This window comes from Nicotiana tabacum, chromosome 11, assembly GCF_000715075.1.
Source record: "Nicotiana tabacum cultivar K326 chromosome 11, ASM71507v2, whole genome shotgun sequence".
Taxonomy (NCBI): domain Eukaryota; kingdom Viridiplantae; phylum Streptophyta; class Magnoliopsida; order Solanales; family Solanaceae; genus Nicotiana; species Nicotiana tabacum.
The window spans coordinates 63,252,647-63,324,735 of NC_134090.1; the positions used below are offsets into that span (position 1 = coordinate 63,252,647).

Sequence of the window (72,089 nt, forward strand, 5' to 3'; positions counted from 1 at the left end):
AGGAGAACTTCTCGATGAAGTTCTTGAGAACGCGAATACGATATTCTTCACATCGTGAAGTTGAAGGTTTTATAGTTTTAATAGAGAAAAATAGAATAAATTGATGCTTGATTATTATAAAAGATAAATCTACATTGAAAAGGCATTTACATTTGAGAAGGCAATTCATATTTATCTTTGTCAGATCCTGTGTACTTTATATTTACATCTTAAATAAGTAGTATACATATATTCACACAACTGGATATTTCACTTTTTAGATGGAAATTTTCTATTAGATAAATATGTTTCCATCTTATCCCAATTTCCTTCCACATTATAGGTGTTATGGTCCTTTCATTTAATTTATGTGTGGAGTATTCTCAATATTTGAGGTTTTACAAGAATTTATTTCTTTGTTTATGCGTTGGGAAAGATCTTTTGTAAGTTCAATAAGGTGATTTATGACTGCGGGAAGTGCTGATAAATTTTCTAGTTTGTTATAAATTGAGACCATTGGAAGTTGTTTGAGAGGAGATACTAGATTTACCCGTTTGAGAAACTTACCGCTTTCGAGGTAAGTGAGACTTTTAAGTTATTGAGTGCTTGTTTTTTATAAAAGCATGATACTTGCATACGCATATTCAAAATGCTTAATATTTTATGGGGAGATCACGTATTAGATATGTAAAGGTGACTGTAATATTTTATACTTTTGAGATTTGAAAGCATAGCCTACGATCACGTATTAGGTCGTGATATCTAATTTGCATTGATAGGAAGCCTAATGAGTAGAAGCTCGTGTATTTGAATGGCAACACTTACTACCTTTTACTGTCTAGTGGGCAAGTAATGTTTTCGATAATTTCTCAACATCAGTATCCTGAAGCAATTTCAAAAACACCAATTTTAAGTTTGCCTGAAGTATTTCTCTACCAATCAAAACTGCTTTTTATTAATATTCACCAAATATTTGAAAAGGCCATCTTCACTCCATCCATTCAACGGACTAGACATGAAACCAAATACCACTTGAGTAAAAACTAAAAAGGCGCAGTGTGTTTGTGTTTGCATGATCACCATATACATTGATTAGTGTCACCCATGTTTCTAATAAGGGATGTCATCGAGCTACAAATTCATTGCCAAAGTGGTCATCAGTGTTTTAAGATTACAATATTGAAAGATTATTTTGATATGTTATATACATTTTTATTTTAAGACTACAAGATTCAAATATCTTCTTTATATTTAAACTGTGTGCTTAATTAAACTAGAACACATAAAATAACTCCAAATCCAAATTTAATCTTGCAATTAAATCAGTTCTTGTTGAAGTTTGGCAAAATGCCAAAGTCCCACATTGGTTGGGAGTTAAGTTTGGAGGGGATTTTTCCCCTATAAAAGAAGGCCTAATGTTTAGGATTGAGATACACCTCTCATTTGCCTTCTCATCTGTTTAAGGCATTTGTATCTTCTCTCTTTAGTATTATTTCACTTGTATTTTTGGAGTGAAATAAAATATTGGTTGTGTCCGAGGAGTAGGCAAAATTAGCTGAACCTCGTAAATTCTGGTGTTCCCTTTATTGTTGCTTTATTGTCTTATTTATTATTTGGTGGCTGTCATAATTTTTGGTATAGTAGTTGTGACTTATTCACACTATATACATTTGGCTTCCGCAACAATTGGTATCAGAGCTAAGGTACTGTCTTAGTATGCTCTGTGGTTGCAGCATAGTCTGATCTTCCACATCAGAAAAGATTTATCTTGGTAACTGAGTCAAGGTTCTGTCTGAGTATGCTCTGTAGTTGCAGCTTAGTCTGATCTTCTACATCAGAAAGGAAATAATCTTGATTTGTGTCGTCAGCTATTAAATAATATTTGTGTCAAATATGGGGGACAATAAACAAGAAGAATCTACATCAAGTGTCAACAATACGCCATCATTGGCATCTTCGCTTATGACAAGAATTGTGTCAAATGCGAAATTTGCGGTCGAAATATTTGACGGATCCGGACATTTTGGGATGTGGCAAGGCGAGGTTCTAGATGTCCTTTTTCAACAAGGGCTAGATCTGGCCATTGAAGAAAAGAAACCAGATGTTATTGGAGAAGAAGATTGGAGAATTATCAACCGTGTTGCTTGCGGTACCATTCGATCCTACCTTGCTAGAGAGCAGAAATATCCATACACAAAGGAAACTTCTGCAAGTAAATTATGGAAAGCACTGGAGGATAAATTTTTGAAGAAAAACAGTCAAAATAAATTGTACATGAAGAAGAGACTGTTTCACTTCACCTATGTTCCTGGTACCACGATGAATGAACATATCACCAGTTTCAATAAGTTGGTCACAGATTTGCAAAATATGGATACAACTTATGATGATGGTGACTTGGCCTTAATGTTGTTGGCGTCACTTCCTGATGAGTACGAGCACCTTGAAACTACTCTACTCCATGGAAATGACGAAATTTCTCTCAGAGAAGTTTGTTCAGCTTTGTACAGCTATGAACAAAGAAAGCGAGAAAAACAGAAGGGCGGAGAAGGAGAAGCACTGTTTGTGAGGGGTCGTCCTCAAAATCAAACGAGGACAAAGAAGGGAAGATCCAAGTCAAGATCCAGACCCAGCAAAGATGAATGTGCCTTTTGTCGAGAAAAAGGGCACTGGAAGAAAGACTGTCCGAAGTTGAAGAATAAGGCCAAACATAACAATGGAAAGGCTATTATGGATTCAAATGTAGCTGATTGTGATGATTCAGACTTCTCATTAGTTATAACAGAGTCATCAACATCATCAGACATATGGTTGATGGACTCGGCTTGTAGCTATCATATGTGTCCCAACAGGGACTGGTTCGTGGAATTTCAAGAAGGAGAATATGGAGTCATCCATACAGCGGATAACAGCCCTCTTACCTCATATGGCATTGGTTCAATACGATTAAGGAACCATGATGGAATGATCAGAACATTGATAGATGTTCGATATGTACCGGATTTGAAGAAGAATCTCATCTCTGTGGGAGCCCTAGAATCAAAAGGGTTCAAAATCATTGCAGAAAATGGAGTGATGAGAGTATGCTCCGGTGCACTAGTGGTAATGAAGGCTAATCGGAAGAATAATAATATGTACCGCTATCGTGGCAGTACAGTTATTGGGACAGCGACAGTAACATCCAGTGACGACAAAGAGGCAGAAGCAACCAAGCTATGGCACATGCGCTTGGGACATGCTGGAGGAAAATCCTTGAAAACTCTATCAGATCAAGGATTGTTAAAAGGAGTAAAGGCTTGCAACTTGGAGTTTTGTGAGCATTGTGTTAAAGGGAAACAGACAAGGGTTAAATTTGGTACAGCGATCCATAATACTAAAGGCATTTTGGATTATGTACACTCTGATGTTTGGGGTCCTTCCAAAACACCTTCATTGGGTGGGAAGCACTATTTTGTAACCTTTGTTGATGATTTTTCCCGAAGAGTATGGGTGTATACAATGAAGAGCAAAAGTGAAGTGTTGGGAATTTTTCTCAAATGGAAGATGATGGTGGAGAATCAGACAGGCAGGAGAATCAAGTGTATTCGCACAGACAATGGAGGTGAATACAAAAATGATCATTTCAATAAGGTCTGTGAAAATGATGGCATCATCCGACACTTCACTGTTAGACATACACCACAACAGAATGGAGTGGCAGAACGTATGAACCGGACCTTGCTGGAGAAGGTACGGTGTATGTTGTCCAATGCTGGCTTGGGCAAAGAATTTTGGGCTGAGGCAATTACATATGCATGCCACCTCATTAATCGTCTACCATCTACTGCTATTGATGGCAAAACACCATTTGAAAAATGGTACGGAAAACCTGCTGTAGATTATAACTCTTTGCACGTGTTTGGCTCAACTACATATTATCATGTGACGGAGTCAAAATTGGATCCAAGGGCAAAGAAGGCTATTTTTATGGGAATTACTTCTGGAGTCAAAGGATATCGCTTATGGTGTCCTATGACAAAGAAAGTAATGTTCAGCAGAGATGTTACCTTTGATGAATTTGCTATGGTAAATAAGGTAACAAAAGATACCAAACAAAATGAAGGTGCTTCTAAGCAGGTGGAGTTTGAGGGAAAATTTATTTTTCCTACACAAGAAGCAGAGGAGGAAACAAATGAAGATTACCCTCTGGAAGGAGAGCCAGTAGAGGAGATTCCAACTCAGGAATCTCAACAATAACTTGAATCAATAGCAACCAGCAGGCCAAAAAGAACAATAACGAAACCTGTTCGTCTCATAGAGACGGTTGCTTGTGCAACCTCAATTGTAGCTGATGATGTTCCTACTACTTACAAAGACGCTGTCCAAAGTTCAGAAGAAGATAAGTGGAGGATTTCCATGAATGATGAAATACAGTCCCTTCATCAGAATCATACATGGAGATTGGCCAATCTCCCGAAGGGAAAGAAAGCAATTGGGTGCAAATGGGTATTTGCAAAGAAAGAAGGATTTCCTAACCAATTAGATGTTCGCTACAAAGCAAGATTGGTGGCCAAAGGATATGCTCAAAAGGAGGGAATTGATTACAATGAAGTGTTTTCTCCAGTTGTAAAACATTCCTCCATTAGAATTATGTTGGCTTTGGTAGCACAATTGGATTTGGAACTAGTTCAAATGGATGTAAAAACTGCGTTTTTACATGGAAACTTGGAGGAGGAAATCTACATGACTCAGCCAGAAGGATTCAAAGTTGCTGGAAAAGAAAATATGGTGTGCAAACTTGAAAAATCGTTGTACGGATTGAAACAATCTTCTAGACAATGGTACAAGCGATTTGACGAGTTTATGTTGCGGCAAGGGTACAAGAGAAGCAAATACGATCATTGTGTGTATTTGCACAAGCTTAAAGATGGTTCCTTTGTATATCTTCTCCTATATGTTGATGATATGTTGATAGCTTCCAAGAATTTGGAAGAAATTGATAAGTTGAAGATTCAACTGAAGAAGGAGTTCGAGATGAAGGATTTGGGTGAGGCAAAGAAAATTCTTGGCATGGAGATAATTAGAGATAGACGTTCAAAGAAACTCTGTTTATCTCAAAAGGAATATTTGAAGAGAGTACTTCAACGTTTTGGCATAGATGACAAGACTAAGCCAGTTAGTACTCCACTTGCTTCCCATTTTAAGCTAAGTACTACTATGTCGCCAATGGATGAAGCTGAACGAGAGTATATGTCAAAGGTACCATACACAAATGTTGTTGGTAGCTTGATGTATGCAATGGTTTGCACAAGGCCTGACATTTCACAAGCTGTTGGAGTTATTAGCAGATATATGCACAATCCAGGGAAGGAGCATTGGCAAGCTGTGAAGTGGATTCTACGGTATATTCATAATACTGTAGATGTCGGGTTAGTTTTTGAGCAGGAAGACAATCAGTCTGTAGTTGGATATTGTGACTCAGATTTTGCGGGTGATATGGACAAACGAAGATCAACTACTGGTTATGTGTTTACTTTTGCAAAGGCACCAGTTAGTTGGAAGTCTACTTTGCAGTCAACAGTTGCTTTGTCTACAACAGAGGCAGAGTATATGGCTATTACAGATGCTGTGAAAGAGGCAATTTGGCTTCAAGGATTGCTAAAGGAGCTTGGTGTTGAACAAAAAGGTATCACAATTTTTTGTGATAGTCAAAGTGCTATTCAATTAGCGAAGAACCAAGTTTATCATGCAAGGACGAAGCACATTGATGTTCGGTATCATTTCGTACGAGAAGTCATAGAAAAAGGTGGAGTCACGGTGAAGAAAATTCATACTACAGAGAATCCTGCTGATATGCTGACAAAGGTGGTGACTGCGGTCAAGTTTCAACATTGTTTGGATTTGATCAACATTGTTGAACACTGAAGATTGAAGATGAAGACACAACCAAAATTTGTTATTGAGAGAGAATTGAAAATGTGGAATTTTGCCAAGGTGGAGATTTGTTGAAGTTTGGCAAAATGCCAAAGTCCCACATTGGTTGGGAGTTAAGTTTGGAGGGGATTTTTCCCCTATAAAAGAAGGCCTAATGTTTAGGATTGAGATACACCTCTCATTTGCCTTCTCATCTGTTTAAGGCATTTGTATCTTCTCTCTTTAGTATTATTTCACTTGTATTTTTGGAGTGAAATAAAATATTGGTTGTGTCCGAGGAGTAGGCAAAATTAGCTGAACCTCGTAAATTCTGGTGTTCCCTTTATTGTTGCTTTATTGTCTTATTTATTATTTGGTGGCTGTCATAATTTTTGGTATAGTAGTTGTGACTTATTCACACTATATACATTTGGCTTCCGCAACAGTTCTTAGTCATTAGGAACAACTACTCTTGAACACTGCTTTATCTAAGACTAAGAGCAAGGGTAATACAAACAAAAAAATGAACATGTTTCGCTCATTACGATTAACGATATACTTCCGTGACCTTTATTTTCAAATTGAAAGCACGACAGCAAGTAGAAAATGCTGCTGGACAGCATCATTAGCTTGAACCACCCCCAGTTGAGTAAAACGGGAAACAGAACCAATGACACTGTTATTCCCATTATTTCAATATTTAATTGGGTTTGAATTTTGAAAAAACATGACTTTCGAAATTTATAGTTTTAAATCTCTTTGTGAGACTACAAAAACATTTCATCAAAGTTAAAATGGGAAGTTTAAGTTAAGATGTTTACAAATTTAGAATAAGGTCATTCCTTTTCAAGTGGATTAAAAAAAATAAGTTCACCAAATTGAAACCGATTAACTGATTATAAATAAATTAAAAAAGGGAAGCTGGAATACGTTAAACTGGACAAATTACTAATATACATAAGTTAAACCGCAACATCTATAGTTATGATTCTTGATATAATGTTGACGGAAATGAGCTCATAGTGGTTTGGCACCTCTCACTGCGAAAAATGCAAAAGCTGCGTACCTAAAAAACCAACTTGGCAACGAAAACAGAAAACCATTTAACAAAGATTATGTACACCAGCACATAGATGTAATTTCATATATTTAAAACTTTCAAGCGAATGTAAAGTGCTAACTCACGGATGAAAGATAAATGCTGAGGAATGAATTCATTTGAGGAAGTCTATCTCCTACCATTCTTGAACGAAAGTCTTATATTTCTTCATACGTGAATAACAAGCAGAAAACAGTATTTTCTGAAAGTGACATCTGCACTGTAATGACATGTCCTCTCCAGAAATTAGAGGTAACAATAAAGTTTATACCAGAATTGAATCTCAATGAAAGGAACCCTGTCCACCTTCCTTAATATACTTCCCCTATTAGTCTTGCTTCTCTAGTCTATAGTCTATACTAGTCATCAAAGTGGATAAATTCGTAGCACAAAAGTTGCGCCACTGAAAGGAAAAATGGATAGCATCTCGGTGGAAATGAAGACGGTGATTTACTATATCTGTAGAAAATTTACAAAATTTATACATGAATGCGAGCTCCCTTCCTTCTTCAAGGGCAATTCAATTTCAATAATACACAACTACAAAAGGTAACAGGAAAAGCAACAATCCACTCGGTGTCAAAATTTGGCAAATATGAAACTCATCCTTATTTGCTTACGCATCTCTATATGTATGTGATGGTTACTGTAAATATCAAATCTCAAGCAAAATTTCCGCTTCTAACTTCTTTGCCTCATTGACCCCTTAAGGTTAAAGTAATTTGAAGGCAAAAAAGTGCTGTACAGTCATAAGCTTGTCAGCCACTTGAGGTGTCATTGTCGCTATCTCCACTGTCATCGCTGCATCAACAGGAAAACAGCCAGAATATCACGAGCCAGTTAATGGCGCAGCTAACCAACTACAAGAAGTAAAATAAATGCCAAAAGGTGCGCACAGAATAAATAAGCTGAGACAAGAACGACAAAATGCCCCCGGGTTTGGTTCTGCGGAAAGAGCCAAAAAAACGTTATGTGTGGGCCTAGTACATCACGAGTTCAAATCTTGTTTTGGACTAAAAGCCTAGTATTTAAGTGGGAAAGGGTACAGGAGCAGGGCATTACCAGCGAGTTTTGAACGATTCGCAGTTGGATGATTTCTTGAATATAAAAAAAAAAAAAAAATTCTCACTCTGGATTAGAAGCAAAGGAAAATCTATAGATTGGTCTGTGAGGGTTGAGATAGGAACCTTATACCGCCCCAAATAGTTAACACTAATTGCAATCCAGAGGAGAGCGGACATCAAATCCAGGAGAGATCCACAGGAAAATACATTATCTTAAACCAAGGAAAGTCTAATCAGTGTCTCTTGTACCACAAGATGCGAGCTATGTCAAATATTATTTCCTTACAGTCCAGGAAACACTAAATGAAACATAAGTAAATAATATACCGATGGAGTGATTGTGAGAGCTTCTGAGAAATCATTTTAGATGTTTAAATGTAACCTAGAAGAACTTGCAAAAACAGGGTATCCTAGAAGCATAAATAAAATTCTAAGAACATTGACAGGCAAGCAATTCTTGCATAGGACTTCAGCAGAAAGATTTTCCAAAATCTAAAACTATACCAAATGCTCTCAGGTTGTCCTGATGAGCTAAAAATCTTTGATAAATTCTTGGCCAAATACATAAGCAGGCACCTAAACTTGGCACCGCTTTTCACTTAGAGTTGGGCTTGTTCCTATTAGACACTTCGAGTATATTCAATATGTGTCTATTGAACACCTAATTGACCATCACATGGAAAAACAAAGTGAGTGTAATCCACTCGCGGATGACATGGCAAATCAATGAATGAAATGAAGACGTGTTATTTTGACCCTAAATCACTATTAAAATTTTGTTTTGAGGAAAAAAATATTTTCACTAAAAATCCCCCTCCCGCCTCCCATCTCCCCCTCGGGGAACAAAACCCAGTTGCATCCCAATTCTTCTTCCTTCACCATTGTTGTCAGACCACCAAAACCCCCATAGAGAATCACCAACACCACCATTATTTCACATACCCACCAGAAACAAAAATCTTCAATCAGTTATAACCTTAGCACTTCCTTCATCTCTCATATTGATTTCAATAGACAAATTTAAAAACCCGCTATAAAACGTTTTTACAACCAGAGAAGAACCATAGCAACAGTGAGCGAGAGCAAAAAAAAAGTCCGACCAACAGCAACCGCCGGAAAACCTCGATCTTAGCTGAAAGTTTATTCTCCGACGATCTTGTACTACAACCTCCGACAATCTCTCTCCTTCCATTCTTATTTCCTCATTTCAGAAACATCTTAAAAATTACACGCTCCTTCAAAAATCAAATCAGATAACCACCGAGTTTGATGGGAAAATCTTGCCGGCGATTCAATTCTGGCAATGACAATGAGAGCTTTGACAGCGCTATGACCAAGAAAATTTGAGAGCAAGCTAAGGAAATTTTCAAAAAGTGATTCTTTGCAATTGTTCCCCTGGATATTCTGTAAAGAATGGAATTGGAGATTTTAAGGAGTGGCCGTGGTGGATTTTTGATGAATTGGAGTTAAAACTAAAATTTTATTTGGCTCTTCACGCGCTCAAGAGAAGTATTGTTCACACAATATGACATGTTAGCTGTATTTGTTAAATAGACACACTTCAAAAGTAATACGAGTGTCTAATAGGAACAGGCCTAACTTTAGGTATCTAAGCGAAAAACGGTGCCAAGTTTAGGTGCCTGCTTATGTATTTCGCCTAAATTATTTAAAGCGTTTTATTTACAGCTTACCATTTTTTCTCTCCTAGACATCATCAGAATAGAAGAAAAAGAGCCCTCACGAGGAGAGGGGATTAAAAGAACAAAAAATCATTCAGCTTCCTCAATGTTTTTATTGTCAGACTAACGAGCTGTTTCAATAACATAAAATGAACAGACTAACTCACCTTTTGCATGCAAATAAAAACATGTTAGTATATGCATTGGAAATTTCTCACAAAAAGAAAAAGGGTTTCAAACTTACTGTTGTTATTTGTTAGTCAAATACGAGCTTGATTTAATCTTTATCATATAAAGATTCTCTAGATTCAATCTTCGAAGATGCAGAATAATATTTAAGAAACATTACTTTAGATGACCAGAGTGACATTCTTGGAGGATTATTTAAACAAATCCTCTTTTCTGAACTGTGGAATTTGAAAAGACAAAGAGAGGCCAGCATAGCACAACACTTTATAAAATGGATAAATAATGGTTAATAGCTGCATTATTGAGATTTATGCAGAATAAATCACAATGAATCTCAATAATACAGAGATGTTGTACTTACAATGGTAAGACATTAAACCATAATGCAACAGAAAAATTCAGAATAGCATATCCAAAGCAACAATCTGCAAACAGTAGGCTACAGATCTGGAGTAATTAAAAACACTTCACCTGTGTTCAGGGAGCTTTGCTATTCGTCTAGCATCCAAGCCTGTCATAAACTTCTGCGCAGCTTGAACATTTTCTGTACCTGCAAACACCAAGAAAGGAATGTTGAGACGCTTACCATGCCAAGCTCCAGAGAACTATCAAATTGAAAAGGATTAGCAAGCACTTGAAGCAGCAGCTTTCTAAGCGTTACAACGAAAATGCCAAACACATATGTAAAAGAATTAAAGTTTTGTACATTGTCAGTGTAAAGATTTTTTACACTATCAAGTCACCCAAAGAATATCTACATACTACAGGTAAGCCTCCTTAAAATATAGGATTTGCTACAACACGTAAAGGTGACCTATTAGCGTAAAAATTTTGTACATTGGCGGTATACATTACTTAAAATCTATGTAAAAAGGATTAGCAAGTACCGAAAGCAGCTTAACAAGCATTCCAGCAAAATATATGACCAAGGACAGGATTGAAGAGAGATTCGTATTAGAATCAGAAAAGGACTACAGTCATCTCAATTAGAGCTGCAACAGAACAGAAAATACAGAGGTAATACCCTTTGCCAACTGAAAGGCATGTAGTGCACATCTCTCTGCAGCGAGCCTCACAGGTGTATTTCCATCCTTCAAGCAGTCAGCCAGAACAGGGCCAAATTTTGAAACATGGATGGCAATGGCATCAGGATTAGCCTGTAAGGCGGAAACCTCAATGTTTACTTCAAAAAAAATAAGGTTGAGCCTATTAAGAATATATGAATGAAGTATGTCAGTTATTTCAGAAGCACGAACTTTCGAAACTGCCTTCAATGCAGATAAAGCCTGTCTTCTGACTTCACTTGAATCATCCTGCATGGCCAACACTATGGATCCCAGAGTTTCCACATGTGCAGTAGAATTTGACGGATCACTCAGGATTTGTTGACGTAGAAGCAATCCTAACGCTCTCGTTGATGTTTCACGAACAGGAAACTAACAAATAAAGAAGCAACCACAAAGAAAACCATCAGATTTCCAAATAAATTAACTTTCGCTCTTTCTGAAAAACTAAACCGACCAAGCTTTTCCAGTTTTATTGCTTTCATCTGCAGTTTACACTAGAATTGCTGGTCAGCTTAGAACTTTACATTTCTATCCTTAGAAATCTTAGCACAGTTGAGAGGGGAGAACTGGGAGATTAGGTGATTAGTTTTTTCTTTTTGTTTCTTGCTGTTATAAGTCGGGGTCCTGTCCAACTTATGGTTTTTCTGTTTTGTCTGTACCTACATTTTCCCCTGGTAAATAAAATTTTAATTACCAAAAGAAAATAAGAACATGAAAATCTGAATCCTCTCGTGGATGTTTTCCGTACAGAAAATGGAAGAGTAGAGAAGTATCTCAATGGGAAAGAGATACTTCAGATGAAAAAATAAAAATAAAAAGACCTCTAAAAGTTTCTGTTGGTGTATAACACTGATTTATTGATTTACTTAATAGAAAAAAGCACAGGTTCATAGATTTCCAGTTCAAACACCGTCCCTTCAGAAAAGGCAATATAAACTATGGAGAAAATGCAATGAAAAGTGGAATTCGTTTTGTTTCCACAATTAGATAAAGAATATATATGAAACAACATTTTTAAGTTTCTACAACAATCAGAATGCAGTTTTGTCCAAAACAAATTACATTATAAAGTGAAATAACTTTTATATCAGACATACCTTTTCATCATTTAAGGTGCTTTTGAGGCAGTTCACAATCAATGTGAATGATGAAGAAGCACAAATTATGTCAGGATTGCGCTTAAGCATTGAACAAATGGTAAGTACTGATCCATGCCTTGAGCACCAGTTAGATGATGAAGCTGATTTTGATAGCTCATCAAGTACTTCAACAACTTGTCCGTCTTCTAGGTACTGTAGAATAATAAAATGCAGGATAAATCACAATAAATCTCACAGTTTTAGGTCCATGAGACTGCCTCAAAATCAATCTAATAAGAAAATCAAGCCTTACATAAAAAAATTTGGTTAATGATTTTCGCAATCAGTTTGTCGTATATAAAGCTGTAAATCCAGATTCTCTTTCAAGAAAGCCATGAAACATTATCATCCACAGTATTGGTGCTTTATGTTTTCCCGCAGCAATCCAGAATCACTTTTTGCCTCATTTGTCATTATTTTGTAATTCTGATAAGAGTAAAATAAATTTTACTCCCGCCATTTCAATTTATGTGACATAGTTTGATTCGGCGCGGAGTTTAAGAGAAAAAGGAAGAGTTTTGAAACTTGTCACCTTAAAAGCTCAAGGATAAAAGCTTTTGTGGAGCCTTCAATTTGGGTGGCAATCTAAGTTGCTCGGACTCGGGTGCGGGTATCCGATACGGGGACGGATCCGAGTATCGGATTCGGCAAAATCTAAATTTAAGATTGGGGGTACGGATGCGGGGATTCAGCTAATAAAAAATAGAGCTATAAAAATATTGTAAATTTTGAGAGATATTCTGTGAAAAACTTACATGAATATTGTAGAATTCAATCTTTCATTCTCCAAGATGGACATTATTCTTTCATTCTCCTAAATCTGTTTTATTTTTTATTTTAAGAAATCAAAATCTCAATTTTTCTCCCAAATTTGTCGATGGACTCCGGTCAGTTGACCGTATCCGGGACGTATCCCGCTCCCGAAGAGTCCACGCAACTTAGGTAGCTATAAAAGCTTCTCATTAAGGGCAAAATGGGTAAGAGGGAAAGTTTAAAGTCAAATTATTTCCAAATATAGAAACGTGTCCATCTTTTTGAATCGGACTAATAAGGAAAATATGTCACATAAAGTGAGAAGGAGGGAGTACTAATAAAAGGTCTGAAAAAAAGAAGACAGACAGATCCACTAAAACTTACCTCAGCTAAGGTGATGTTATGAAAGAAACCCATTGATTCAGATCAAGTCCGATATACAAACACAACTTTATCTGGGGGGAAATCTCTCAATATTTTTTCTCATTTTATCCTCAATTTGAACTACTTGCAATCTTTGCTTGACGTGGTCATTTCTAATCTTGTCCAATCTTGTATAACCAATGAAAAAGAATTCAGAGATAAAGAAAATAATAGACTTGAGAGGATGATGCACCCCAACAAATTAGACAAGAGTTCCTCTACTAAAACATCTGAATTAAAGGGTAGAAAAGCAATAGATTGAGCATTATCCCCTAGAGGAACATAAGAATATGCAAGAGGCCAATTCAAAATGAAGCAGCCTGCTTTGGAGCAAAAAAGGAGGCAATCTGCTATGATATACACCCTGTTTATTCTGAACAAAACCCCACATCAAATAAATCACCAAATAACCTTTACCAGCACCTCGGTGATGATTAAAAACATGCTAAATGCAGGACACAAAATCTTGATATAAAGGAAAAGAAATGTTTCCTGGGTAGAACGACCCTAACCTGCGAAATAATTCCAAATATGCTTGCAGCAGAACTTCTTATCTGATCATCATCGTTGTGTATTAAATCCTTCAGGAGGGTGTACACCCGTGTTCTAGAAGCAATGCTGACACTTCCACCAGCATGCTTAATCACACCTTTCAAAGCAGTCAGAGTAGCCTCACGAATTCCAACATCTGATGTCTGTTGAACCATAACTCAATAGAATAACTCTGCTTCTTAAAAAGAGACGAATTGCGACAATAGAGAAGTAGAATAAAGTACAACTATCACCTGCACACCAGATAACAGATCACCAACTAAAGGATCAACCCTGGTGCTGAGAGCACTAAGCTTCCCAAGCGCAAGAGCTGCACTAGATCGTATTGTCCTATAATAGAACTTGTATAAGTTTAAGGAATAAAGATCACAAAGAACTGAAGTTATCGCTTCAAGAAGCAATAGATGTCATAAAGCAGTCAGAGAAAACAGATCAGAAGGGCATCAGTTTCACAACACATCATTTCCCCTTCTAACAGCCAAAAAGGGTATACCACTATAGAACCAACCTCGTGTTATCCTGTAGACACTTGACAAATGTTGTTTGAAGCTGGGGAAGAAAAGGCTTTAGGGCTATTCCTCCCCTTCGTATTATGATGCTCAGAGTTGATAGAATTGCGCTCTTTACTTGCCAAGGAAATCTGTCACCTATAATACGAATCAAGGGCCTGCAATTGAAAGCATAGTACGACAATTTCAGTATACACTGATTGACTTCAGAGAAAATGAAAATACAAAATCTAGAAAGTAAAAAACATAATCCTCTTGATATCTGCCTATATGAATCTTCTTCATGCTGGTAAAAACGTTGTATTAATATACATGCTACATACCCTGTGATAGGAATCACAAACTCCTTTAGTGTTTTCTCACTTGTCACTTCGATTAACTCCCCAAGACCCAAAGCTGCTTGCTCCCTTAATTCTGCCGATCCACTAATGAGACCCTGCCGGTCAAAAGGAAAATCACACTGGGTAACAGAAAATTCAAGGAGCAGTGCAATAAATAAAATACCACATAGGACTGTTAGGAGGTTAATACAATCTGTAATTACCAGTATTAAGCAATAGAGCAGAATTAAGATGATGCCTCGCATCGATTAAGAAATAAGTTTGGTGCCTAGGCTAAGGTTTTGATGCCTCGGGCCAGTCGGCTAGGATAATTTTACAATTTTACCATTAAGATGAAACGTAGCAATAAAAAACAATGAGGAAAGCTAGGGAGCGTTGTTTTGGTGAAGAAGGAACTAAGAAAAAGAGTATTGAAGGAACAGAAGCTTAGGTTACTCTCCAATTCAGTCTTTCTCTCTGTTTCTTTCTTTGGTATCCTCATGTTAACACCTTTTTACAAATTTCCTTTATTTTCACTATGTACTATTTTCTCTTTCCTAGGATTACAATGGATATTTGTATATCAACTCTGAAATGCAGTTTGATAAATCCCCATGTACCTCCTGCCACAGCATACAAAAAAAAATATAAATGTGTGTTAAACTTGAAGACTGATACTCTGATGTACTCTCAGAAGAATTTTCCTCTAAAAATATACAACACCAGCACCCCAGAAACACCCATCAAAAAGAGAAACGATATCTACCGTGAATTTACAAAGAAATAAGCCAGAGTACCTTTAAAAAAATAATAACAACAACAACAACAACAATAATAATAATAAGCTGGAATACCTGGAGAAAAATAGGAAGCAATGGCTGAAGAGCTTTCGGAAGGCAAAATCCAGGTATAAGAACTGGTCCTCCCTACATGTTCATTAAGAAGAACGTTAAAATCTCAACATAGACTCATGAAACAACAGAAAACATTGTGACACCCATGCTTTTAAAACATAAAATTACAGCTGTCTGAAATAGAAAATGGCAACCTTTTTCTTCCTACGTTCCTTATCTCTTGATGTAGATACAGCATCACGAACCAACTTGATGTATGTTGGAAGAACTTCTTTAGGAACTGAACTCACAACACTAGACAGAGCTTGCCATGCAACCTGTCAATAAGTCGTCAGATAACCCACACGAATTAACATACAAAAGAAATGCAGTGATCCTGACATTACCACCACTGTATCAGAATCCGGATCACTAAGCAAAATTATCAGGGTGGATATCATGTTTGGAGCTTCATCACCAATATATATGTCGCAATTTTTGAACAGATATCCAATAAGATACGCTGAACTTCTTCTAATCGAAGCCTGGAATTACAAGCATACAGTAGCATGAGAGAAAAGAATAGCAATAAACGAGTTTTCAAAATAACAAGAAAACAAAGAAAGATCATGCCTGACTATCCCCAACTCCTTTCAGTAGTTCTGACAACAAAGAGTCCATGCCTTCTTCGTCAATAACTGACACAACAGTTTCTGCTGCCTTCTTCGCTAAATTTTGAACTTCCTGTATTTTATTCCATAGAAAAATTAAAAAATGAATGTGAAAACCACATAAACATATGCACATGTCTGTGAGGAGGCATACCGTGTCAGTATAACCCATTGCATTCAGTAAAGCAGGAAGGATAGTACTAAGGTGGGAATCAAGACCAGGTCCTGCAACTTCCGCTAAAGCTCCCAAAGCATGCGCATTGAAGGCACTGTAGGTGCACGCAGATATTTGGTGAGTACTGCAGAACCACAAGGTACAGAAAAGACATTGGGAGCAGAAAGCATATATACGTACGAAAGTGGAAGATGAACGAGCTTTGGGAGGATGTGTGGCAGCACCGCTGTGGTCCTGACACTGAAATACGTGGCAACAAAATTTAGGACATAAGGATAAGATAATGCATAGAAACATGACTTATCTAGACAAATAATAGACTACCTCAGAATTTGTTTTAAGCCATCCAAAGCAGTATCTGAGGTCTCCTCATCCTCCAGAGCATGAAGAAGTGTTGGAACAATCTCATCGATTGCTTGCATTCCAGCATTCTACGTTACGAACCACCAAGTGCAAGTTTAATGATGAGAAGTTTCTCGATAAACATGAAATTTCTCAAATATTGGCAAGATCTGTAGGATTTACCTTGTAAAGAGTACTAAATGCCAGGCCTGCTGATTCACGAACCTCGAGCATGCTGTTGAATAAGGAACACCAAAGAATTACCTCAGAATGGAAATGCAAAAAACTGTCATTTTCATAGTAATATAAGCAAAAGATATCACACCTATCACAAAGTGCTGTCCGAATTGTGGGGATAAGCTCATCCATAAAACTCAACAATTGACTCCTGCCAGCACTGGCCATTACTTCACTTAGACCAATGCAGACACCCTGAAATAGAAAAAGTATAGAAGATCGAGAAATTATAAGTGGAAACAAACTACATCTTGTTGGTAAATTTTGATTGCAAGTGCGAAGGAAAACCCATGTCAAATGAAGGAAAAAGGATGAGATTCACAGCTTCTGTACGGAAAGTATAAATAAGACTATTATTCATCTTACCAAAGACAGAAGATATACACTCCAGTCACCATGAAGTCACAACTATATTGTGCCACTAAAGAAATAGGGGAATAAGTCAAGCAACATATTTGGGAAAATTAAGAGTCTGAACTGCCTCTTCTGAAAACATGAAGTTTCTTTTTATAGATGAGACACATTTATTTACTTTAGCTCTGCACAATGCCCCCTCACATGCAGGCCAAATTCTTTTTCTTGGGCCAAGCACGTGGAAGTATTCTATGATAAGTGGTGATGACCCTCAAATGCAGGACAATTTCCTATTCTAATACCACCCTGCATTGTGTGAACTGTCTCACTTACATGCTTAAGCTACTCTTTTCAGAAATAGTAAATATGTCTTCGGCAACAACCAATAAAATTGGAATGAGATTATAGCTGCATCACTAAAGAAGGTGCTGAAATATACAAGTGAGCAAAAACCAAAGAAAGAATCCTTTTCCAATCTTGCAGGGATCCTAAGAGGCTAAGTATTGATTTTACTGCATTTAAAAGTTCCTCTTTACAAAAAGAAACAGTGTACAGTTAAACTTTAATCTATTGGATAGAATTAGCTTTGTCTTCCAAACGTTTAGCATTCCTTTCCTTCCACATAGTCCACCAGATGCATGCTGGTAAGGGTGTTCACGGCTTGTTTTGAGTTGGTTTAGCTCTAAAAAGAAACCAAACCAATTAACTCCGTTTTTAAAATATTGGGAACCAAACCAAACAAATTAAGTCGATTATTCATCACTTCGGTTTTTATCGATTTTTAAATGCGACATACACTGACTAGCACATATTCAGCGACTATATTTCAGCATAACACTATTAAACCAATTACTCTTTAAGAAAAAAAGATATTACATATGTAATCAAGTTATATATGTAGCTTCAAATTTGGTTAATGATCAACTATATTGGGTTTTGTGGACTGAAAGGAATGCCGCTGAGCTATGGAGCATGGTTTACTCTATTTTTGGACTTCACTGGGTCATTCCACAAAATGTGAAAGAAGCTTACACTAGTTGGAGTCTACAGAGAGTTGATAAACCATCCAGAAAATTTGGTTAATGATCCCTGCAGCAGGTTTTTGGGTTTCGTGGACTAAAAGGAATCGAAAATGTTTTGATGGTATCTTAACTCCAATCATTCCCTCAAAGCTAGATGTTTGCTTAATCTTTTTAATTGGGCAAGAGTTAGCTCTTGTAATTAGTACTGACCGTTTTTTGGACTTTGTTAGCTCCCTAGTCATAGCTTGATATACTGTTAAGGAGCCAACTGTGTTTTGCTTTCTCTGTACTTTTGTACTATTGCATCTTCTCGATGCTTTCTTTTTTAATGAAACACCTTACTTCATTTTAAAAAGTTACATATGTAGCTTCAGCCAGAAAACCATACGCATTAAAGGGAAGCCCGGTGCACAAAGCATCCCGCATTCGCGCAGGATCTGAGGGTACCCGTAGGGGGTGTAATGCAGTTAGCTTACCCTAATTAGTGGCTGCTTCCAAGGCTCGAACCTATGACCCATAGGTCACACGGGGACAACTTTACCATTGCTCCAAGGCTCCCTTTCAGAAAACCATACGCATTCTCTAAGAATTTAGCCATTTCCAAGAAACCTAAAATAACTGCTTACTGTGAAATTTTTTTTTTTTGCAAAAAATTGAAGTGATGTCATTTACCAAGATATCTTGACGATAATTGAATTTAACAGCTCAAAGACAAGTTATCTTTAAAGTGAAATTTTAAAGATATATATATATATATACAGTGGGTAATGCCAGGCACGGTTAAACAAGTAATGTTCAGCTGGAGTGCTGGACTTTCAGAAGTAGGAGAGGAAGACATAGGGCTTGGGATGTCGCTCCATTTGCACTCGTGTGGACTATTGGAGAGAGAAATAGGGGAGTTTTTGATGGAATAGAGGATTTTGTACATTTGAGGAGTAGCCTTTTTTTCTCTTATTATGTTTCGGTGCACCCATGAGATTCCCTTAAGCATAGATGATTTGGGTGTCTTTCGTAGAGAACCATATTATTTTGTGAGGTTTCTCTATTGTTTTGGTATACTTCTCGTATAGGGGTATTTATGCCCTTTATTAATGAAATCTTATTACCTCATAAAAAATGTAAAGGTAAAGAACTAGATTACTGTAAAGGCAATGAACTAGACTACAAACCAAGAGAGCGAAAAATTAGTACATACGATAAAATTTAAAATATTTATATATGTGCATATATACATAATTTTTAAATAGGCATTTATATAGTCGGTTTCTTTCAATTTTTTCCGGTTATTTATTGTTTAAAACCAAAACCAAATTTTATCGGTTTCTAAAATTAAAAATCAAAACCAAAAAATGTCATTTTTCTGTTTGATCGAATTTTCAGTTTGGTTTGATTTTTCAATTTCCAGTGAACAACACTACATGCTGGTATGGTTTTCCACAAAACTGTAGCACCTTCTACTGTCAGAATATTTTGGAACTAGAGGTGCAAAGGTAGTCTAAGAAGTCTAACCCACACTTATTCTGGCTAGAAGCTGGACAGAATACACCCCGCTGCTGGCGACCACCATTTTGACAATGTTTCCATCTTCACCATAACTCTTTCAGCTTCTTGCCTTGTGAGTACTTTGAATAGGAAATGTAGCCCATTCATTTCAAAGACTCACTCTATTAGGAACTCTCCATTTCTGCTGCAGCCATCTTCGTATCCCTGAGCAATGAGGGATTTCTTGATTGTTGTCTTCAAATCTTCCAAATATGCATGCGTTCAAAAGGTTTTTATGTTTGGGAGGAGACTTCCATTACATAAGATTCTGTTATCTTTCTCTAACACCACTTTTGGGTTGCTATCTATTGGTATCCCTGAGCAATAAAGGATTTCTTGATTGTTCTCTTCAAATCTTCCAATTATGCAGACGTTCAATAGGTCTTTATGTATGGGAGGAGATTTCCATTACATAAGATTTTGTTATCTTTCTCTAACACCACTTTTGGGTTGCTATCTATTGGTTGGCCATCTGCTACTTCTGATTGCTTCTGCGGAAGTGATGGGGTTTCTTGTCTGGTAGTCCTTATTGGGGCTTGTCGAACATATTTTGCGAATAATTGAATTTTGAAGACTTAAGTCTTTCAAGCCAGAGTTGAAGTATGTTTCTGGAGAATGATAACACTTCTCTTTCTTATAAACAAGACTTACAGAACATTTCTCACACAGAAGCACACTCATATTATTTTGTTGTTACTATCCGTATAGTTACACTGGGTTCGTTGTTCTTGATGTTATCCGGATAGTTACAGAAGCTCTCAAAATCATCACTGCCCCAAATACGATTTAGCTATAACTAAGTCGTCTCACTAAGATAAACCCACCTCAATTCGCATTGAAATTGCAACTCCAAAATTGGAGAGATGAATTAAGATCGTCATAAAATACTGCATTTAACATAACTAAAATACTGATAATAAACATATGCAAGATACTTATAAACTGTGTATTTGTTGTTTGATACCAGTAAACTGGTAGGACTCTGACTAGCCCCACCACTGCGGTGCCTTTTATTAAAATAAAAAATAAAAAGAGAAAATCTATTAACCACTCTATGACTGAAAACACTCGGAGAGCTTAAAGAAAACACCTGGAAGCATGTGGAGGATGTAAAGTACTCACTTGTCTTCTACTTGGATTAGGATCTTTTAGACCCTGTGATAATATTGGGATAATCGAAGGAAGGACTCTTTCACCAAGCTTCCTAACAAGCTCACCCAATGCTCGTCCAGAAGCCTGCAAATATTTAGACCACAGAATTCTTATTTCCAGAACAAATGTTTTACATTCTTGTTCACTATAAACAAGAGTACCAGCACACCTGTCTCCTTTCAGAGGATGAAGATGCTAGAGAACTTATCAATGTGCTCATCAGTACAGGCATTATCTCCTTCAATGTTTTCGGGGTATTTGCAACAATGGTCTTCCATACATGCAAAGCAGCCTGAAAAAAGAAAATACAAAGTGGTTAAAGTTCATTAATTACTATAATTAGCATCTCAAAACAAGTCGACCACCATAATTGAAGCATCGTATAGTATATGAAACAAATACTACCTGCCGCACGGTTATGCTGACATCGGTTCGGACCATATACAATGCAGCAAGGACTTCATTGCGCTTTTCCCTTCCAAGTACCTCAATAATAGCCCGTCCTTGAGCCTCAGTACTGGCACCCTCATCATCACTACCGCCCTCAAGATGTGCTTTTCCAGATGTCCCAGCAACCTAGAAGAAAATATAACATTAACAAACCTGCTTCTTATATAATATGATGCTAAAGTGCAATGCTTACCTTGAACAAAAGGTCACCCAGCAACTCTACAGAACTCTGCCTGATACGCCAGTTATCATTGAAAATACCTTCTTCCACAGCAGGAAGAAGCAGAGGCAAAGATCTAAATTTATAGAACAAAGGAAGAGCAGAGAGTAGCAAATAGTCAGCAGATCAATTATCATTCAAACTTTAACTATAACAGCATGATTTTTTCACTTCATCATAGCCTCTTTCATTGTGTATATCCAAATAAATTAATTATATTGTTATGGCAAGGGACCCCAAAGTAAACTCAGGAGACAGCTTAAAACTAGATGTGGAAGATGACAAACGCATACGTGGTTGCGTAATGCTCCACCAGAACATGGCCCGCGCTGAGTGCTGCCTCACGCACAGATTCATTCTCATCGGCCAAACCTATTGTAGAAAGTAATGTTAATTCAAGGAATGTCTCAACGCAAGTAAACATAAAAGACGCCCACTATACTAACACTTCAACTGAATGCTAATTTTTTGTTTATCTCTGTGTGACTGCATGTGTTTGTGTGTATGGAAAAGGGAGGAGAGAGAGAGAGAGAGAGAGAGAGAGAGAGAGAGAGAGAAATTACCATCTAAGATCGCTGGCAGAACTTGCTGCAAATAGTTCTGGAATTGGATGCCTAAAGATCTTGGCAGATACTACAAGCAGCCAAATAATTCATATGAGAAAATTTACAGAAGAAAAAGTTATCTGTCTTTCTAAACACAAACTTCAAAAAAGGCAAGTGCTTACCCTAAAGAGCGCCAAGTGGCCATCACGAACTGATGCCTTTTGATGAGAACAATTTCTTATGATCTCGGGAAGTATATTCTCAAAGTACTCTATTCCTAATGCGGCCAATACCTGGGAAAGAGGAAAAAACACTTTTAGGTTGAATGTGAAAACGAGAACCCTAAGCAGCTCAAAAGCACAGTCTCTCCATTCTGTATTACTGGCTCCGACCCACCCACCTACCACTACCCCCAAAACTCCTTGATGTTGCACCCAAAACGCACAGGCTTTTCCATACTTGTCAATTATTTTTTCTTGGTCCTTGCACTTCACGACAACCAAGTTTGAAAGAGAAAGAAGAGCCAATAAGATAAAGATGCTCAAAAACCATTTCAACTAGTTTATGCAAACAATGTCACTAACTTATTTTAGAGTTAAAACCACCATACTAAACCAAAACAAGAAGACAAGCAAAGTGTGCACACAGCATAAAACCTTAATCTTGCCAACATGGAAGAAGAATTTTTTTTGAAGTCCAAAAAAGATCTATTATAGTTACCTCTTGATCGAAAAGCACAGGTAAGAGACCATGTTAATGCTAACTTAATATTTAAAATCCAAAACTTATTTTAAAGTGAAAAAGCTTAAGATTGGGGGCCCCCACTGACAGCTTCTTCTAGAAATGAAAATCCTCAGCAAAGGGAGGTTTTCAACTCCTTATAACGAGAGAGAGAGAGAGAGAGAGAGAGACCATAACCAAGTAACACCGAATGAGATAACTATACCTCACTTAGTCCTTGTGCAGCCCCAGAACGTGCAACATTGCTTCCATCAGACTTCAACGTATCTAACAACCAAGGCACAAGGTCTGGGAAATTTTCTTCTCCCATCCCCCGTATAAGAGAACCAATGGCTCTTGCAGCAACAGATCGAACTTCAGGAATTGGATCCACAAGTACCTGAAATCACATGAAAAGAATATCGAGTCAACTTTTGGGCTCATCATAACATGTTACTCCAATTATTTCCATAAGTACCTTTTTAACTTCAGGTAGCAGTAGTCCAATGTATGGTATCATGTCCTTAGGTTCTGTCACTAATGAACACATATTTCCAGCAATTTGTGCTGCTTTCTTCTTGGTTTCAGCACTCCTTTCTCGAAGCCCACGGTGTACAATTGGTACTAGCAGAGCGAGAGAAGGAGCATCAATTGAATTCACAAAGGTTGTCTGCAAGAATTGGAATAAGAAATTAGCTTATCAGGAAGTACATGTAAACCAGATTACCTATCAAAAAAAGTACATGGAAACCAGAGTTATCAGAAAACGCATTTACCTGGAGGAGAATATCAAGGGAGTATTTTGTATACTCATTGGGATCTGTAAGACCCATTAGAAGAGTAGGGACAAGTGCAGATATCTCAGGGTTCTTTATAACACTCCCAACCTATATTCAACAAACGACATAGCAAAACAATAAATAGCAAGAAGTAGAACTTAGAAGTAAGAGAAACTTGATCGGGAGATTGTAAAACCTGTTGAAGGGCTGTCTGTCCAGCTGATTGAACCTTGGGATGGGTGTCAGTAAGCACCTGTACAGTATTACCAAAGCAGTATGAAACTGAGACCAGTATGGCCCTGTAGTCAGAGACAGTAAGTACTAAGTTTGCATGCAGAAGAACAAACCTCAGTTAACTTGGGCACAATCTTAGGGAGACATTGTGACAATTGCTGTGGAGCACAGTACGCCATGGCACCAAGAAGTTGTACACTACTCTGCTTGGTTCTCCAAGCTTTATCTTCAAGGCCCTGACACAGAAAAGTAATAGTAAACATAGGTCTCATGTCATGAAGGCTAACTAATAAATGAGTTTTGTGAATCCAAAACACATTGTAGGTTTATCAACAAAGGAACTGAGGATCCAATCTGTCAATTCAGATGAAATATACGGATGCTAAGAGGTAGTACAAACCCACAATATAAGCATTCATGAAATGTTAGACTTGTTCTTCAAAAATCAAAGAGCAAGCATGCATTACAGCTACAGTTTCTCTATTCCTACACAGCTAAACAGTCCTCAACGTTAACCAACGTAGTGCAGTGTGCAACAATTTCTCGTCATCAAAGAGCAGTCTCAAAACCTATAACTTTTCCTATTTCTAAGAGTCTCAATAAACTACAAAAACATGTAGGAATAGATGTACATTGAAAAAGAATTTTGAGCATGTCTTCATAAGAGTGCACTCCAAGTGTGTGCATAAATTACATTCTGCAAGATTACTCCATCATCCAGTTAATCACATCGCTCAACCAATATATTACAGATAGTGTCAGTTGCAGTGAGCCGAGGTAAAGGGGAAAAGTTAAATTAAGAACCTTTAAAAGTGATGGAAGAATTAGTTTCACTCCTTGAGCACTAAGCTGAGACATCATTGCCCGAGCAGCACATTCAGCAGCATCACGCACCGCGACAACTTGATCAGAGAATGAAACCAAGAGGAAAGGTAACATTTGAATTACATACCTGAAGGTAAAACAGGGAGACAAGTGAATCAAAATTGATTATTCCATATCCAAGTTCAAATTACATACGAGGATAAGCATTTCACTTGCATCATGTTACGGAGAAAAGAAATATAAATTGATGGGCATGCAGACATACGGTTCAAACAACTTCCCAAGCTTCTCACAGAAGCATTCAAATGCAAGCAGTGCACCTTCACGACTCTTAGCTGAATTCCTGCAAATAAAAATCGATTCAGATCCTGGAAGGAGAAATTCATATGCAGAGGTGCAGTAACTGAAATTTAATGAAATCAGCAACCTCGTAACAAAGCGATATCGGTGAAACAATGTCAATGTCAACTATTGCTAGCTAAACTGCCAGTCAAGAAATAATCCAAAAATTTCTGTATTATAATAGAAAACAATCAACTACACGTCAATCCGAAATTAGTTGGGATCGTCTGTATGAGTCCTGTTTATCCATTCGTCCAATTCCATTCAATACTAATGTATTATCGGGTAACTGCATGAACAACTCCCAGATCATACAGAAACATATATCTATGGTAAGAACACAGCTAATAGATGTAGACAGTTCATAAAAATGTCCTATAAGTGGCGAGCTCAAAATTTAAACCTAAAACGAAAAGAGGAGGCGAGCTGAAAGATAACAAAGTCACTTTTCCCCTTTTTTTTGGTTGCGGGCAGGTACCGACTTGGAAAATTAATTCACAAATTACGCCAAGGAGACGTTTATCTATTTTAACACACATCCTTGGACCACAAAGACATAATCATTGTTGATACAAAATGGTATATGTCAAGCGATCGTAACCTTGAGATTTCGCATCAACAATGTCTAGCACACAAAGATAAAAGTAATTAGAAGAATTAGTTCTTCTCGCTAATTCCATTATATGATGTCTCATCTGAGTTGTCATTCATGACACTTCATCGCATGCTTGGAAAAGGACAGGAAGTCTCATGAGTTGAAAACCATGATTCAACCTCAGCTTTTAGAGCGATTAAAACATGCCAGAAGACTAACCTGTCAGCAAGACCTTCATGTAAGGCTTTTACAATGCCATATTTCTTCAGGCAAGCTATTCCAAATCCCTTAACCACCCCTGCAAGTCCAAATGCTGCACCCCGGCGTTCTCCGTATTTGTCACTCTTCATTAGCTGATCCAAAAGCCTAGAAACCAGAGATGGTGCATCCTCCTGGTGCAAGAGAAGAGATGGGAAAAAAGAGAGTCCAGTTTCAGCTTGCAAATAAGGTAAAAACTATCAAAAGGTTTTGTTTGGACAGCAGAAAGAAAGAGAGACGACTAAGGAAGTAAGATCACAAACAAAAGATCTGGAAGAAAAACAAGGTCAAAGTTATAGAAACAAAACTAGGGCACAAACTAATAATTCATATTTCCCTGACTTTACGCAGTACAGAACAAGAAGTAGAGAGAATGCTTCCCGAACTAGATTGGAAGAGAAAGAGGGGATCATATACCACTTTCCTCCCCACTATTACTTTTCATCCTTTTAAATAGATGTTAAGGTTGAAAAGAACAAAATCTCTTCCAGGAATTTGAAATTTTGAATTACAAACAAATTTAAAATAAGTGAGACAAGAAGTCCTTCAGAAAATCTCAAGGAACTATCAGGATTGGCATGGTAAATACATGAGAATAGGTCTGTAGTTAACCAAATAAGTCACCAGTTACCACCTCAGAACACTGATAGCCTGAAGGAAAAAGGAACCAAAATTCAAGATAGCTTAATATATTGGATTTTACTCGCCATAAAATTGAAAGGCTTGACTGCAAGATTCATGCAAAGTAGGAAGAAACAGATGGTTCTAAATATTGTCACGATGGTTCTTTTTACTTGCTTTGCTAAAAAGTAAGACCCTTCTAGAGGAGAGATGTAAAGCTAGCACAATTCACAAGAATATATGATATATCATTCCATACAGTAAACCTATTTTATGTGGACTTGAATATGGACATGGACGTGGACGTGGACATGGAATGGGTACAGGCACGTGTCTTCTTCTTTTTTAATTGGTCGGGCACATCTAAATTTTAGCAAGCTGGTGTATTATGTAGGATTTAGACAAAGTAACCAAGCCAAATCATATCCTTTTGACACATGTATGTTATAGAGAGTCTATGTAGCCTGGCAACAAACAAAAGAAACACCTGTTACTGCAATAACAGGAGTTTAATAACTGCAGATTGTTCAAGAATTACATTCTTGAAATGTGGCAATCATTCGAGCTCGTTCCAGTTAAATGGTATACAGAAGCTTTTCTAGAAGATGCTTAACTAACCTGCTTTGCTTGCATAAGTGGAGAAAGGCAGGTAGCGACAGCTCGCTGAACAGCTTCAGAAGGAGTGTTGAGTACATCCAGCAACTTCTCCACAACTGCGTGAACCTTAGGGTCATCCTGTTCCAAAATAGACATGGTATAAGGAACTAGAATCTTAAGACGTCACCATTCTTTACAAAGGACCAAGTTTATAAGAGGGAAGATCAGTTACCTTGGCCAAATGCTTTGCCAAAGCTCCGGTAAATATTACTACACCTTCACGGACCAGATCATATTTCTCCTCATCTGAAGCCTGCCCAATCAACAATCAGTTGGTCATTTTACGATATTTTAACATATGATATATATTAAGAGACTATAACTAGCTTTTAACATCCACAAACGGGCAATAGGAGTCAACACAAAAAACTCAACTACTGATAGTTTATCCCCATCCCAAAGGTATAAAACCTCTAGACAGTAAACTGTAAACCAAATAGATGATGTTGGAAAATAAAATGTCATACCTTTTTGTTCAAGTAGTTTTCGAAAATAGGGAATAGCAGTGAGACATTATCTCTTCCATGTTTGTCAATAATAACTATACCGGCATTTATCATTCTTCCTCTAACATCTGCATTAGGATCCGCCTGCGATTCCAAAGCCACATTAGTCAAACCCAAATGATATAACTTTTTTATGAAATTTCATATCTTTCCAAAAAGTTTATTTCGACGGTTTACAAAACTAAGTGAAGCACGAAATTTCATAAAACAGCAAATTGTGAGTGATCTGTGCTTTAAAGCCTTCAATAAAAGGAGGGAGCTCCTTAAAAGCCAAGAAAAAAATATTTCGGCAAGGATATTTCAATTCTAAGAGAGTTGCCACGTTTAGTATCATGATAGCAAGACAAACTCGTGAAGAACTTCATTGCCAAAATCAGCATGCGCCAAAGTAAATAAAAACTTCCATGCACCTGTTAGTGATATCATCTAGCAATCTTGAGAGAGAGAGAATGAAAAGAAAAAATGCAGATTTTAGGTTTTAACGAAAAGCAAATTTGCAGATCTTAGGTTTTATCATCTAGTATGATATATTAAAACTTAGACATAACTAACAACACCTTTTAGTCAGAAAAAAGAAATTATTACCAGTGCCCTTGAAATTAGGAATGTCATAACAACAGGAAGGTCCTTTGCTCTAAGAACATCTGCCACAGAAAGTAAAGCCAATGCTATTCCTTGTCTGCCTATCCAGCCAAAATCGATGGTGTCTTCACCAGAACCAACATCACGGATGTACAAAGAAAATAAAGTTGAAAGACATTCCTGAAAGCATTGTTTATCATTCCAAAATTGTCAGTGAGAACTTTCAATACATTTCCAGTAAACAGAATATAGAAGCTAAATAAACCTGTATCGTATCTGGACTTTCATCTAAAGCAGCAGCCAAGGCCTCAGCAGCAGCCACTCGCACATTATAATTAACATGGGAAAGAGCTTTGAAGATGCCTGAGTAATCCGTCCCTAAGTCATATCCGTAATGATCCCAGATGTCTTCAGCAGCTTCAGCAACACACTGAATAGAGAACACATAAAGTTCATACTGTCACGATAACATTTTGGACAGAGAATAATAATATTGAATCAGAACAACAATTAGTACCAAAATTTTGAAACGAATGTCTGAATTGCTGCTACATAGACAACCTAACTTAAGATACTCAAACTTATAGTCGATTAACTAATTCAGCAAATATCATAAGACCAGACTGTTCAGATACGAAGTTAATAAGGTCATAAGATTTACCTAAGTTCAAATCATTGCTTTTTGTCACTTTCAACTAACAGGAAGTGCGGGACTGTATAATGTGGGCAGGAAGATATTGTTAGCCAGGTAAATGCTCAATTTCTTCAAAGTGACAGGTAACGGGAGGAACCAAACCATAGGACCAATACCATGAAAAACAGAACCCAATATATTTAGCTCCATGTTGGTTTTGCACTGCAACACAAGTTGGAGAACGTTTCGTAGAGTACTCATATCTCTTCTAATTTCTTTGTTTTACTAGTTTATGTTTTGTAAATTGGACTTTCAAGTCCTTCAATCGGACACTAGAAAGGACAACATATCTGCCACATATTCCCCCAATTAAATGATGCGGGAGCTGTTTAACAATTTGAAAGGTGGACAAGGGATGTTTTATGTCACAAGAATAAATGATAAAGTTAATAATCCGAAACTCACAAGGAGAACCGAAACAGCTTTCCAGGAAAACAGAAGAGAAAGGAAGTAAATCCAGTTGCCTCCTGCCCTTGGCAAGCACATATTGGAGCTCATTAATGATGTGGAATGTTCAGCTAGACTAAAAGTCTAAACTCTTTTCTAACGTGAAATCTTGAATTTTTATTACTACTGATATTTGAAAACATATTGTACTTGATGGCAGTGTTCATTGCTTCCCCTATATATTAGACATTAGTGCAACCATAATAAAAATAGACATAATATATGTGCTGGAACTATACTTGACCAAAGTAAAATGCTTTACGGGTCATTGTGCAGATCTGAACAACATATCTTATTAATATTTAAGGAACTGAAAATCTAGAGTTAGAGCAATTATCACTAGAAAAGAAACTTTTGCAAGAATTTGTAATACCTTTTCAGGATCATGTAAAGCAAGCCAGATGCGGGTGGCAATTTCACTACTTTGAGAGACAGAACGACGAGACACAGCAGGAATGCATTTCACAGCATTTAAGCAAGCCATCCTTACATGGATATCTTTAGCATAAACACCAGATAGAGCCTGCAAAGAGCATGAAACACAAGAGATCATGAGTCTTATGTGGAAACTCACAGAAGAAATCATAACCACACCACATACAGATGCCACTTCAGCTGATCGCAGCCCAAGGCATAACTCATTTAGTGCCGGTCCAATAGATGCTTGATAAGCAGGAACAACACCCAGGACATGGTAAAGAACCTATAAAAACACCAAGATAACACGTGAAAAATAGATACAGGAATGATTATCAAGGTATAAACAACAAGAAGCTATAATGATCTTAACTGAGAGCATTTGAACTCTAGGTAGGGGTAAAATCGGATCCAAATGCAAGAATATTATCTTGAGAACATCATCATGAAGTCTGGTCTTCTTGGGAGATAACAATATTCTCTCCATTATCTAGGCATGCAACAAAAAGGAAAAATTAAAAATATATATATCAGAGAATGTCAATGTCAAGGAAAGAATAACTACCACCAGAAAAGTATAGTTATCGGAGTATGCTATACATGATCAGACCACAAACTTACAGGGAAAACAAAAGTAAACGAATCCACAGGGATAGAACCAGTTTTGCAAGAGACGGATAAGCCATTTGTCACACGCTCAAAGAGACCAGGCCTTTCATTTGATACCTCCTCACCAGCAGAAGGAATTTGACCCCATAAGACATTAACATCCTCTGACATAATTAACCTTAATGCTGTTGCAATTTCAAGAGCCCAGTTACAAAGAGGAGCAGCAGTACACTTTGAAAGCTTCACCAGCGTTCCATACGCCACATCACCAACTATTGGTGACCGTAGTAGAGGATTGGTAAACTTCACCTAAAGATCAGATCAAACAAAAGAGTTAAAGACAGCAACATACAAGGGTATGACTCTCAAAAGTACAACTCCTATACACAAGAAAAGTTACAGACCGGCCCAGATTTCTTTTCTATTGGCATTATAGGCACGTGGAATTATATCATTTTGATAAGACAAAAAAATCCAGAAGATAACTATTAGACATTAGTTAGGGTAAAGTCTCTAACTTAAGTTCACGAAAACACAAAGATACCAGTCTACCAAAAGAGAATCAGGGTAGAACAGGGTCAAATGAGCTGCTCCGATAGTTGAAGTCGGATAAACTCAACAAAGATGAAAGAAATGTTTACTATTCGGCTCAACACCCCATAGCTAAATTAGTGTTCCTACTTTTTCGCTTCCCCTTGTACAACAATCAACATCTATTTTCCAGCTTAACTATATAGATGTTTATCAGGAAAAGTAAAGCTTAATAAGCAGCACCAAGAAAGTGCTCTGCAGCAAAAGATTGCACTGAACTTCCTTATATACTAACCTACATAGTCTACAAGGTTTTGGGCGTGTGGATATTTACATGAGGACAAAAGGAAAACTTCCTAGTCTTTTTTTTTTTGAAAAGGTAACATGTTTGTATTAATATAAAAGGTGGCCTACACTAAACCAGTGTATCCATCCATGATTACAAGAGGGAGTACAGAAGAGATTCTTGTTCTATTCTAGTCTAGTTCTCTGTTAAATCTCATAAAAAGTCTAAAACATCAAAAATACATTCACATTCTTCTAAATACTCCTGTTTACACCAAAAACTTCCTAGTCTTATACAACACAGATGAACTCTATGAGCTTTTCTGTTCTCTATTAGTTCCGTTTTATAAAAATTATGCAGTCAATCATGATTTTACTGATGGGCTGTTGCTCTATTTCGGAAAATCTGACTCCAGTTTCTCTCCTTCCAAATTATCCAGCATATGCATGCAGGGATTTAGTTCCACATCATTCTTTTCTTCGTGGTGGACTGGTGGTAACTTTTGTATTCCATCAAAATTGTAGCTCTTGAGATTATAGCATTGCCCATTTCAAGTTTAGCATATTAATAAGCATATCCCAGAGTTTAGCTCTCACCTTGCACTGCACGAATATGCCGCAGTTACTTCCATCTCTCTTTAGCATGGATAGAACTAACTGGGTTGTAGCCTCTCTTTTGCAAGTTGTCTTGCAAGCATGATTGCTTTATGCAGCTTAACTATGTACAGTTTTGCATATTTTAAATGCAAGAATAATATTTCACTTGTCTAATTGGCCCATATGTTCATTAATATTAAATAAATCAAGCAATATCAGGTAGGTGTTCAACCACCAGCTGGAAATATGACAATTGATGTTTTTATCGAGGGCCATCAAAATCTAACATGTCTGAAGTCTGAACTTCAAAGTATGCCACAATAGGTTAAGAAAGAGTTGGTGCTTTTCTGAGAAAAATCCACCCTCCTTAGAGCTCTGAGAAAATTCAACTTTAGAGACAAACCAAACTTAGCTCTACTTGCACTTGTAGTACAGATTTCCTCAAAGACCCACTTGTGGTCCTCTTTGCTGACCGACCAGCGCAAGCGTTTTCTTCTTTAACTAACCGACAGAAAGTTGCATCAAACTGTTACCATTTAGTAGCAACATTTTTGCACGACATAAAAGGAACAATGAAAAGATACTCTAAGATGCACATTCCTCATTATATGATTTACCATAATAATAATAAGACCAGCAGAAATCATAATCCAAATATTCCCCTCTGGACAGTCACAGACTCATAGTGATCGAACTGGAGAGAATAGTTGAAATTTCCACACCACTGATATTTCTTACATTCTTCCTTAGAAACATAGGCCTTTATCTTATGGATGGGGGTTTGGTTGAGTAGAATATATATTAGATGATACCTTCTTAATGTACAGACGATATTATGTTGGATAGCAGAGAGCATAGAGCACACTAACCAAGGAAGGTAACTGACTGTGAGTGAAAACAGGATTAGCTATGGCCATTTCTCCCAGAGCTTTCAACATTGAAGAAAGATTCTCTTTTACAACCATGACCTTTTCACGTATACATGCTTCCTCCCTTAGCTGCACCTCCCGTGCCTCTTCCTTTGCACTTTTTCCCTTATCTTTATTATCTAAAAGAAATAAAATATCACAATGGAATAGATGATTAACAAAAATATCTACAATTAAAATAAGTTCAACAGAAACAGAAAATATCAAAAAAGGTACCAGCTTTCTTTGATGATTTTCCACCATCTTTTTTCGCCACTCCAGTAACCTCTTTGCTAGAGGGCTCACGCCTTACAGTATGATTAGAATTCATTTGGTCCTGTATGCAAAAGAAATCTCTTCCTTAAGAGAAGTAAATAAAGAAGATATTTAATTCTGGACTTGGGAAAGATAGATTGTATGCTCACAGGGCCATCACTATTATCATAAAGCCTAAAACGGCCTTTTGGTTGTTTTGTGTTCTTAGTTGCAACAGATTCAGCAATGTAAACACCTTGTTCAGTAGAAAGCAACCCTTCGGGAGTTTGAAAAATCTAAATGCAAGAAGCAAAATCAGAAGATTAGTCAGTAAATAGCTATTAAGAAAATAAAAACAACCGGTGAAACAAAGCCAAAATAGGATATAAATCAAATAAACGGCTAATGACTTTAAGCACACTTATTAGGAAGCAAGAAAACAATAGCTCTATACGATATCGGAGAGAATAATGTGTTTCAAAAAATATTTGAAAATTCGGTAACTTACAACCCCTTCCCCTCCTGCTCCACCGAAATACTCAAGATAAATGAAAAAGAAAAAAGATAGAAAAGAGGAGCCATAGAGTTGGGTGATTTGAATCTGAGATATGACCACTGACATTCGGCTGTCAGCACTATAATAATAATAGTTAGCATTAAAACCTCTGCTAGAAAATCTAGCAGGCAAAACATAAGCTTCTTTGATAGGATCTCAGAGGTAAGTTTTCCAAAGGCCAAGAGTTCAGGTCAGTTAGAGGTCATTGCTTCACCAGCATATTTTCATGGGCAGTAATTCCTCAGGCTTTAATCTATAGGGTAAAAGAAATTTTAATGTCTCTTGCACAGGCCTGATTCAAATGATTAGGAACATGGTTTAACAATCGGACTTTACTGTTTCCAAAAGAAATATCCTGAGCCGTTTATGATAAATAATTAGCAAATTTGTTTTCATTAGTATCTATATAAAAGTCTGTGACTTGCAGATAAAAGAGCATCAACAGGCTTATTAGTCCTACAATATCTGATTAATGACAAGATGTTTATTTGCAGCTAATTGAGCTGGTTGGGCAGGATAAGAAGATTAGGCATGTAACAAAGTATAATCAAAGAAAAAAAGTTACAACCTGAAACACAAAATTAACTAAAATATAGCAAATAAGCTACAAGCAAACCCCTTGAGCGGACTAAAAGAGCTTGTCAATCCAGGCTGTGGAAAAGTATCAGCATTAATTTGGGGGGGGGGGGGGGGGGTTTACAAGATCACAAGTTCAGAGGACCCATATAATGTCTCTACCTCTCTCTCTCTCTCGCCAAAGTTCTCATACAATTGACATGTACTAAAACTTGAACATGCTTAAATGCCAGACATAAGATACAAAGATAACATACCTAAATACAGATCAAGTAACTTGCACTAAATTGCACACATACTCATTATACGGTGTATACAAGCATAAGAGTGTTAACTATCAGATACATCACCATGATATGATCCATAAAATTCTAAAGATCATGAGTTGCAATCATCATCGAATCTAGCAACAGGAAAAGTAATGATATTACCTGAATGTCATTTTCAGATAACATATCATGTGTGCTACGGTCTGGAAGATTGTTGAAGTGCTGGCAAGGAGAATTAAAGAATTTATAACCAGATTAAGCAATAACAAGTGACAAACAATAACTTCAACAAAACCATGCAAATAACCTTCTCAAACTCCGTGTAGGTTTCTTTAGGTAACATGGACATCAAAGTTGATAAGGAGTTTATTGCTGCCTCTTGCTCAAAATGATTACCACTCAGCAGACCCGTCGATCCCAACAAACCCTGAAAGTTAAAATTATGGGATAAGTTACTGACCGTATGTCAATGAGGGATGATTCCCAGTTGAAATAACATTCTGTTTGGCTCCAGGAAGGAGAGAGAAATGTGAAAGGGAGTACTCATTTACTTCATTTACGCGACTATTGATGATTTATTTTTAGTTGTTTGATGCATTTGATAGGAAGTAAAAGTGCTTCAACCTTCCCACCCAGTTATGGAAGGATTAAAAAGCTGGCATGGAGGGCTTGGATATTCCTACACTTTAACGTCCTCTCGCTCTCACTTCCTTACCAAGCAAGAGAAGCAGCCCATAGCCTCTACTTTTACTTCCCCTCGTCCAATTCCATTTGAAGTTATTAGGCAATAAAAGAGGGGAGAGAAAGAGGTAAGCATGATTTTGACATGATGCAGGACAATGTGTATAAACAATATTATTTTCCAAAACTTTCCATCTCAGCATTCCTCAATGATATGTAGATCTTTCTAAAGACAGCAATGTTCTTCCACAAAAATAAGGAAAATAACAGCAAAGAAGTTGCAGTTCACCTTGCACAAGCCAACCACATTAGTTGTGACAAGACCAATGACATCAATACCATGTTTTAGCAAACATTTTTGCACCCTCTGACAAAACAAAAACAAAAGAGGTTTAGACAAGTGATTAAGTGAAATATGCCTAAGATAATTGCTCAACTAGAAGGAAAGTTAGAAATTAAAGGATACAAAAGAGGCGGAAAAAGAATAAGTTCATCTAAACAAAACCTGGTAAGGCCAAACACTATGCAAGAAAAACCCCTCATACAATTGTCTGGTAAAATACCTCACTTATTATATTCATAAGAAGTTCCAACTATGTGTGGCAAACAAACATGTGTGGCAACGAGAAAAGCTAAAAGTAAACTTTTAACTATATGTTTCAAAGGACAAGACACTTTCACGTTACCATTCTCGTCAACTTTCCTGATAAGCTGTATTTTAAACAGTTTAGATGATTAGGATAATCTTCATAAACTTCGAAAAGATACAACTGTAGTGGTACATATGGCAAACCTTATATACTTTTCAGCAATATTTAGCTAAAAGCATTAAAACCTCCTAAAGTATGATTATCAAAAGTATTACAGAAACATAGAGTCAAGAGTGTTGTCTGTTGACATTACAACTATTAACTAATTGATTATCAGAGATTCTAGTGGATTTAATCGCCCTACTTGTTATCACTGTTAAGAGCAAAGTGCTAAATTTCTAAACGGTACACACCAAAGTATGTGCTCTCGAATTTGTGCAATTGTTAAGAAAGTTGTGTCATCGTTGGTAAATGAATTAAATCCTATCTATATATTAATATTTTATCCTTTGGGCTCATCCAGCCAGGGTGAGGAAATGTTTGTAGTGATTGAGGATGAGAGAAAGTTAGATCATATAAGTTCATAGAAACAGGGATATGACCAGGTTTTAGATATTGTTTAGTATTTTGTAGATTAATGTTACAGTGAGTACTTTTATGACATTGCTTCTTTTCCCACAGCTACTCTTCCTCCTTGCTTCCCAAACCAGAAAAAAATTACAGAAAAAAAAAGGAAGAATTAAAAGGAAATATTAACTCATTTTAGGATGCATCAGGTAAAGAGCAGCTTAATATTTCTTTTTTTTTTTCTTTTTCTTCTTTGGAGGTGTCAAAGAGAAATCTAATCTAATCAACAGATATTGAGAAGGATCGAGCAAGAGTAGTACATTACCCTCCACACAGAATTTCTTTTAGCTGTGCCAATTAGGCATGGATGATGCGAGCAAAAAACAACTTGCAAACACGCACTTGGTGCAGCAGCCAAAGTAGCAGACGACATTACAATCAAAGCCTTGATCATAACCTCAACAGATGGAACAAATGGAACTTGAGCATCCAATAAATTTTCATTTTCGCTGCAAGCAAACCATTGGTCCGATGTTTTTTGAAACAGAAGAGATCTTTAAGTACATGAACACGAAAAAGTTAGATATATCATTGCTAATTAAAGTATGCTTCAGTTTATGCTAATAATCACATATTAAAGACCCAAAGGATAATTCACGATCAATATTACAACAAGCATACTGAGTAGAGCACAAAAGGTATTTGGACTTTAAGTGCAAAGCTTAATTAAAGCGCACTTGTATGCAGAATAAAGGGAAAAAATATATGCATTGAAAAAAAAAACAAGAAAAGATTACTCATAAACCACAAAAGACAGGTAAGAAATCAAATGAAATATATATTGTAAAACCATTAAAAAAAGAGCAGAGACTAATAGGAGGTGCCGGTGTACTAGTTAAGAGAACGCTATTTTTCCCCAAGGCATTGGCCGAACGGTAAGAATTCAGCTCATGATGTGTGGGTTAGGGCACATCACATTCAAACCTTGCCGTTGACAAAAGCTTGGTATTAAAGTGAAAAAGGTTAGAGAGGAGGGCCCATCATACACCTAGTCTAGAACTGTGTGCAACTAGCTCTCGGAGATTTCTCGGTTATAAAAAATTACCAACTGCATAGACTATCTTAAATTTTATTGCAGTTATTATTTTCTACAAATTCAGATTCAGTGACTAGCTCTTTTTTCCTTGATAGAAGATTTAGAAGCTAGCTTTCTTATAAATTAAAATTTTCATACTCCCTAAAGATTGTTTTAGTTTGACGTGGCACAAACTTTAATAAGAAGGGAAGACTTTTGAGATATGTGATCTTAAATAAGCCATAGCATTTGTGTGGCTGTAAAACTTTTGAAACTTGTGGTCTGAAACCTGCCATAGCATTTGTGTGGCTATAAATGATTCTTATTAAGGAAATATTGAAAGGTGTCAATCTTTTTGAAACAGACTAATAAGGAAATAATGTCAATCTTTTTGAAATAGAGGAAATAATTTATTATCCCTACGCTAGATATTTTAATCCATCCATAGTGTTTTATTTACACTAATATTTTATTTTGTTGGCTATATGTATTGGTTACTGCTGCCTTTTTTCAAGTCAGAGGCTGTGAGCATCATAAAGTAACCTAAAATTTTGCAAAGAAGTTATTGGTTGGGTAGTTTTGCGGATGTGCACAGCTTAGCGCTTTGGCATCTTCACTGAAGCACATTAAAAGTGACACATTGCACCTGTACTTTGCTTCAAGCCGCATTTGACACTACCCGCAATAGGTCTAAATCATTCTCTTTTGTGTATAAAGATTTTTTATTCCTTATTGCAACACATTTGAACTCTCTTATTAACATACGATTGATATTTCTCTCCTTCCACAAGACCCACATGGGTGCTAATGGTGCAGCATCTGATGCTCTCTGACTTCACCTCCTTCTGAAAGTCCAACTAGATGAATGCTTCCTTTAATGTGCCCAGCATTGTCACTGCGGCTGGAACCATCTCAGCATCTCAGACACACGAGTTACCACCTGTAATGTAGGAGAAGTGTTTCACACCTTCATCTCAACATTTGCACATAAAGCACCAAATAACATATTTAATCCTCTTTTTTCACAAATTCTCAACTGTCAGGTTAGTCCCCCTCACAGCTAATCAAGTAAACAAATACACCTTCTTTCTTGCTCTAGGAATAAACCGATAAGTCCAAAAAAATCGATTCTTTTCTCACCAAAGCTTATGATAGTATGACTTAAATGAAAAAAATTCATCGCTTCCCATTCCCCATCTCCATAAAGTTCTGACTAATATATATTTGATATACTTGTAAAGCAATTCAACCAAGCCTAGGAATTCAACTACTTCTCAATCTTGAAGATTCCTCCAAATACTTATATCCCAATGAACTCATCCCACCCGCCCCCCTCCAAAATCCAAATGTGTCATATTGTTGACTCCTTCAAGCTGGAGATAATGTCAGGAATGTCTCTTAAGGTCTCTTCTCCACACCACATGTGACTCCAAAAGCTTATCTACTTCCATCTCCCACTCTGAAAGTTATATTGCGGATGAAGTCTTCCCATCCTTTCATAATATTCCTCCAAACTCCACCCCCAAATGAAAGTGTCATAAAAGACTAGAAAACTAAAACCAACGGATCATCATACTTTACATCTCCAAATTTAAACTTCATTCAGCCATACTTTCACATTACCATCCAAAACTACTCAAGCTCTCCATTTTTCGGGAAGCATCTTCATAAAACTTTGTATTCTCCTCAACCTTCCCATTCTTTATAGCATGCACTCCACACGTAGTCTCCTTCCCTTCAAGATGAACTAAGCGGACACATATTTGGACAGCCCTAAAGGAATTTGGATATTTAATTTGATAGGTAAGCTTTTTCTTCAATTTCAAATATGCTTTTGTGTTGAAAATACAAGACAAATGACAACAAGTATGTGTAAAACCTCCAAAATGTTTAACACAGGAAAACCTAAATGGTGTTTTAGTTGGATCACCCTAAATGGTGCATGTTTAACACAGGATAACCTTATCAGGGGGAGCTTTCAGCTAGCCAACAGATGTAACATGTGCCTTAGCAATTCAGAATCTATCAACCACTTATTTCTTCAGTGCCTAGCTGCAGCTAATATTTGGAATATGTTTGTGTCACTCTTATGGCTGTAATGGCTTATACCAGGCAATATCCGAGAGGCCTTTGTGAGCTGGAGCTCATGAAAAGTTAGGAAGTCCATCAAAAGGAACTGGGCATTGGTTCCTGCTTGCATTTTATGGTGCATATGGACAGAAAGGAACCAAAGATGTTTTGACGGCATCTCAACTCCCACCCGTACTCTCAAGGCTAGACGTTTGGTTTTGGTTTAACCACTCTTGTATTTAGTATTGATGCTTTAGTGGAATTCATCAGCTCACTAGTTTTGTGATAGTATTTTTTGTCTTTTTTTTAGCTGAGAATTTCTCTCTTTTGTAATCTTTGCATCTTCTTGATGCCTAATGATATATCACTTATTTCAGCTAAAAACATCCAACAACATACCGAGCGTACAAGGAAATTCATCTACACCAAAAGTTAACAGGAAAAGAAGAGTCTTGACATTTAATACTTGAGTTCTTAATTCTTATGATCTCGTCTCTCTCCATACTAGCACAAGAATGCATAAAAGAGCAATCTTCCATAACCTTTTTCTTCTAGTATCCAATTTGTAGGGTTTTTTATGTAGTATCCAATTGGCAAAATACATAAGTTACCACCTTACCTATGGACCAAATTCCTGTTACACACTTTTTGCGGACAAAATAACTTTACACACTCGGCCTTTTCAGAGTATGTCTAATACACACTACTTTTATATTTAAGCATCTCAGAAAAAGTGAGGCATGTCACACACCAATAATATAGTGCCACGTGTCATTAATTTTAAAATAAAATAAATTAAATTAATGTAAAATTACATAGATACCCCTCAACTATTCTCCTTCCATCTCTTTCTCTTCTCCACCAAATTTCCATTGACGCCGACCACCATAAAAACATCCACAATTATCACCTTCCGATTACAAAGCAAAATCAGGAACGCAAGTACATTACACGACTTTGTGAGTCCACATTCAAATCGAACACAAGAAATAGGATGCAAAACTCAAAACTCCATTAAAATTGGTTATGGCGAAATCCATGGCTGCTCGATTCACTCTGATAAATTCATTCAAATCTCGGCTTCTTTTGGCTCATCTGATATCCCTCAACCACCAAATTAATATACTACCACATTAAATCTGTGTTCCTAAGTTGTTACTACTAAATTAAGATTCAAACCCAAATCTATAAAATTCTCTTACATAGATTCCTTTTAACTTTCTTAATCAATTTCTTCCAAAGCCTTTATATATTATTGTTATTCTTAAAACTGTGGACAGAAAAGATGGGGAAAAGGAGTAGGGAAGAAAACGAAAATGGGGAAAGGGGGAAAGGTCAGCAACGAACACATAGGGGAGGGGTTCTGGGGAAGAAGAACAGGGAGGGGGTGGGTAAAAAGTGAAGGGAAACAAAATATTTTTAAAAAAAAAGCAAAAATTAAAATTTTGACACGTGTCCTTTAAGTAAGAACTGGGACAAAATTCTTCTGTTTAACGCGCTTATAATTTTTGTTAAACACGTGCGTTGCCACATAGCAAGAGTAGTGTATATTAGACACACTCTGAAAAGGTTGTGTGTAATATTATTTTCGTCCACAAAAAAGTGTGTAACGGGGATTTGGTCCATAGGTAAGGTGGTAACTTATGTATTTTGCCTATCCAATTTGTAGGTCTTCTAACTTTTACATCCTCTCCCAAATTTTGCACAAGAAATAACAACTAACAACAAAGTCGATGCCCACGTTGCACCACGTAAGGATTTTCTTGGGTGCCTTCCGTCTCCATGTCGACATCGACATTAGTCTCAGATCACCTAAAATCATGACTTCACAGTATGATATTTTGATGATGAACCCTCCATGTCATTTTACCAACTTTCCCAAATATTTTACAAGTATATACTTCCGCTAGAATTCACTTCGCTTCTTCAATCTCCCAAACCACTATGCTTCTTCTAATGCATGCTCCATGCATAGTATCCTTCATCCCTTTTAAGAATTTTTGCAACTGTGAACTGTTTTGCAAATGTTATGGGAGAAAGGTGGGAAATCTCATCTTTAGAGCATATCGCCACACCAAAATCGAGCCAAAACCAAACTTGTTTCCCATTCCCCACCAAGAATACTATAATTCTTAAAGAATATATTCTATTACATAATCCCTTTTCATGGAGTTGCATCATACGGTGACATCTCTTGTCTAAGAACCCCCTATATTGTTTACATTTTACAACATACTTCAGCTTAATTGCTTTCCTCCATGAGACTTTTTCCTTCTGTGAGACTTTTTCCTCCTATAGAAGTCACCATAACTAATCCTACAAGTGCTCAATTAAATGTGGTTCATCTTTGGATGCCAGTACTCTATTCCAGAGTCCAGAATAGTGTCATAACCAATTCCCGGCTCACTAAGCAGATCGTTTGTAACCATTCAATCCATCCAATAATAAGTCCCTCATAAGTTTTGTAAGAATATTATTAAAAGCCATGTGAACCAAGAGGTTCTCACTGAAGGAGAAACCACACGCCATAAAGAAATATGTGCTTCAAATGATAATGCGCAATTAAACCCAACGAAAAGCAGTTCATTCGTTCAATTTCAACTTTGAGGAACAGGGTTAATATTGGCATTATTGTATTGTTTTTTATAAAGTATCGGCATTATTGTATATTGGATGCTGAAATTAATTCTTCTAGTTGCATGTTGATTATTATAGTACTATTTTGTTAATTTTTTGACAAGGTAAGTAATTTTATTAATGGAAGGAAAAACCACATATATAAGTCATAACCAAATAGCAGAGAACCTACACCAAAAACTATATGTACAGTATTTTTTTAATTTGATAAATTGTGTGCTTCACTTCTCACTTTTCAATTCAAGCCCATGAACCTAGCCAGTATTTTCTCACTTTGCGCTTCCTTGGTTTCAGCTGTCCTTATATTTTATAGAATAAAAATTTGATTATCTTCAACTAATGTTCTAATTATTTGTTTAAGTATTTTTTTGAAGTGGAGAAGGGTAGAGGAGCAAGCCCATTACCCACTGAGTTTCAAACTATCCGCCACTAATCATCGAGGATTTCTCAGTTATCACAGATATTATTGCTTGATTATTTTTAAAATGTGAAAACATAGTTTGTTCTAATTTAAATGACGTGTTCAAACATATAAGTATTATTTTTAAGGAAGTTAATTAATCTAACTAATAATCTCATTCCAAAAATTAGTCAAGTAAATCCTTAATAATAGCAATGCAATATCAATCTGAAACGAAGATATGAAATAGTAAAAGACAAGTATGAGGATAAATTTGATGGGTTCTTCATACTAGTATTGAACCCTTTAACCTAGTGGAAGATTTTGAAGCCAATTAGCATTTACTCAACCACCAAACTCAAGGAAGTCAAAAGTACACACATAATATGGTCATGTGCATGTGAAGTTGATCGAGCACAATTGAATACTGAAGCGTGACTTAGATATGTTACCTATAATTTTCAATCATGTTTTGTAGCTAAGATCTAGGCATCCTGGACCAAATCGGGTCATATGATCCACATTTCCTATAGAACATCTAACCTCGATAACCTCTATTTTTTCATGGCTACAATGCAAACAAGGTCCATTCTAAGACGTTGCGGGTTCCTTTTTCTTTTTTCTTTTTTTTTTTTTTTTTTTTGGAAATAGTAGGCAAAGTGGGTTCTTTTAACATCAATTTTCTTTTAAATCCCTTCATCTTTAGGTTCAAGGTGGAGAATGTGCAAGGTGTAAGTATGTGTAGAAAGTTCACCTCATCTTCATTTGAAGAACCTTTTCACCAACAACAGAGAGGTAACATGAAAATTCAACCATTAAAGTTTCAGATAACTGCGGGGTAGCAGAAAGTATCCTCCTCGTAGATTTATAAGCTACTCTCCGGATATCCCAACTTGGATGGCATTGTAAAAAGAGTATAAACTGTGAAAAATTAAGTACCAGTTAGAAATAAAAACAAATTCATAAAAGCATAATGACACCCAATTAGATAAACTGCCTCGCCAATTAACCTGCATTAATGTCTTAACTTCAAAAGTCTCCAATACCCTGCAGAAAACGGACATTCAACTTTGATCATGATACTTCCTGGCAACACTAAAAAAATATACACAGATAGCAAACTGAGAGTAGGAACCTTCTCAAAAGTAGGATTCCTATGTGCACCGTAAAACTAACCTTCGTGAATGATCTACCAGCATCACCTCAAAAAGGTCATGACAAGCCAAACAGTCCTCGGTTGATAATTTTGAGGCCTGGAAAGAGTGTAGAAGCAAGTTAAGAGAATCTTAATGAAATCAGAACACACACTTAAGGATTTCACATGCATCTGGTATCAATATATAGGTCCTCCTAAGAAGGCATAGAAGTATCTCTGTATACAATATTACACCTCATACACTGTTGCAAACTTCTTAAGATGTTTACGAGCTTAAACAACTTTAAAATGTCAGGGGGGGGGGGGAATAAACATCCCTGAACTGCCGGGCGATAAATGGTGGGGAAAAAAACACAAAATTTAAGACCTCCCAAGAAGAGCAGAAGTAAGAAAGAAGGCCGTTGAAATTTGAAGAGATGAAGCCTAGGAAAAGAGCATCAACTTCAAAGCCGAGAGTTTTACTTCATTAATTGTTTGGACTTTGGACTAAAAGAATGCCATGAGAAATTGCATATTCACTAACAATGCAGACAACCGCATATAAGTGGGCAACAGAGAGAATATCATCTTATGCTTCTCGTGTGCCAACTGAGAAAATAATCAATCAAGATGACCAAAAATAGTTCAGAATATTCACCAGAGGAATTGGCACAACTGACGGCTCATTCTGTGATACCAATGACCAAATTTTCTCCTTTATTATAGTCTCATCTAACAACAGCAGCAAAGGCAAATTAGAATGTGTAATAAACAAATATTCATATGAAAAGAAATTACTGAATTGTATCACAGAACCCAAAATCTAGGTCAGTAACCATTTTTTTCTTATCAATAGGTCATTAACCATTATTCATGCACCACAAAAGTGAAGTCCTAATACACCTGCTTTAACATCCACTGCAGCAAGTTTAGCCACACAGAGCAATGCATAAATCCCATCCAACCGTTGTGCTGCTTTTGTGTAACCAGATTTAACAAGTTGTATAAGAGCTGCCAGCAGAGAGGACATCTGTGGAAGAGCATCAGCATTTTGGCACATTGCTCGCAGGCAGCGAAGATGACCTCTTCTAAGTGCTTCCTTCTCTTTGAGCCCTGATGCAATGAGAGATATGACATCCGGCTGAATAGCATCAGCACATCGTGTGGTCCAAGCAGCCAAACAAGATAAACATGCAAGCTTGGCCTCTTCATTACCTGGATAAGCATAAAGAATATAACACAGATCTGTAAGCTAAAGAAGACATTGCGGAAAAAGGAAGTGTGTAAGAGAAGCTAGGCACACACATCAACGAGATAAAGATTCCAAAACGTACCATCATCCTTGTAACAGGACAGAAGGAAATTACAAATAGTCTTTGACAAGCTGTTAAGGTGTTTTCCTTCTGGGGCATTTGATAATTCTTGCAGTGCATTTATCATGCCAACTCTCTGATAGGGAAATGTAAGCCTTCCTTCCGAACCTGTCAATATTCCAGATCCAGTAAATTGCTAGCTAATTAGTAAAACGCCATATTAATAAGTCAAAGAAAACATATAAAGTCAGAAGCACAAACCTCCAATAACCAATCTGACTGCATTAAACATCGCTTCTATAGCATCTGGACTGCTAGATTTTATGCTTAAACACCTTACGATGGATAACGCAGCAATCCTTCTAGCTTCATCTGCATGTCTCGCCTGTGTCAATAAAACTGAAAGAATCTCTACGGCATATTTACTCAAGTCGAGTTTGGAAGATTGCAAAAGGATTCCAACTGATTCCAAGACAAGCTCCGGATTTCGTTTCAACATCTTGACAGATGAGGGAATGACAGTGTTCTTAAAATCATCATGTGTCAAACGAGAAAATAATGGAATGAAAGCATCACTGAGGCCCTTTGGTGGTTTTTCTCTTGCATTTAGAACAGCTTTAACATACATCTCAAGAAAATTTTGCTGCAAGACAAAAACAACACAATATGTAAAGATAAAGCATAGAGGCCTAGGAGGATCCTAACATCTTTGGCCGTGCCATAACGTTTACATCACAAGAGGCATCATAGCTGCTTGAAAACCAGTTCATACCTTCCATTGATCAAATGAAGGTGGATTTGCACTTGAAAATTCTAGCATCAAGAGTATAAGCTCAGGACAATCCTTGTAAGTGATCCTTGAATCCCTTAGTTCCTCCATGAAAGTTTTGTAAATATCTGGTGCCTGAAAAAGAAACACGTTATAATGAAACTTAGGACCTCTAAAACCATGCTTCAATCAAGACCTGCAGATTAATCAAAAGAGATGAAACCTTTGAAAACAAAAAGAATAAGCTTTTTTTGCAGGTCTTTCTGACATGGGGCGATCCTTGCATGCCAATATGCAAGACTGATGCTTGTGCTTGCGCTAGTCGACAAACTGCGTTCTTTGATACAGAGGAAAACTGGCTATTAGTTAGGAGAAGACAAGACCAACTTAAGAGTCTGTGGCACCCTATATAGGATTGGAAGTTGAACTGTTTTTCCATGAATTGTACAAGGGTTCCAGCAAAAGCTTTCATAAAAGCAATTTCACCCAATGCTTTGATAATCACATCATCCACTGCGGCCCTTGATCCTCGATCATCATAAATAAATACTGTTTTGAAAACTACTTCTACCAACAGGGAAGCAATTTCAGTTGTCATCTCTGTAGAATTCAAAGCCAACAGTGAGCTTAACATAAAAATTACATCCTGAAATTAGAAAGAGTAAATATTTATTCAATTTATAATAGGAATACTTCACCAAAAGAACTTATAGAAATGCACCACAAAAGAGTGTTTACCCGCTACCCATTCAAAAACAAAAATGTTTACAACTTCTATCAAGAGTCGGATATGTCACATAAGCAACATTGCACTAACTCTACCATGTCCATATGTCAACCCTGTGCAATCAATAGTTATTACCAACAATTTGCTTTTAGAGGAGTGGCCTAACAACCTTTATACCCATTTCACCTTATGGTAGAGGAAAGACATATATTACCAGCACTCGTGTGATTTTATTCACTAATTTGAACATGTATGAGAGGGAATTGAAAATGCATACATAATGAATAAAACAACAAGACAGATTACTCTATCAGCCCAACCTCCAACCCCCACCACCCAACCAAAAGAAGGCTACAAAGATGATGTTAAACGAGGTAAAGTAAACAATTCTATCCTACAGCAAATTGTCTGATTTTCCATTGTAGAGTCTCTCGTTTCCTATCCCATAATGGTTGCTAGTTTATCATGCTATCATAACAAACATTGGCATAACCATCCCCTGATTCATTGAGTGACTCTTTTTTTCTGATTCGTTCAGTAACTCTTTGTTAATCTAATAAGAGTTGTATCGTCTAACTTCATTCAAAAATGAAACTTGAATGTCGATAGAATCAAATTCCAAAATCATTTTTATTTGATCATTCCATTCTTTCTACAGCTGAGGGTATATCGGAAACAACCTCTCTACCCTTTCAGGGTAGGGGTAAGGCTGCATACATCTTACCCTTCCCAAACCCCACTTGTGAAAAATCACTGGTTTGTTGTTGTTGTTGTTGTTGTATCTCTATTTGATCATTGTTTAGATTATGCTGAATTACAGTGTGGGTGCTGCAGTGAGTCATCTAGATGTCGGAAGTTTAAAGACTTGATTGAGGAATGCAATATCATCCGACAAAAGCCCCGGCAGAACTTGTTCAAATAATGATTCAGTTACAATTCAATTCTATGTAGAGATCTTAACAATGCATAACATGGAACAGATGTGAAAACAGAAATGCTAGTTTCTCAAGCATTCCCCTCTTCTATAACACCTGTAAGTTAAAGATGCTTCAAATGTCACATTGAAGGCTAAAGGGAACACATATATATACTTAAAATCTGCAATACAATGGTAACATAACCATATCCCATACTACTTACTGCATTAAGCTTCTTAAACCATGGTCTATTTTCCAAATGTCTCAACCCAAATCTAACGTAAAAGAGAATGCTATGACCCTTCCATCTAAATAATATGAGCAAATAATTAACCAGGGTGAGCAAATAACCAATCAAACCATCAAATGTACGCACCAAGCTGGCATTGGTGTCCCTTTTTTTCATCAATAATCTCAATTTTAATTAAGAGCCCGTTTGGACATAAGAATATTTCCCAATTTTAGCGTTTGGCCATAAAATTTTCAATTTTCACTTGAAGATGAATTTGGGAATTTTTCGAAAATTTGAAAAATTCCAAAAAGTTGTTTTTCAAAATTTTCACTCAGATCACTCACAAAATTAAAAAAACAACCCAAAATTTTATTCATGTCAAAACACAACTCTAATTTTCAAATACCATTTTCACTTGAAAAAAAAAATTCACTTCTTTTTGGAATTTTACAATTCTTATTTCCAAACGCCCACTAAATGTGCCTAACATAAAGCAACTTTCCCAAATATAGAAAACAGGTGCTTCCATCACACACCATTTGAATCCTTAGGGCTGCTAGAAACTGGTGATTCATTTACTTCACATGCATATAACTTTTCAATTGTGACCATGAGGGACAAAAGAAACGGCAGAGCATTCAGTCAACTGAGAACACTTTCTAACAGATTGTTGAAACCTTTTCCCTTAATATATTCTTATAGATGATTGGTTGTTCTTTGTAGGGATGCATATTTCAGTCTAAGGATTATCAGAGTTAGATGCCTCTTGTTCCAATATTCCCATTCAATTGTTGAACAATAGAACTTTTACTCAACAAAAAGAAGAAATATTAGCTTTCATAAACTATAAAAGCACTCCGGGGTGTGGCCTAGTGATCAATGAAGTGGATTGAGAACCATGGAGTCTCGGGTTTAAATTCGAGCCGAGGCAAAAATACTGGGTGATTTCTTTCCGTCTATTCAAGACTTGGTGGACAGAGCTAACAGGTATCACATGGATTTAGTCGAGGTGCACGCAAGCACGCCCAGATACCACGGTTATCAAAAAAATAACTATCAAACTACTTTGAAAATTTTGTGAAAGAACCATATCTTTCTCCTCTATGGAGTACACCTCTATGGAGAAATGTTCCCCATGGAAAATATTATACCTTGAGAGAACATTTTCCGGATTAATTTTCCAGTGTTTGATTATGTACAAAGCAATGGTGAAATTTAGAGCGTACGGGCAATGTTTTGATGATACTTTCAGATTGAAAATACTGTCTTACTTATTATAAAACATAAGAGAGAAAATGCTGACCAGAATTACTGAGAATATTAGGAATCTCATTTCGGAAAATCTGAATTCGGCGTTTGGTGGATGATGTTGAGATTGACGAAGCAATGGAATTTAATGATTCGACTGGACTCGCCATTTTGGAGCTGAGGCTGATTTCAGATTGAATCGTACGTGACGCAGTAGTCTCTCGCTCCGGCGATCCCCGAGAACGGCGGAGTTGGACGTAGTGGCGAGCTCAATATGACGGAAAATAGAGAGAGAAACTGTTAACGATGAAATTTTTGGAATAAGATTTTAGGGTTTCAAATGGCTGTCAAGTGTCAACAAAGATGGCTGCTAGTAGTTTCGTTGAAAAGTGTCCAGCAGGTAGGGGGGTATTTCCTGTGTCGTCCTTGTCCTTTTCTTTCTCCCTATTAATTTGATTTGATTGGAAATTATTTGATTGGATAATGAAAATCTGAAACTCAGTAGTAGTTTGCATAATAGTGTTTTTAAAATTCTTTTTCAAAATGGAATTAGCAACAAAAAAAAACAATTAGGGTCATTTGTTTCACATATTAGCTATGCAGTTATTATAGTACTGGTTATTATCCAAAAGTAATAACATACTGTGAATTAGGTATTAATATATAGAAATAATAATATAGAGACTGTTATACCTTGAATAGTAATGTATAATTATTGTGCGAGATCATTTAACTAGTATTAGGATATGCTTGTGTGCCCTATATTAATAAGTGCATAGTTTTTAAGAATTATATAGATAGTAATAAATAATATATTTAAGTTATAAATTAAAATTTTAGAAAGTGTAAGTTCCTAAAAATGATGAATATTGCTTCCATTTAGCTAACTCAATAAAGAAGAAATCTTGCCCTTTAGAAGTGTAACGACTCGACCGGTCGTTTTGAGCAATTGCACTTCGCTTGGTTGTTTGAGGGGATGAGCAGCTCCGTAGGAAGTATTATGACTTATGTGAATCGTCGGTTTTGGTTTCAAGTTATTCGGAATTGATTTGGAAGAATGATTCTCAACTAGAAGCTTTAAACTTGAAAGGTTTGACCAAGTTTTGACTTTTTAGAATTTGACTTCGGATTGGATTTATGATGGTTCTGTTAGCTCCATTGGGTGATTTGGACTTGGGAACGCGTCCAGATTGTGATTTGGAGGTTTGTAGTAGAATTTGGCTTGAAATAGCGAAAGTTGGAATTTTGGAAAGTTTGATCGGGAGTGAACTTTTTGATATCGGGGTGGATTTCGATTCCGGAAGTTGGAACAGGTCCATAATATCAAATGTGACTTGTGTGCAAAATTTGAGGCCAATCCGGCATGATTTGAATAGGTTTTGACATCGGTTGTGGAAGTTTGAAGTTTCAACTTCATTGATTTCGAATTGAGGTGTGACTCGACGTTTCGATGTTGTTATATGTGTTTTGAGGCCTCAAGTAGGTTCGTGTTATGATATGAGACTTGTTGGTATGTTCGAATAAGGTCCCGAGGGGCTCGGGTGAGTTTCGGATAGGTTTGGGTTGTGTTGCGATCGCTTTTTATGTTTCGACGCCGTTTTTCAAGCATAAATGGTACTACATTAAGCAAATTAGCACCGATTTCTGTTTTTATTTAAGCATTAGATCTGTATCGTAATTACAGAGCCATAGAAAAAAAAAGAATCATCGAATTTGGATATCGTATGAGTATTTTATCATCATTTTACTAAGAATTGGGTTACTACATTTTTTCAGATTAATTACGAAATTGCCATTGAATTCGTATTTAAAAATATGCATTATTTTCAAATATTGAAACCAACATATCTCCTTCAATATAAGGTCAAATGGAGTGATTCAAGAGCCTAGCTTGACTAAAATTTCACAAGTAATCTATTGGAGGTATCAAAAATGAGTTTCGGGATTATTTGGTACGAGAATCGAGGCAGAATAGTTGACAAAAAATATATAAAATAAGGGTTTGTTCATTTGATCATATTTTGAGTTGGGGAGTTCGGATTTGGGCGATTTTGGAGGCGATTTTCACCGTATGTATTGGGGTAAGTGTTTCCTACTTGATTTTGCTTATATTTCATGAATCCAACTTCATTTTTGGTATTTGATTGATGATTTCAAATTGAATTTTTGGGGTTTATGCCTAAAGTTTCATAAAGTGAATTTTTAAGTTTTGAGCATCGATTCGGAGTTGGAATTGGATGAAACTAGTATGGTTGGACTCATAAGTGAATGGGTTGTCGGATTTTGTGAGTTTTGTCAGGTTTCGAGATGCGGGCCCGGGTTGGGCTTTTTGGTCGATTTTGGGCTTTTGATTAAAGATTCGACCATTTTCGATTGGGATTGGTTGCTTTAGAACTGTTTGATGTATTTAAGTTGTTTTTTGTTAGTTTCGAGCTGTTAAGAGGTAAGAACGTGCGAGATGGCATTTTTGGAGCATCACTTGGCTTGCTCGGTATTGGAATTGGCTTGTTTGAGGTAAGTAATGATTGTAAATCTTGTCGTGAGGGTATGAAACCCGAATTTCACATTGCTTTACTATTTTGAGGTGACGCACATGCTAGGTGACGGGCGTGTGGGCGTGCACTGTTGGGGATTGTGACTTGGTCCGTCCCCTAGCAACTATAAAATTGCATATTTGACTTAAAATATATGATACTTATGTGTTTTAGAAATAATTTCCTATAAATTGGGTTGAATGTCATATTTGGGCCTTGTGCCATAGCTGTTTGGACCCTTAGGGGATTTTTCTTATTATCCTCTCACTGTTTTTTATTTAAGATCTATACTCAGTCATGTCATGTTTACTGATTTCATAACTTAGTCTTTATCACTCCGTTTTGATGCATAAAATGATATTTTGGGCCGAGCACCCTGTTTTACTGATAGCCCGAGTGGCTCGAGATGTTTCTGACTAAGTAAGGCCGAGGGTCTGTGTTGTGAGGATATTATGGGATTGGGCTACACGCCGCAGCATATTGTTATTGATTTATGATTTTTATGAGGCCGTGGGCCTGATTGATTTATGCCACGAGGTGGCTTGTTATGAGGCCGAGGTCCTGATTGATATATGCCACGAGGTGTCTTGTTATATTGCTTGGGCTGTAGGAGCCCCTCCGGAGTTTGTACACCCTCAGTGAGCACGGGTACCCTGAGTGAGTGATACGATGTTTTGCCCGAGGGCTGTTCTTGATTCATGTTGTGCGCGACGGGCTGTTTACAAGCGATTGTGAGGTAATGCCCGAGGGGGTGTATATGAGTAACTGTGAGGTTTTCCCGATGGGCTATTTATGATTCATGTTTGCCCGAGGGGCAGTTCACGAGTGATGTTCGCCAAGGGGCTGCTTTTGATTTATGTTGCCCGAGGGGCTGTATACGAGTGAGTTTTGCCTGAGGGGTTGTTTATGTTTTCATCATTTTTATTTATTGTTTCATCACTTCGTTGAAAACTGTTGAAAGATATTTTAAATGGTTTTATTGAAACTGGATTTAAATGAGTTGAGTTGATTCAAAATCCTGATTTTAAAAGCCTGATGTATTTTACTGAGATTTCATGATATGAACTGTATATCTTTTATTGCTCGTCACTACTGCTCAGTCTCTATTTACTTTTATTACTTACTGAGTTGGTGTACTCACATTACTCCCTGCACCTTGTGTGCAGATCCAGGTATTTCTGAACCCGGTAGCGGGTGTTAATTACTCAGTGGCAGGTCCATCGGAGTTAGCAAGGTAGCTGCCTGACGATTGCAGCCCTGCTTTTCTCCCTCCTTATCCTCCCTTAGTTGTATTCAGTTATTTTCAAGCTATGTTAGTCTTGATGTTGTCAGACGGTTATAGTAGATGCTCATGACTAGTGACATTCCGATGTCGGGCTTTCTTTCCGCATTGTTGTTTTGATTTAAACTCCTTATGCAGGTTTATTGTTAAATAGCTTTGGTTTTGTCTTAAAAATAAAAATATTGATTAGTTTTGGTAGTGTGTCGGCTTGCCTAGTACCACGTTAGGCGCCATCACGACAAGGTTAGTTTTGGGTCGTGACAAGAAGTCTTTCATATACCGTTATTGTGATTTCTGAGGATTTATGTGAAAATATCTTATAAATTTTATTATTATATACGTGACTTAATATTGAAAACAAACAAGTGACACAAAAAAGTTTTACCACAATTATTCAAAGATTTGTTAGATAACATGAATAAAAATATTTGTTGGAATGAATGCAAAATAATCAACAGTAATTAATGGCAACCCCATTAGAATACATATTTTCTTCATCTCATCCTTATTGTTTCAAGTTTGCGTTTGGGTTAAATTGGATTTTTAACTAATTGCTTGATTCAACAACTTACTTATTTATTGCAATAAAAAAATCTTAATATTAATTCATCCCAAGTTTTACATGTTTAATTGTAACTATAATAATATTTGATTTCATTATATTTCTATCCAATAACAATTCTACTACTATACGTACTCGTCCGGTGCGCGAATTGTTTCAAAGAAAAAAATAATATAATATAAACATGTCTGTATTGGAGACTAAATTTAGCAATCACATTGAGAAGAATTAAACCAAAAAAATAAATATTTGAATTTCATACCAATCTTATGCACTAACGTAAAGGTCAAAAATAAAACTGTCTCAAATTCAAAATAAAATTAGTATAGATAATTAAAAAAAAAGAGCAGTCTTACATTTCCCCTTGGAGTGATTGAAGTTTCTTTCCCTCGTAAAATAAGGATACTAAAAGTTTTTACGTCAAACTTATTCAATACCCTTCCCATCATCCAAAACATAACCAATCATCATTGTTGCTCATGTTGGAAAGATCCAATATTTTCATTAACTTTTGCACTAAATGATGTATCCCGTTCAAGGTGACATACTTGTGCAGCTCCCCAGCCAGCAACTAGTGCCTTTTCTTCAATGTTTCAGCTAATTTCTTTCCATATCGCATTGCATTTTAGCAGTTTTTTTCCCAACATAGCTTATTGTATTTTTGCTCAATTTTTGAACATTTTGTTTTGCAATTAAAGTTATTTACTCAGGGAAAGAAGTTTTTGTTTCACCGATTGTACTGATCTTCTCCTTAATCTTCCATGTTCTGGGGGCAACAAAGAACAGAAGGGGAAAAGATAATGTCTGCTATTTCAAGAGAAAAAATAATTGTTTGAAGTTTGAAGAAAAATATACATCTTATATAAAATTGATTAAAAATTTGCCCGAAGAAATAGTGATATCATGTACATGTGTCATATTGTCCTTGAACACAAGATGAGTAAACTAATTTTTATTGCTTGCTTCTGCTTATCAATCCATCTCTCACCAAATGTCACGATTCGAAATTTCCAACCTCGAATCCGTGATGGCGCCTAATACCCGCTTACTAGGCAAGCCGACGCTAATAAAATAATTAACTAATTTTTAACAATTAATAAAAAGTAATGTCATTTAAAAGGAAATAAACTCATAATTTAACACGGTGTGAATAAAAGTAATCCGATGCCAACTACTCCCAAAAATCCCTAGTCACAAGTACATAAATGACTAGAATACTACATATATAGTCTGAAACAAAATACAATCGTTTGAAACTAGATAAGCAGTAGGATATATAAAAAAGGGGACTTCAGGGTTGCAGACGCCGTGCAACTTTACCTCAAGTTTCCAATTGTAGCTGAATCCGAGAAGAAAACCATTTGACACTCCTAGGATCAGCACTAGTATCTACACAAGAAGTGCAAAAGTATAGCATGAGTACAACCGGCCCAATGTACTCCATAAGTGTTGAGCCTAACCCCGACGAGGTAGTGACGAGGCTATGACAAGACACCTACATAAAATTCTGAACAGATATATATAGAAAATAACAAAATAACAAGTGAAACAATAAAAATATTAACTGGGAGGGGGCATGCAAAAGGTAAAATATCATAAGTACGGAAAGTACGAAATCACCAAATAACACCTTTCGAAATAAGATACAATGAAACCAAGTAATTCACCAATCGAGAAATCAAATAAGGCAATGAAATAAAGATGGCATGGCATCGCCCTTCATGCTTTTACTATTGTCCTCACTATTTACTATCATAAATAAAATGGCACGGCATCACTCTTCGTGTTTTAATCCTCACAACCTCTCAATATATGATAATGAATGTAAATAAAGCATCGCAACACCCTTCGTGCTCTTTACTCTTCCTCACCAAGCAACAATATAAATACAAATTAATAATGTGAGGCGAAAAGCAATTTCACTTCAATTATAAAGCCATGGTAACCAATTCAACTTGCGGAAATTACCAATATCTTCAAAATAAAACGATAAATACTAGGCGACTAATTAAAGAATTAATAATCTAACCGAAGCATGAAAAACATAGTCAATGAAATAACTTAGAACAAAGAAATTATTTCCACCTGCATGTTTTAACCAAATAACAACACGTATTTACTTGTCACCCCACATGTAAGTCATTCCCACACATAATATACGTAGAAAATAGGCTAACATGTCCTAAACCCTTAATTCAAGGTTAACCTCGATACTTATCTCACTCTGCAACCAAATCAATCAATCAACCAAGGCTTTGCCTTTTGAGCAAGCCTCTAAACCAACCAAATCTAGTAAATTATTAATCAAACAATTCAAAATAAGCTTTAGAAACTACCCATTAACAAAAAAAAGTTCAATTTTGATCATTTTTGAAGAATTCAACAAAAGACAACCTCGGGCCCACTTGGTCAAACCTGAGGTTTGGACCAAAACCGGATTACTCATTTACCCCCCCGAGCCTGATTATGTGATTTATTTTGAGATATGACTTCAATTTGAGGTCTAAATCTCAATTTTACAAATTCTCTCAATTTATATCCAAATCCCTCATTTCTACCATGAAAATCCTAGTTTTGATATGGAAAACACATGAAAAGTAATGGGTAATTGAAAAGAAATGGATTAAAGTTGATAACCAATGATTTTGGGAAGAAAGTTCTCTTGAGAAATCGCCTCCAGAATGCTTAGGGTTGAGAAATAGTGTAAAATGAGCTACGTCTCGACTTTTCCCTCTTTTACCCAGTTGCGGATGTCGCAATTGCGGAGTCTTCTTTGCAACTCTGAGCATCGCAAACGCGAGACAAAGGTCGCAAATGCAAACCCTGCCTCAGAAGCCTAAATATCGCAAATGCGACATAATGTTCGCAAATGCGGACAACCACCCATAGTAAATGCTGCCAAAAGCTTCGCAAATGTGAAGCAGACTCAAGTTGCATGTGATAGCAAATGCGACCACTTCCTTCGCAAAAGCGAAGGGCCATAGTTCGCAAAAGCGAACAAAATCCTCGCAAATGCGAGGTTACCCAATCTCAGGCCTTGATCGCAAATGCCAAATTTTATCTGCAAAAGCGAGGCTCGCACAAGCCAGACCTCGCAAATGCGAGATCTAAAATAGAACACCAGAGCTGGAAAGACACCAGTCGACTTCAACCATCCAAACTCATCTGAAACGCCTCTGAAACTCACCCGAACCCCTTGGGCTCCAAACCAAATATGCACACAAGTGTAATAACATTATACGAACTTGCTCGCATGATTAAAACATTAAAATAACATCTAGAATTATGAATCGTACATCAAAATGTATGAAATTTTCAAAGAAACTCAAAAACTTCAAAAATCACAACTCAACGTTCGAATCCTAACAAACCAACTCCGGTTTGCACCAAAATTTGTAGACAAGTTTCAAATAGCAAAACGGACTTATACCAAGTACCAAAATCAAAATTAGAACCCGATATCTATAAATTTAACCTACGGTCAAACCTAGGAAATTTTAAAACCTTCAAGTTACTAGCTTTCGGCAAAACAAGTCAAATCAAGTTAGGGACTTCCGAATTCAATTTCGTGCATACGCCCAAGTCCAAAATCACGAGTTGTTTACATAAAATGTTTACATAAAATATTGATCGTAGTCAACTCAATTTGTTTTCAAAGTAAAAAAATCATGTTTTTTTTTTTCAAATTTTCACATAAAACTTTATCAAAAAGTGACATGGACCACACACACAAATCCAAAAATATCAAATGAAGATAATGGAGACCTCATAATACCGAAATAACCAAATATGACCTATAGGGTCGTCATACCAAAGTAACCAAATATGCAACCCAATCTCACGCATATATTTCGAATCACTTGGTTCCCTTCGCAGCACAATGTCGAGCATAATTGAGCTTCACATTGGAGTCCATAACTCTTTGTAAGAGTTCTCTAAATAAATTTTATTGATTTGATTTATCTACTACACAAGCAGATTCATACAAAAATCGAAAGTGGTTGCTGTCAATTTATTCCACATACCTGACAACCATGAAAATTAACTTCCGGTCAATATGTTTACCCAGCACATTTGGCTACTGGAAATTTGTTTCACATACCTCATGGTTTCCCCGGCTGTATCACCAATTGTGTCGCATGCTCCCAAAGGTTGCCCCAATTGTATCGCCTAAAAGCCAAAATTAAGATTTGGCCTATAAAATGCCTCTGAGGTCAGGGAAAGAGAAAATAAATTCCCATGTTAAAAGGCAAGACTCTAGAGATAGAAGCTCTCATCCAAGGATATTCAATAAAAATACACCTCAAGGTTATGGTGCAATAATGATTATGTAACATCATTTAATGCAATAGCTAAAACTGTAATGGATCAAAATCCATAGGAATTTCTCTAATCTTTAAAAAAAAAAGTTTTCAAGCTAGGGTTTTGACCCCAAGAGGTAAAATCTCTATTCAATGCTAGAAAACAACTGGATAAGTAATTGTGATGTATTATGAGATAGAAATTACCATTTGGTTAAGGAATAATACTAGTTTTTAAAATGGGTAATTATAAACTAGGGTTTTTTGAATAAGGATAAAGATGAATGGTTATTGTTGTCACGACCCAAAGTTCACTAATCGTGATGGAACCTAACCCAATCCGTTAGATCAACCAATTAACAATTTAACATAATTCTAACAAATGATATATCTGGATTCCATACAATATTCCAAGGACTGGTAATACAAGTCATGAGCTACTAAGACTGGATCATTGCAAAAACTGATATGAAATAAATACAACTTCTATTTGAAATGTACATAAACAGAATTCAACTCAAAAACTACACATGGATAAGTGGCAGCCACACTCGGAAGGCACATACATCTTTAGAGTCGGCTCTCGCCATCCACCACAGCTCCGCTCCAAGATTTGTACGCAAGGTGCATACGTATAGTATGAGTACAACTGAACCAATGTACTCAATAAGTATCTTGACTAACCTCGGTGAAGTACTGGCGATGCTTTTTAGTTAAAAGATACTCACTGATATAACCTGTGTAGAAGACTAGCAATAGAACAATACTAGAACATAACCGAAAAGAGTACAAGAAACAAATATGCGAAGCAATAAATGATTACTAGAAGAATTCACGATTTATATTCCTCAATATCACGACCAATCCTTTACTTAGAGCGATAACCAATAAACCATGGTAGTAAATCCATAACTTTCATAGTGTGAGACATGTACTCAAGATATCAAATCAAATGGCAAGGCAACACCCTTCGTGCATTTATCTCATTCTCATCGAGTATTTGTATAACAGTACCAATCAGGTGAATACCAATAACAGTAATGACAAAATGGAAATACACATGTAGCGATAAGGAATAAGGTGTTACATATAGACAACGGTAACAGACTAGGTAGAAGGCATAGAAGTAAAGACAACAATTAGGAAAGAAGAACATAAATTTCACTAACTAACATGGTAGAAGGCCTAGATGTAGATATAAGAAAAAGAGGGAAAGCATGATCTTTATGAGCTAACAAATAGAAGGCATGAATAACTAACACGGTAGAAGGCTTATACGAAAGTGCAACAAGTGAGGAACGACATAGATGTAGGTATGAAAAACAAGAAGGAAAAACATGATATTTGCAAGTTAAGTAGATAGAAGCCATGGATAATACAACTACAATTTGAGGTAGAGCACAAAGACAAAACACCAACGACAATGTCACATATAAAATTAGGTACAACAATAATAGCTCAAGATAAAAGGCTTGAATATATATACACAAGGAAAAGATATCACAACATAATGCATGTCTCTCGTCCTCGCCAACACGGAAATACCATTTGTGTCATATACGCATGATAATATAAAAATATGATAATGTAAATAAAATGGCACGACATCACTCTTCGTGCTTTTACTGTCATCCTCACATGATAATGTAAATGAAATGACACGACATCACCCTTCGTGCTTTTACTCTTATCCTCACATGATAATGTAAGTGAGATTATGATAATGTAAATGAAATGGCACAGTATCACCTTTTGTACTTTTACTCTCATCCTCACATGATAATGTAAATAAAATGGCACGACATCACCCTTTGTGATTTATACTCTTCCTCACGTGATAATGTATATACAATGGCATGTCATCACCTATCACAATCCAAATTCCACTTTAGGTCATGATGACGCCCAACATCGTGGTTAGGCAAGCCAATCCTAACAACTAGCGAGTTTTCAATTATTGTGTTAAACATTCCCAACATTTCCCTTAACTTATATTTAAAACAATCGACAATTGACAATTTCGTAACAATATAAATACAACCTAAAAATGATAGTCTACTAATGTGTGTGCCAAGAACTAGTGTCACAAGTACTAGATCAACTAGTAGAATGTACAAAAGAATATCACTATCCTACTGCCTGAAACAGAATAGACAATACATAATAAAACAAAAAGAAGAGAACTCTAGTATGCAGCTGAACGACTCAGAAGGGGCAACTCACCATGAGATCTCGATCATGAATCAAGAACGCGCGCCGGAGGGGTAACTAGATGCATCTGCCTCAGATCCTATACAATTAAGTACAAAAGCGTAGTATGAGTACATAAATAACATGTACCCAGCAAGTATCTAGTCTAATCTCGAAGAAGTAGTGACGAGGGGTCGACTTGACACTTACTAAGGTCAATATCAATAATGTATAAGATTTACACTAAGCATGAATGGCATGTATATAATGACAAACTCAGAACAAGGCGCGGCAACATATATATATATATATATCAGATTCAGTCGCGTCAGATCATAACTTACACTTCAAGGCGTTTAAACAGAATAAATAATGGTGAATTCCACATAAATAACATGTGCACATTATGCCAAGGTCGTATGGCCCGGTCCAACATAATAATAACAGTGCATTGCTAGAGGGTCGAATGGCGCGAACCATAGATGTATCTATTTCTACCGAGGCGATTGGCCGGATCCACATATAGCAATTATTATCAAGAAGGCACATAAAGGCGCATTTATAGTCAAATAAATTTATACAAGTTCTCAAGTAAGTGCGTACATTCGTTTATATTTATTTTAATCCCTAACACGTCCTAAGGGATCTCAGTAGCAAGCAAGAACATAAGCAATTGCAAGTATGGCATGATACGAGCCCTAAACTACCCGGACAATTAGCATAATAGTAGCTACGCACGGACTCTCATCACCACGTACGTACGTATCCCCACAGACTATCACATACATTTATTTGATTCACCTAGGGGCTTATTTCCCTCTTACGAGGTTAGAAAAGAGACTCACCTTGCTCCAAAGCTTACTTCCAATATCAAGAATGCGCTCAAACCCTCAATTCAGAGCCGAAGAATCCAAGACTAATCAAACGGGGTAAGAACTAGTCAATACAAGCTCAAGAGTTCATATTCTAACTACTAAAGAAATTTTCCAACCCTAAACACAAGTTTCCTGAAATCCATCCCCTGGACCACGTGCCCGAATTTCGAAAATTTTCAAGGGAAGTTGTTACCCATAACCTAGGGATCAAGTTTATATGATTTTTACTTCATTTCATAATAATTTTCGTGGTTAAATCTTATTTTCATCAAAACCCTAGGTTTTACTCTAATCCCATGATTTCTACCAATATTTAGGTGTTAATCTACCCAAAAACCAAGTATTAAACTCACATTAAGTAGGAGTAACTTACCTCACAATTGCTAGGTTGAAATCCCCGTTTTGGAAGCTCCCAAATCGCCCAAACAATGAGTGAAATGTGTCAAAAATGACATATTCCCATATTAAATAAAGGCATTGCCCTTAGCGATTTCCGCACCTGCGGTTAGGGGACCGCATCTGCGGTCTCGCTCCTGCGAGGAACTGTCCACATTTGCAGACTTTTCTTTGGCTGGCTGGGGGGCGCATCTGCGGTCTGGGGTTGCTTCTGCGATCCTGCTTCTACAAAAAAGGAGCCGCATCTGCGGTTCCTAGGCTCCTCCATAAGGGCTGCTCCTGCGATGGGTTGGTCGCCTCTGCGGTCGCGCACCTGCAGTTGGCCGACCGCAGGTGCGGTTATGACAACAATCAGGAGCTTCAACTCTTTCCAAATTTTCCTAACTCAACTCGAGCCTCGTCCAATTGACGTTTGGGGCCCCCAGGGCCCCCCGCGAACATACCGACAAGTTTGAAATCATAAAATGGACTCGCTCAAACCCTCGAAACGCCCGACACAACACTAAATCTACGAATCACCCCCTAAAACCAATTGAATCAAACTTATGAACTTCAAGTTCTTCAATTCACATCTAATGCGACGAAACACACTTATACTACTTGGATTGGCACCAAATTTTGCGTGCAAGTCTTAAATGACAATACAGAACTATTCCCGGTCTCAGAATTCCGTTCGGACCTCGATAACACAAAAACCCGCTCCAAACCAAATATTTAAGAATTTCAAAATCCTTAAGGAATCAACTTTCACTATTAGACGCCAAAACGTTCCCAGGTTATCCAAAACCCGATTCGAACATACGCCCAAGTCTGAAATCATCACTCAGTCTGAGGGTGAAATATTTTGCTGAGCTCTACTTGGGTCTCGAACTCACTCTGTATGGCTCTCCTGAAATGGGAAGTGAATTGAGGTCCTCTATCTGATATGATGGAAACAGGCACACCGTGCAACCGAACTATCTCCCGAATGTAGATCTGAGCCAACCTCTCTGAAGTATAAGTAGTCACTACCAGAATGAAGTGTGCCAACTTTGTCAACCTGTCAACAATGATCCAAACTACATCAAACTTACGCAATGTCCGCAGCAACCCAACAACGAAATCCATGGTAATGCGCTCCCAATTCCACTCCAGTATAGGCATCTACTAAAGTAGGCCACTTGGCCTCTAGTGCTCATACTTAACCTGCTGGCAATTCAAACACCTAGCCACGTACTCCACTATGTCTTTCTTCATCCATCGCCACCAATATTGCTACCTCAAGTTAAGGTACATCTTCGTAGCACTTGGGTGAATAAAATACTGTGAACTATGCGCCTCCTCTAGAATCCTCTCCCTCAAGCCATCGATATTAGGAACGCACAGGCGACCCTGGAGTTGCAGAGCACCATCCTCGCCAATAGAAGCCTCCTTGGCACCACCCTATAACACCGTCTCTCGGAGAACTGCCAAATGCAGATCATCGAACTGCCGAGCCTTGATTTGCCCCAATAGTGAAGACTGAGCAACAACACACACAAGGACTCGACCGGGCTCTAAAATATCCAACCTCACGAGTCTGTTAGCCAAGGACTGAATGTCCAAAGCTAGTGGCCTCTCCTCTGCTGGAATGAATGCCAAACTAACCATACTCTATGCTTTCCTGCTCAAGGCATTCGCGACCACATTTGCCTTGCCCGGATGATAAAGAATGGTGATGTCATAATCCTTCAGTAACTCAAGCCATCTACGCTGCCTCAAATTGAGATCCTTTTGCTTGAACAAATGTTGTAAGCTGCAATGATCGGTATAAACCTTACAAGACACCCCATACATATAATGCCTTCATATCTTAAGAGCATGAACAATTGCGACCAACTCTAGATCATGCACAAGGTACTTTTTCTCATGAATCTTCAGCTGACGTGAAATATATGCAATAACTCGCCCATCCTGCATCAATACACATCTCAAGCCGATGCGTGAAACGTCACAATATACCATATACATCCCCAAACCGGAAGGCAACACAAGAACTGGTGTTGTAGTTAAAGCTGTCTTGAGCTTCTGAAAGCTCGTCTCACAATCATCGAACCAACGGAAAGGAGCACCCTTCTAGGTAAATCTAGTAAAATGTGCTACAATGGATGAAAAGCCTTGCACGAATCGGTGATAATAAGTTGCCAACCCCAGGAAACTCCGAATCTCAACTAAAGTAGGGCGTGGCTAACTCTGAACCACCTTAATCTTCTTAGGATCCACCTTAATACCTTCTCATGATACAACGTGCCCTAAGAATGCCACTGACTCAAGCCAAAATTCACACTTGGAGAACTTAGCATATAGCTTCTGCTCTCGCATGTCTAAAGCACTACTCTCAAATGCTACTCGTGCTCCCCTAGGATACGTGAGTATATCAATATGTCATTAATGAAGACAATAACAGGGGAATCAATATAAGCCCTGAACACCATGTTCATCAAGTCCATAAACACTGCTGGGGCATTAGTCAAACCGAAGGACATCACCAGGAACTCATAATGGCCATATCTAGTACGGAAGGCAGTCTTTGGGACATCTGAGTCCAGAATCTTCAGTTGATGATACCCTGATCTCAAGTCGATCTTAGAGACCACCCTAGCACCCTACAACTGGTCGAACAAATCATTAATGCGCGGTAACGGGTACTTGTTCTTGATAGTAACCTTGTTCAATTGGCGGTAATCAATGCACATCTTCATGGTTCCATCCTTCTTCTTCACAAATAACACTGGTGCACCCCAAGGCGATATACTAGGTCTCACAAACCCCTTTGCTAATAACTATTTGAGCCGCTCCTTCAACTCCTTCAACTCTTTCGGAGCCATACAATACGGTGGGATAGATATAGGCTGGGTACTTGGAGCTAAATCAATGCAAAGATTAATATCACGATCCGGTGGCATGCCAAGAAGGTGAGAAGGAAACACATCAGCGAACTCCTGAACTACTGGAACCGAAGCAATCATCAGAGACTTTGCGGCGGTGTCCCGAACATAAGCTAGATAAGCCAAACAACCCTTCTAGACCATATGTCGAGACTTCAGAAAAGATATCACCCGACTAGATGTACTAACTGAGGAACCCTTCCACTCTAACCTTGGCAACCCTGGCATTGCTAAAGTAACAGTCTTGGCATGGAAATCTAAGACGGCGTAGTATGGGGATAACCAATCCATGCCCAGGATAACCTTAAAGTCGGTCATATCAAGCAACAAAAGATCTGCTCTAGTCTCGAAACCATAGAATGTGACCATACAGGACCGGTAGATCCAATCCACAACCACAAAATCGCCCACAAGAGTGGACACATGAACATGAGTACCCAAGGACTCACGAGGAATATCTAGAAAATGAGTAAACAGAGATGACACATATGAATATGTAGACCCTGGATCAAATAGCACTGAAGCATCCCTACCGCAGATGGAAATAATACCTATGATAACGGCATTTGAGGCCAATGCAGATCTGGCCGGAATAGCATAGAATCTAGCTGGAGCATTGGCTGGCTGGCCTCCACCTAACTGAGCAGTAGTTGGCTAACCCCTCCCTGCCTGGCCTCCACCTCTAGGACGACCCCTACCAGTCTGTCCTCCGCCTCTGGCGGCTGGGCAACCGATGCTGAAATTATGGGCTGTTGAACATGCTGCACTGCCTTGCCCCGAAGCCTGGGGAAATATCTCCTCATGTGACCCAGATTTCCACACTAAAAAAAACCACGGTGCGATGAACTGTTGCCCTGATGTCTGGCCTTGATGGCCTATAGACCTACTAGAAGAAGTCTGAATAGCCGGTGGGCGGTATGAACTCTCCGGCATGGCGCTGAAGTATGAACCAGAAGAACCCTAGAGACCTGGATACCTACTGGAAGAACACTGGACAGCTGTCGGTCTGTAAGAACTCTCTAGAATGACGCTAAAATAGGGGCGCGCTGGAGCACCTCGAGGAGGTGGTGGTGCTGAATATGGGGGCCTGCTAGGCTGACCCTCCTAAATTCCCCTAGTCGGGGCACCTATGAACTCTCCATAGAATCTAGCCCTCTTGTCCTGCTGCATCTGCTCCCTACCTCTCAAACGGTAGCCCTCAATCCTTCGAGCAATCTCCACCACTAGCTGATAAGGAGTCCCCATCTCCACCTCTCAGCCATGTTGGCCCTAATACCAGAATGCAACCCTGCAACGAACCTCCGCACACTCTCTGTGTTAGTAGGAGGTATCATCAGTGCATGGTGGGATAACTCAGAAAACCTCGCCTCATAGTCGGTCACCGACATCTGACCCTGCCCAAGCTGGTCAAACTGATAGCGCAGCTCTCCCCTCTCAGATGGTGGAATATACCTATCCAGGAATAGCTATGTGAACTGACCCCAAGTAATGGGAGGAGAACCCGCTGGCTTGCCAAGAACATAAGCAGATAGAAGCCATGGATATTACAACTACAATTTGAGGTAGAGGACAAAGATAGAAAAACAACGACAATGTCACATATAAAATATGGGTACAACAATAATAGCTCAAGATAAAAGGTTTGAATATATATACACTAGGAAAAGATATCACAACATAATGCATGTCTCTCGTCCTCGCCAGCATGGAAATACCCTTTGTGCCATGTACGCATGATAATATAAAAATATGATAATGTAAATGAAATGGCACGACATCACTCTTCGTGCTTTTACTGTCATCCTCACGTGATAACGTAAATGAAATGACACGGCATCGCCCTTCGTGCTTTTACTCTCATACTTACATGATAATGTAAGTGAGATCATGATTGTGAGCACGTGATTTTTTCCCTATATGAAATACTCCTACAGAATCCCAAGGAATCAGATTTTTCTTTTAATTATTTGCCATTTTAGGATTTTTTGTGGATTTTTCTTAATTATTTGCATTTTTCTGTGCATGTTTAATTTTATTTAAATCATGAAAATACAAAAATACTTTGCATTTGTTTATTTTTATATTTTTTGGTTAATTAGTAAATTAGTTGTTTTATAAAAATAAAAGGTATAACTCTGAAAAGAGGAAGAAGCCGAGCTACAAGAAAAATTCCTGCCGCTATCACAAAAAAATAACTCACTTTGCTTTTTAATTTTTTAATTTTTAATTTTATAGTTTTTCTTTTAATTTAGGAGTTATTTAATTTTTGTAAATACTATGATGAGTAATTAGTTTAATTTGGTAAGTTAACTTAGTTTAAGAATTAATTTAGGTTTTAATTTAATTTGAAAAGAAAAGAAAATTGAAATGAAAAAAAAAGGAATGAAAATAAGAAAGGCTGATTTTGGGCTATTCCATTTGAATTTCCCCAGGCCCAAATGTTTCCCCCCAAGACCCATGCAAAAATCCAAGCCCAAATCGCCCTTCACCCGGTCCAGACTAGTTGATCTTTCAGACGATTCAAACGACGTAGTATAGGGCCAATACTACGCCGTTTTGAGTTCTTTAATAATAAATCAATCTGGGCCCTTCATCTTCTTTCATTCAACGGCCATCAGGGCTTCAACCTAATTAAATAAAATTGTCCGAAACCCCTGATTAACCTAGTACGCTGCTTCAAACCACTTCATCTTCCCCCAAGTTCAAGAACCCCAACACTGCCTGCAAATCTCCGCCATTCCCACCGGCGTATGGCCTCTAAATCCTCCCAAAACTTCACGACACAATCTCATAATCCCTCAAACACTAAGCCACCATCAATTTCCCCGAAATCTCCTCCATTGTCTCTAATTTCAGATCTTGAACGGGACCCTAGATTCGTTCCCACCTTCGATTCCTCTTGCAAAAGGTGTAGGCTCATTTTTCTCCAAGCATTGAAGGGATTTTGGTCTGAAACGAGTGTTAGACGGTTGTTCTCACAAGAACAACCCGACTAACACTCATTTTGGTTCAAATCGGAATGGCCGGAGTTTCTGAAAATCAAAGTACTAGGTATTTTTTCTTTTATTTTTTCCCCTCTGCCTATCTCTTTGATTTTTTCTTTTCTTCTATGTCTTTTCCCTTTTCTTCCACTTTTCTCTAATCAAGTTCACTGGTGTTCCTTGTATTCTTGTTTTTTTCTATATTTTTTTTCTTTTTTCGGCCCTTTTCTTCAATCCTTAACCTCTGCTCACGAATATTGTTTTTTGGTTTATCATGTATCTATAGTCTAATTTATTGTCTAGTTTGTTTTGATTAGGATAAAATTCTTTAAAGCAATTATTAGGCCCGTTGTTTTCATGTTGATTACTTGTTTCAATTGTTGATGCATTTTTGCATAGTTGGCCTGAAAGTCAGTCACAATTTTCTTGTTTTTGTTTGATAATTAAAATTAGTAAAAATTCAGGGGTTCTTGCTCAAAGTCCACTGCCCTGTCTTTCTTTCATTGTGATTGGTTTGGCCCTATTGGGCCGGGTAAGCCCAGTTTTCTTTCTTGGTTTGGGTTTTGCTTCAACCTGACCCATGTTAGTTTACGAGGGTAAATAGCAGAGCTTTAAAGGGTAGTTTAGGGAAAGGGATAAGGGGAATCTTGTATAACTGAATGGGAAGCTTCCAGGAAAGAGAGGGTTGGGTTAGTTCAGTAATTGGTTTAGAAATTCAGGGTTAAAGTGAAAAAATAAAAATTAAAAGAAGGGGTAATTGGTAAAAACTTGAACCATTTCTGCTGCCCTAGAAAGCCTCTATAAAAGGCCTGTTTCTTTCTTCTCAAGAGGGATTTTTAGAGAATTAGAATACTGAAATTTAGAAAACGGCTGATAGGAATCCCCTAAAAGAATACTGAGCTTCCTGTATTCTTTGTTCAAAATTTGGTTTAGGGTCTGCTTTTTAGTCTTCTTAACTTGAAACATTCAAGATTTCTATTTCATTCTAGTTTAAAAGTGGTTAGAAGAAATGATTTTTGTTATTATTTGATTTGATGAGCTGCAAGCGGATACTGCTGCTGATTTCTGTCACTTTCCTCTTGTTTTGATCTTTTCAGGTATTTCTTTGAACTTTGAATGGCAAATGAAGCTGTGAATGTGGTTTTTGTATGGAAAGTGTGGTGTCTGCTAAAATTCAATAAATATGGCTTGTCTTTGAAGCTTGATTTTCATGTTTTTACTTAAGTTATTCAGCCTTTTGTCTATTTCTCCTTCTACCTCTTTCTTAAATGTCATAGATCTGTAATAATAAATGCTCTAGTAACTCATGTTTAAGTGTTAAAATTGTATAGAGGTTTGAAGCAGAACCATGGTAATCAGCTCGTTTCTTTTGCATTCTTTAGCTGAGTTGAGTTCAGTTAGTCCCACAATCGAGGCTTGAGTACTCCTCTGAAGAGGGTTAATTATTTTTTTCCCAATTGTGTGAGGAATTATGGAAATAGCATGACAATTTTCATTAAAGGTCACAGTCTAGTATGTTTTGGTTTAATAGTTTGGATTAGTTTTGCTTGTTTGTTCCATAGGTCAAGGTTTTTGTTAGTTTTCACTTATTAGTTAAATGTTTCTTCAAATGGCCCAAAGTTTTGGCCAAATAGTATTAAACTTGCATGTAAGTTGATGAGTGTATGGAGCAATCATGAGGGTCAGAGGTGAATGTCTCAGCAATTTGATGTTCGAGCTTGCTGAAAGACCTCAAATGGGTATGACATGAGGCCCAATTTCAGGTGGCCTGTCGCAAGCTGAGAAAGCTTTGGAATTAATGTCAATTGTTGTGTTTTCTTTGATATTTTCATTCAGCCTAATTCAATCTAGTTGGTGGTATGATGAAATCGTTTTTGGACAGTCACAATTTGCGATTAGGCCTTATGCGTGGCCCAGTTGAATCATTTATGCACCCTGCAACCTCAACCTCGCCTTTGGGCTTTTCCCTGAGCCCAAGTTCTCTTTTAACTAAGCTGGTCCATCGTCTTTAGACTTATCGCGAGTCTGGAGCATCCCCCCCCCCTTAAATGTTAGGCCAATATAATATTTTGCTTAGGTTTCTCATAGCAATGTACTGATTTTAATTTGGACAGAAATTCGCCTTTAGTCCTTTAATTAATTAGACTCTTTTAATTAGTTTGAGGTGTGTCGTATTAGCAAAATCTATAAATTATGGCCCTCAAGAACTAAATTAAGAAATAATTTTCAAAAGAAGTAATTTGAGGCGTGCCATGCCAATTAAAATTCCCAAAACCCATGGCCCTCATTTAATTAATTTTAACTCTTTAAAATCGAGGTGTGCCATTAATTGAATTTTTCATGGCCCTCGCAAACCTTGTTATTAATTTGAAATTTCGTAGTTGCTTTAGGCACGCTATGTAAATTATTTTTTATTTATTAAACTCGGGTGTGCATTTCATGTGACCCAATTTCAATTCTCAACAACGTTAAATAGAACGTGTCGCGAATCATGGGTGCATTTTATGTGGCGTGGTTTAAGACGTGTTTTAAATAACGTTGAATCTTCCTAAAAAACGGTTAATAAGTTAAAATGCATATAGGTTTAAAATGTGTAATTAAAATCAGATAATATGTCAATTATAATAGTTTAAGCGACCGTGCTAGAACCACAGAACCCGGGAATACCTAATACCTTCTCCCAGGTTAACAGAATTCCCTACTTAGAATTTCTGGTTCGCAAACTTCAAAAGGAAAGTCGAATTTCCTGATTTGGGATTTAAAAATAAACCGGTGACTTGGGACAACAATTAAAATATTCCAAGTGGCGACTCTAAAGAAATTAAATAAATAATCTCATTTCGAATAATGTCACTTAAATTGGAAAAAACTCCATTATACCCCTTCTGGGGTGGTAAAAGGAGGTGTGACAATGATAATGTAAATGAAATGACACAACATCACCCTTTGTGCCTTTACTCTCATCCTCATATGATAATGTAAATAAAATGGCACGACATCACCCTTTGTGATTTATACTCTTCCGCACGTGATAATGTATATGCAATGGCACGTCTTACCTGTCACGACCCAAATTCCACTTTAGGTCGTGATGGTGCCCAACACCATGGTTAGGCAAGTCAATCCTAACAACTAGCGAGTTTTCAGTTATTGTGTTAAACATTCCCAACATTTCCCTTAACTTATATTTAAAACAATCGACAATTGACAATTTCGTAACAATATAAATACAACTCAAAAATGATAGTCTACTAATGTGTGTGCTAGGAACTAGTGTCACAAGTACTAGAGCAACTAATAGAATGTACAAAAGAATACCACTATCCTCCTGTCTAAAACAAAATAAACAATACATAATGTCACACCTCCTTTTTCCGCCCCGCGAGGGGTGAAAGAGTTTTTTCCAATTAAAGGACAATCGAAACGGGATTTGTTTATTTATTTCAGAGTCGCCACTTGGGAGATTTAGGGTGTCCCAAGTCACCAATTTAATCCCGAATCGAGGAAAAGAATGACTCTGTATTACAGTCCGCGAACCAGAAATCCGGATAAGGAATTCTGTTAACTCGGGAGAAGGTGTTAGGCATTCCCGAGTTCCGTGGTTCTAGCACGGTCGCTCAACTGTCATATTCAGCTTGTTTATCTGATTTTATACAATTATGCGCTCATGTGCAAGTTTTAACTCTTTACCGCTTTTATCATTATATTTTTAAAAGAATGTGAACATCGTTTAAAAACATGTCTTTGGATTGCGTCACATGAAATGCACCCGCAATCCGGAACACATTTTTATTCAATGTTTTGGGATTTGGATTTGGGTCGCATGAAATGCACACCCGAGTTTAAGAAGGTAAGATTATTAAAATGCGCGCCTAAAGCGATTAGCGTATTTATTATTTTGGGTAAGACCGTGGAGTTCGTTAAGCGGCCGATCCCGAGTTCTAAATAATTAAAGCATACATTTTGTGAGGGCCCCGCAATCTGTGCGTTTTATTTGGCGAGGCTCGTCTCATTTTATTTAAAAGGATAAACCTATAGTGACTACATTTTTTTCTATTAAGTTCGTTTTCTAAAATAAATGAAGAAAAGGTCTTATTTTATTTACATACTTTCGAGTTATTATAGTTAAGTTTCGAAAGTGAGTTGTTTAAAGAGTTTACATGGCAACGCATAGAACATTCTACATACAGACAGTAAAAGAAAGAAAAGACTACATTAAATTACAACTTCAAATCTTTCTCATTTTTGCATTCATGCTTCGAGTGTCTTACAAGATGAACCAGTGTATCAGTTTGTGTACCTGGTATTTGGAAAGCAAGGAAAGAAGATGAAGATCAGTAGAAGCAGCAGTAGTGTAAATACACAGCAACCCAACAACAACAAATTCGAACCAGATTCAAGGCCCAGAAAGCTTTGAAGAAAAACCGAACAACTCAATAGAACAAACCCAAAAGTTTGTAAACAAATTAAACAGCAACAACCCACGGGTGTATTAAACTTGAAAACTAAACACGTTTCTCACTTTGTTTTTGTTTTCTCTTTTTAAACTCTCCAACACTCTCTTAGGATTTTCAGAATGTCTTCATCTCTTTCTAAGTAAGTCTTTTTAGTTCAAGTCTTTTCTCTCAAGTCTTCAAGCCCTCTTTATCTAAGTCCTTTCTTTTGTAAAAGTCCTCCTCCCAAATGTGTCAAAAATGACTCTATTTATAACAAGACTCTTGTCTTGAATCCCTAACACGAGATATTCCCCCAATTGCATGCTTTTGTCCCCACTACTTAATGTTTTCCTTATTTTAAACCATTGTCCCCCATGCCTACATGCTTTGTCCCCCACTACATTAAATAAATATATCAACCTCAACCCATTATATCTTGTCCCCTATGCCTAACATAAACAATTACAATATTCTCCCCCACTACATTATGTCTTGTCCCCCACTATATTAAACAATTATATCAACCCCACCCCATTATATCTTGTCCCCCATGCTTAACATAAAGAATTATTCAAAATGTTCAATTCCAAAACTACCCCTTCGACCTTATTGCAATTACCATTTCACCCCTGAACGTACTGCAAATTACTAAACTACCCATCAACTATAACCAATTCACCTAATCAATCTCAACCAAAATATAGCCAATATGACCAATTTCTAAACAAATTCAACAACAAATCACATGAACACAAATTGAACAACATCAAATTAATGTGAATAAATTAACCATA

General features: G+C 37.1%; 1 protein-coding gene across 2 annotated transcripts; it reads right to left on the minus strand.

The window, feature by feature from the left end:
• Positions 1 to 7,397: 7,397 nt before the first annotated feature.
• Positions 7,398 to 49,254, minus strand: LOC107798395 (protein ILITYHIA). 2 transcript variants are annotated; one of them, XM_016621373.2, is made up of 59 exons: positions 48,888 to 49,254; positions 45,932 to 46,308; positions 45,712 to 45,843; positions 45,201 to 45,582; positions 44,961 to 45,107; positions 44,530 to 44,841; positions 44,285 to 44,358; positions 43,668 to 43,744; positions 43,502 to 43,538; positions 43,246 to 43,412; positions 36,635 to 36,818; positions 35,442 to 35,519; positions 34,779 to 34,898; positions 34,634 to 34,693; positions 33,241 to 33,366; positions 33,053 to 33,152; positions 32,777 to 32,955; positions 30,507 to 30,803; positions 30,259 to 30,375; positions 30,070 to 30,171; positions 29,842 to 29,991; positions 28,593 to 28,757; positions 28,331 to 28,507; positions 27,707 to 27,829; positions 27,412 to 27,492; positions 27,201 to 27,317; positions 25,923 to 26,095; positions 25,032 to 25,109; positions 24,746 to 24,893; positions 24,055 to 24,177; positions 23,904 to 23,960; positions 23,705 to 23,815; positions 23,407 to 23,598; positions 23,155 to 23,328; positions 22,391 to 22,501; positions 22,227 to 22,296; positions 21,957 to 22,035; positions 21,637 to 21,739; positions 21,399 to 21,569; positions 21,163 to 21,285; positions 20,964 to 21,077; positions 17,012 to 17,118; positions 16,870 to 16,921; positions 16,669 to 16,775; positions 16,525 to 16,584; positions 16,324 to 16,438; positions 16,132 to 16,242; positions 15,906 to 16,043; positions 15,714 to 15,836; positions 15,520 to 15,591; positions 14,669 to 14,781; positions 14,345 to 14,503; positions 14,070 to 14,166; positions 13,797 to 13,979; positions 12,067 to 12,261; positions 11,159 to 11,338; positions 10,927 to 11,059; positions 10,374 to 10,452; positions 7,398 to 7,771 (listed from the first exon to the last, which is right to left on the minus strand). In XM_016621373.2, the coding sequence occupies exons 1-59, from the start codon at positions 49,000 to 49,002 to the stop codon at positions 7,729 to 7,731; spliced, it is 7,890 nt and encodes a 2,629-aa protein (XP_016476859.1). In that variant the 5' UTR covers positions 49,003 to 49,254; the 3' UTR covers positions 7,398 to 7,728. The 2 variants fall into 2 exon arrangements, with proteins under 2 accessions (XP_016476859.1, XP_016476858.1); XM_016621372.2 differs by having other exon boundaries at positions 36,635 to 36,863; positions 48,888 to 49,216.
• Between the last annotated feature and the right edge of the window lie 22,835 nt (positions 49,255 to 72,089).

Coding starts and splice junctions, on each gene's coding strand:
- LOC107798395 (XM_016621372.2), bottom strand. CDS start 49,002: ATGGCGAGTCCAGTCGAATCATTAAATTCCATTGCTTCGTCAATCTCA. Junction 46,309..48,887: donor TAATATTCTCAGTAATTCTG/GTCAGCATTTTC, acceptor TGAATTCTACAG/AGATGACAACTGAAATTGCT. Junction 33,153..33,240: donor ATGATAATAGTGATGGCCCT/GTGAGCATACAA, acceptor TTTTGCATACAG/GACCAAATGAATTCTAATCA.